This window comes from Hippocampus bargibanti, linkage group LG11 (assembly GCF_051943395.1).
Source record: "Hippocampus bargibanti isolate YZ-2025 linkage group LG11, ASM5194339v1, whole genome shotgun sequence".
Taxonomy (NCBI): domain Eukaryota; kingdom Metazoa; phylum Chordata; class Actinopteri; order Syngnathiformes; family Syngnathidae; genus Hippocampus; species Hippocampus bargibanti.
The window spans coordinates 23,504,994-23,577,082 of record NC_142744.1 but is presented as its reverse complement, the minus strand read 5'-3'; the positions used below and the strand labels follow the sequence as shown (position 1 = coordinate 23,577,082).

The following is a 72,089-nucleotide window of genomic DNA, read 5'->3' as shown; positions in this document are numbered from 1 at the left end:
TAGTTTTTCAGAACCTCCTGCAATGTAAGGTACTGCTACTCCTCTCCTTTTGGTATCTTCAGAATTTTTGGTTTTATTCCCTATTCCTTCTTTCTGACATTTGTTAAATGACCACTGAGGGTACCCACAGTTAGTGAGTGCTCTCCTGATATGTTTAGACTCCTTTTCTCTACCTTACACGCTTGTTGGTATTAGTTTAGTCCTATGCTGGAGGGTTCTGATAGTAGTTTGTGGGTAGTTTGTGTTGTAAAGGGTGGTTAGAATCGAACATAAGTATTGGTCAGTGTGCGTAGCCTTCCTAAAGACTTCTGTTTTTAGCGCTCTCTCCTCTTTGCTAATTACTTTACAATCCAAAAAGGCTAGTTGGTTCTCTTTAATGTCCTCACGAGTAAATTTAATGTTGATATCTACCGAGTTGAGGTGATCTGTGAAAGAATGAATTTATTGTTTGTTAATTATGACAAAAGTGTCGTCCACTTATCTAAACCAGTGTCTAGGTTTTGTCCCCGGGAAGGATGTGAGAGCCTGTTTCTCCATCGCTTGTACAGATTAGCCACTGTGGGTGAAACTGGTGAGCCCATAGCATAACCATGAATTTGTTTGTAAAATATCTCACTAAATTGAAAATACATAGTATTAAGGCAATTTTCAATAATTGGCAGATGTGGTCCGGTTTAAGTTTGCTTCGTTCCTGCTCGATTCTTAATGCTAAAACGGCAATTTCAGATTTTTATCATTTAACAAAAGTCCTATTTTCCTGTCAATACATTTACATTCCTATGAGATAAGTTGCAATATGATGAGATTGAAGTTGAGCAGGAACAGAAAGTCACCATTTAGCAAGTGAATTTCAAAAGTTGTCATTTTCCAATGATTTTTATTTTTAAGAGAACATAGTACTGTTGTAAAAGTAACGGTTTTTCTGGAATGGAAGGATGGATAGATTTTCTATGAGAACAAATATATGTATTTGGATATTTGTTTTAAAATCTCAGTAGAATAAAATTTCAAAGATAAGGAAAGCATACTGTCATATTAAAGTCATACTTTGAGAAAGGAAGAAGCCATATTTTCACAAGTGCATTAAAAATGTACAGTACTTCATTTTTTGCTGTCATATTTTTATTTTTTTTCCTGGAAAATATGGCCTCATTTTCTCTAAAAGGAGGAACTATGTTTCAAGATTGAAGTTGAATTTTCATTTGATTCTTGTTGAAATTAAGTTATCCTCCCAAATCCGGGCACAGTGATGGACTGTCTACAGTTAAACAGAAAATGTGTTAAATCTGAAGATTGTACAAGAACTCTTTTCTGCAATATGTATAACTTGGAGCTGCAGTTTCAACGAGAACTGTTTGGGTAATGCTCTCTGAATTCTGTTGACCAAAAAGTTTTCTCTCCACTTTTCGCCCGATTATTATTGTCAAACTGACATCTTGTTATGAGTGACACTCGTTTCGGCTTTTACTCATCCTTTGAGGAGGCCTGGAATGTTCAAAATGTGTGCACAATATAAAGAGAGTCAGAAAGTCCTGACCAATAGTTACTGGATTGTGTGAGGTGTGCCGAATGAAATGGACGGCTTTCAACATGTGCTCGGTTGTTCTTCAATCCCTGTTTGCCTTTCATCCTCTGCCAAATGTGATGAACAGTGCCTGTTTGACCAAGTGTTGTCACAGTTGCCCTGTACCACTTGTTTTGTCAAAACCTTTTCAGCCCTTTAAGTCATATGCAATGTCTCCCTGACATCTGTTTTTTTTAGGCATTTTAGCAATAGCAAATTGTTTTCCTTAATCATAAAAAATACAAGTTTAGTTATGAATAAATAAATAAACAAAGAGCTTTTGTGTTCTTTTTTCTTACTTCAAATCAAGGTAACTTGGATTAGAAAAAAAATCACCCAGGCTTGCGTGTTTGTGTCTGTGCGTGTGTGAGTGTGAATGTGTGTGTCCTTTCCACGGATCGTCACCTTGTAGTGCTGGGAAGGCTTGTGTGTTCAATGTCATCTAAACGGTGGTCATGGCAAAAGAGAGTTCTCCATCCCCGGTGTTCACCCTCAGTGGCACACCCCTCAAGGTCGTCCAGCAATTCAGCTCCCTCGGCAGCATACGAACACCCTCCTGTCAAATTGATGATGACATCCAGGCCAGGCCCCTTGATGCATTCCACATCAGGTGCCTCCAACACATCCTTGGCATCACCCGGAAGGATCGTGTCCCACACACTGACATCCTTCAACGCACTGGCTCCATCAGTATCGAGGCCGCACTAGCAAAGAGGCAACTCCGGTGGGTTAGACATGTCATCCGGATGCCTGGCTGCCATTTGCCTCGACAGGTGCTTTATGGACAACTCTTGTCAGCAAATAGGAAGCCGGGCGGTCCAAAGCTGCGATACAAAGACCAGCTGAAAGAGACTCTCAAGAGGTGCAACATCAAGCCCAGAGAGCTGGAGTCTGCGGCAGCTAATCGGCTACTCTGGCATTCCTTATGGCACGAAGGGGTGGCACACCTGGAAGTTAAACGCACCCAGTGGATGATGGTGCGGCTCCAGCAAAGACCCCTTTGTGCTGCTCAAGTACTGCCCCAGCAGCCTGGTCCGGGCGTCACATGTCCTGAATGTGGCAGGATTTGAGAATCGGGCTTCATAGTCACCTACAGTGGCATCGTCGCCAACAACTTTAACCACTGTCCAATACACGACAGGAGAAGGAAGCTATGTAATCTTCGACTCACATGGAAGGCCAAGGAAGTGTGTGTGTGCGTGTGTGTGTGCATGCTTCTGTGTGCGTGTGTGTGTGTTTGCATGTGCATGCATGCATGTTCTCGTTTGTACGCCACAGTGGGGACATCAAACTGACTGCACGCAGCCCGGTGGGGACTCGTCTACCCGTGGGGACCTAAAATGAGGTCGCCACGGGCAAATTGCTCTGAGAGACTTCAAACCAGAAGAGCGCTTGCCACGTAAGGTGCTTTATGGCCAGCTCCATCTCGGCCGTCGCCTGGCAAGAGGCCCCAAAAAAGCGCTATAAAGACCAGGTGAAGACTGCCATGAAAAAATGCGGCCTGAACCCAACCGACCCAGGTGAAGGACATTGCAGCTCAACGCTCCATCTGGTGGCAGCTCCTCTAACAAGGCATACAGAAACTTGAGGAGGAGGAGGAGCGAGGTGACCGACGGACCAGGAAACGTCAAAGGATACATCATGCCAGTGCCATAGCCACAATCCTAGTCAATGCCTTCACCTGCTCTGCCTGTGGCAAGCAGTGTGGATCACGGATTGGGCTATACAGTCACATGAAATGGTCCCACAAGAAGAAGTAGAGCTGGACTGTCATCATCGGACACGATGGACAACCTTAGGCAAGTAAGACATTGTAGCAGTAGAGGATGATCACATGTGAAAAAAAAAAAAAAAAAAAAAAAAACTGGACACTTGTAAATATGGGTTGTTGCAATATATCTAAATGCATTTCTTGATTCTGCACTATGTACAGTCTTGTTTATAGAACGGTTTTTGCACATCTACATTTGCACAGTATACAGTTGACATTTTTATTTTGTTATGCTTAGAATATCTTGTTTTCTATCCTTTCACTCCCACCCCAACCCCATCCCTCTTCAATTGCTGCTGTGGACTGCAAATTTCCCCATTGCGGGACGAATAAAGGTATTCTGATTCTGATTCTGAAGGAGCATGCCCACCACAACATATTTATATATGAAAGTACGTATAAGTAACACGAGGCCGACAATTGGTGCGGTGCATGTAGCATTCAATGTCACGGCCATATGCCAACAACGTGGCACACTAGCATCGAGAGCATTAAAATGGTTTGTATATTAGAAATATAGATTTTAGACAAATAATGTTTTTTTTATTTGCAATTTAGAAATATCATGCTCCAATGAATGTATTTTGGTTTATTCCAATCAGTTTTGTATACTTGGGCAATCTAGTTAAATCTGACCCCATCCATTTTAGACTTTGGCCACCTTTTCAGACACAACCCTTTTTTTAATTCCCCAGATGCATCCTTGCATGTGTTCAAAATATACAGATCGATTCAAACAGCCAGAGACCGGAATAAAAGTGGCAGCAATTGTAATCTCAGAATTTGAAAATGTTTCAAGGCTATTTATTGCAATTCTTGTCAGAAATAAGGACAGTGATCATTTAGTTCTTTGTGTAAACGGCCTCAGGCCGAGGGGATACCTGGGTCGGTCCAAAGGCGTCACAGGCAGGTAGCACTGTGAACGACGAGGAAAAGACGGCACGAGACAACCGTGTTAATCAGCTTCACACAGCGGCATTTATGACTCACTCATTTACTCATCAAAACATCAATTCAGCAATTTCAATATCAGAATACATTCATGTGTAGATTTATACATTCAACATCTATACATTGTATATATCCTCCACATTCGCACATGCTTATGCACGTCTGCACGCTCGTGTGTGTTGTACTGGGAACTACAATTGACATCCAAAAATCCAAATTCATCAAAGCCACAAAACATTCGTCAAAGCCACAAAACAAGATTTCATATATAGCATCGCCCAACAAGTCCCCAATTACTTTAACATCTTGAGGATGTCTAACACTTATTATTTTGAATACCTGTGAACTACGAGTAAAAGACGACACGAGACAACCGTGTTAATCAGCTTCACACAGCGGCATTGATGACTAACTCCGCGTGCGTGAGCTGAGCCTACATCCTCTTCCTCTGTTCCATTCACAGGCGCGTAGCACCCTCTCCTGACATGGTAGTCTAATCGAATAACATACAGTAACGGAGGTCGTTTCTAACCCCCTACACTCTCCCCTGCTTTAAAAGATGTCCCCCGACATCTTGACTCTACCAACAACAAGTAGTCAAGTACCAGTAGAAGCACAGTCATCTGTCTGGTCTCCGTAGGGTGGTGTCAGTCACATTCAAATGCAAGTCTGCTGTCTAATAAGTCTATACCGTCGGGGTAGGGTAGTAATAGGGTTCAGGTCGCACTAGATAATGAGTCGTGGGGTAAGGCATGCAAGTATACAAGACATTTGCCCCAGGTCTCCAGGGCTGGTATGATGGATGACCCAAGTGTTCATATGTGAATATCTCTCTGGATCTTAGAGTACGAGTAGACCTTCTTGCCAGCGATTCGATTCCACTTTGTGACTCGGTGTCCGATTCCACCAACTCCGCCGGCGCTCCTGCATCACCCTCATTATCATCCATTACAGGTTGTTCCGGGCTTCCCTCAGCAGGCAGGCTGTCAGCTGGTGTTGGTTTTGGTAATGATCCTGGTACGACCAATGGAAAAGCTTCCTCTAGCTGCTGCCCATCCTCTGGTTCCGTAGTTTGTGGCTGGGGGTGGAATTCTGATGCCACAGTTCTGAAATTGTGCGGTTCAGGTTGAGACGCCTGATGACTGACTGTCTTCCTTGTATACACAGGTAACCGTCGGAGATTGTATGAACATCCCTCCTCTTCATCTGAATATCCAGACTCCTGCCCAACTGCTTCCCTGCTATAAGCCTGTCTGTCCAGTTGTTTTTTCTGTTTATTCTTCAGCCTACGGGGCTGTTCAACTGGCAGATCATTGACAGACAGTAGGAGATTACGGTGCAACACACGGGTAGTTTTGTCTCCGTTTTCTGCCCGAACCTTGTACACTCGTCCATCTCCCACTCTTTCAGTGACCCTGTGGACTTTTTCCTCCCAGTAAGCCCGGAGCTTGCCAGGTCCACCTCTCTCAGATAGGTTATTGACAAGTACATGATCCCCTGGCTGGAGTGCAATACCTTTAACACCACGGTCATAGTATTTCTTCCTTTTTTCAGAGCTCTTTTGACTGTTCTCGGAGGCAATTCTGTAAGCATCTTGCATTCGACAGGCCCACTTATGTGCATATTCCTGTCGGCTTTTTACTTCTTCGTCAGCTGTCAGACCAAAAACTAAGTCGATGGGCACAAAGTCCTTTGTCAGTCCCCTGTACTCCCTATCGTCTCCCTCTGTAATGAGCTGAGTCGTCAGAGAACTTCTGAAGGTGGCAGGTTGGGGTGTTGTAGTTGAAGTCCGACGTGTAGAGGGTGAAGAGGAATGGAGCCAGGACTGTTCCCTGCGGCGCTCCTGTGCTGCAGAGAAGCCTGTCCGACTCACAGTTCTTTACCCTCACGTACTGTGGCCTGTTTGTGAGGTAATCTGTAATCCAATGTTAACTTAATTTGTACTGGAGGCTTGTCATTGGCATTGATCACTGGAATCCTCACTCCAGTGACCTTACCTCGTTTCCCGGTGCCTTTCTTCGCAGACAGCCCACAGCTCTATGTCCTTCATGACCACAAATGAAACAGTGAGGGCAGCTCTTAATGTTCTTTCGCACACAGGCCTGACACCTGCCCCTAGTCTCATTCGTTGGTGTCTGGGGTCGCGTCGAGGATCGAGTCAGGGACGGACATGGATCTACCTGAGGCGCCAATTCTGTAGGTTTAACAGAGTAGAAGAAGAAAAAGAGGGCAAAAAGACGGAAAGTGCCTTCGACCAATCCACGGAAAGTACATGTAACTTCACATAAAAAAAGACGTGTGACACTTTTTTCTACCCTGGACACGGATAAACCTCATGAATCAAAAAAGTTTACACCTGGCCAATTCCTCTAAGCCACAGACACAAAGACGTGTGACTTGTGCCGACTCATCTGACTCAGAACACCAGCAAACAGCTTCATCCAGTGGTTCTGATATGAAGGCCATGACTTTTAAAAGGAAAACAGATGGCGGCAGCGTCTTCAACAAATCTGCATCTTCTTCTTCTTTTCCTTTCGGCTTTTCCCTTCAAGGGGTCGCCACAGCAAATCAGTGTCCTCCATCTTGAGAGGTTTTATCCGCATGTTTGTTTTGGCCAAGCTTTTACGTCAGATGCCCTTCCTGACATAATTACACCCATTTTTTTTTCTGCAAGCTGAAGTTTTATCTGTAATTCCTCTGTTCCTCAGAAAAACCATGTGTTGACACTGATATGTCAGGCACTGATGATGAGGACGATGAAGATATGACAAAATGTACTCCTACATCAACATTATCGCCACAATCATCTGGTATGTTTATGACTTTAACATTTTTTTTAGGTCAAGATATGTTTTGTTCAATGCCTTCCCGAAAATGGAGACCATTGGTGTCATACATGTCAGTATATATTCATGTAATTGTAAATTCAGAATACTTGTGAATTTTTCCACTGTTAGTCTAATAAAGGGTAATGTAATGTAATGCGATCTAATCTAATCTTGCACAAGGAGAGTGGGAGGAGTTGCAAGCAGTCACTGATGCTGAGACAGCAACGAACCCACCCGAAATCCAGTTATGTGTTTGGTGTGGGGTATATTACAGACGGTACACATATGTTGTGTTTTATTTGTATTTACAATAATAATAATAATAACAATAATAATAATGATGATAATAATACATTACATTACATTTTAAGTGCCTTTCAAAGGTCTCAAGGACACTTTACAGTCACAGACAAGCATAGGTCCTATAATAAATAAAATACAATCACGAATAGAATGCAATAAATAAAATACATTTATAAATCGAAACAAGAGACCTGTTTTTTTGTGCAGGTAGGTCAGATGGGATGATGCTGCTCGTCAAGAAGATGCCTGTTCCACCACAGCAAACAAAAGGTAAACTGTTTTCTCTTGGTTCGTGACTGAGTTATCATCTCACAAGCAACAGTGGTATGGGTCTATATACAAATAAAATATGAGACATTATTTTTTGTTTTTGATTACCATAAAGTATTGTTATCCTACAAAAAAACGCTCTATATCTCTTCCTCCTCATAACATTCTATGGGATATTTAGTATTCAACAACTTCAAGTTAATGTCGAGGGTGTATATAAATCGGAAGGGGATCTTTAGAATCATGTTTTCTCAGTAGTAGATAGATAAGCATTTCTTCATGTAATGTGAACCCTTACAAAATAAATTGATCCCACCCCAAAAAACTGAATTGCATTCAGACCTGCACTGTGAACATAGCACTGAAGTACAGTAAAGTCTCGTTATATCGATATTCAAGGGAGTCCGAAAAAATATCGATATAACCGGGACTATTGATATATCCGACCCTGTTTGCATGTAATTTTCTCCGTGCGAGCATAGAAATAGTATCGATATAACCGGGACTATCGATATATCCGATATCGATATAACGAGACTTTACTGTACATATTCTTGATTTTGTTGAACTCAATATATTTATTCTGTGTTTACTACTAAAAGATCTCTGAAGGTAAACTGGTATCTAGTGGCTTGTGAATGTGTTATCATTTGATGTCTAAAAACTACAAAACTGTTACGAAACAGACCAATGAGGACTTTAGACAGCAATGGCCTGTGTCTTAACTTTTGGAGGAATATTAATTTACTGTCCCATTTTATATAGGGAAGGAAGAAGTAAAAATGAATCTAAAAAGTGGACAGAAGAAGAAATCCACGCAGTGGAGAAAACCTTGATGGACTCCGTCAGGTCTCTGAAGGTTCCAGGCAAAGACGAATGCATGAACTGCATTAAGGCTTCACCAGAAGAATTGAAAGGGAGAACTTGGAAGGGAGTTAAATATTTCATGAAAAACCGCATTGATAAATTAATGAGTATGTCCGCAAAACACAGGGAAGGTTAGGTTAGAAACTAAGGTTAGGTTTGGCAGCTGGAACAATGCATTGTTTTTATGTATGTTATATGTGTCGTGTGCACTTGTTTCTGGCACATTTCAATACAACACAGAGTCAATAACTTTTATTTCAACATATTGTTTTTTTTTTCTTGAATATTTGTCGACTAAACTTCTGGACACACCAATTTTGTCCAGCACTTTTATTTCAGTCTTGAACGTTTTACACACATTTGTTAATATGAAAGAAATGTGTATTTATTTTCTTACCACAATGTCTTGAATGTTTGAAATTTCAGGTTGATGTATTTCAATTATTAAAAAGATCAGAGGCTGCCATTGAAATTGGTACGTGAGCAATGTTAATTTATTTGATTCTCTTCAATCTATTTTATAACTGTCATGTTATTTGTTATTTAGTTTTTCTTTTGACTTCAAGACGGCACCGCGAGAGTGGCTGCCTTTCCAGCAGCTTCTGTATTTTGCTTTTCTACTTTCATTTCTTTCATAACTTTGCTGCTGTGAAATGTAAATTTCTGCACTGCAAAACTAATAAAGTCAAATCCAATAAATATGCAAGAAAAAGTATGTTTGTTCTAGCAACTTAGATTGAAAAGTGAGAAAATTAAAACATTGTCATTTAGGTCCGATCTGCACAGGTTGTTAGTCAATATGTAATTAAAAAACAAGAGATATTTTCCATGGATTAAACATAAAAATCTAAAAACAACACAAAGTGTTGTTTTTAGATTTTAGATCAGCACATTTATGAAACAAAAAATCGGCTGGCAGCACCAATCGGACGTAATTCACAGATAAATAATAAAAAATAGCACAAGCTTGGCCAAAACAAACATGCGGATCAAACCTCTCAAGATGGAGGACACTGATTTGCTGTGGCGACCCCTTGAAGGGAAAAGCCGAAAGGAAAAGAAGAGACATTGAAAATTCCATTACTGGATGCAGTCAAACTTTTGGTTGTGACAGAACCTGGCAGACATCTGGTGCTTGATTATTCTGTCGGATATCGTGTCAGAAAATGGGAGGGGGCTTGGACCCAAGTGTGCATGTGAACAAAATATTACACAATTTATGTGTTCAATATTTAGAATTGTCAAAAAATAGACGATCATGGCTCCTGCAAAACACAATTGCTGACCCTACAGGCTCTAAATATTGTCTCTTGAAAAAAAATTAGCGCCACCTGCTGGTAATTTTGGTTTGACATGATTCGTTAAGTCCCCACGGAGTTGCGAAAAACCTGGAAAAATTAAATCAAGAATTATGCCATTTTAAAGTGATTTCTGAGTGAGCACAGGCTAAACAAAAATTTGGGTCCTAAAATCAAATTTTTATGAGGTTCATAAATGTTTTTTTCATGTTTGAAATTGAGTTCCCACGGGTCAAAACATTTGCACACCATGTCCCCACCATGTAGCAAAACGTGTATGCGTGTGTGTGTGTGTGTGTGTGTGTGTGTGTGTGTGTGTGAGTGAAAATACCCACCCCTCCTCTTCTGCCATGGATTTTCACCAATCACGTGCAGGTATAATAATAATAATAATAATACTAGTGCAGCGTGTTCTACCGGAAACAAATTCCTTGTGTGTCCTACATACTTGGCAATAAAGATGATTCTGATTCTGATTCTGAATAATAATAATAATAATAATAATACATTAAATTTGAAAGCGCAAAATTTCATCGCAGTCAAAGACGCTTAAAATGGAAAATAATGTACGGCTGAAGACAATCAACTCAAATTAAAAGCTATATAGAAAATAATTAACTCTTTGAACAATTTCAATCTGGATTCCGCACCCAACACAGCTCTGAAACAGCCGTCCTCAAAATTACCAATGACCTCCTCCTCTCCTCTGATTTCTGACTCCTTCTGACTCCATTCTCATCATTCTCGACCTTTCGGCTGCCTTCAACACGATCAACCACTCCATTCTACTGTCTCGGTTGCAATCCCTAAACATCACCGACAATGTCCTCAACTTCGTCAGCAAACTAAAGTTTGCTGAAGAAGTTTCTTGGATAAGAAGCGAAACGTCTGACACCTTCAAAGAAGTACAGATGACGGCTGAAGAAACTTTTTCATCGATGGACCACTCCTGTACGACTGAGAGCTTACACAGACGAAAAGTTGTGCAGTTGGTTCAGAGCAGTATACTGTATGTCGAGCAAATTTATGTGCGCCATTGTACAGAAGTTCTCAGGCGCTTTCAAGTGTCTGTTGCTGTGAAATAGACAACAGTGACAATGGCTCAAGTATGTAATGTAGCTGGAGAAACAATGATTATTGCGGTAATGTTGCTTCACAGGGCTGTGCATATGGGAGATGAGGGTTCGAATCCCGCTTGGGGCAATAAAAGATGAGCACATAACATCATCCAGTGTGGGTCCCCAGTGTGGGTTCTAACAGCAGAGCAGACCCTCCAAGGCTGGAAACTAAAAGATACTGGAAAGGCATATGGGAGTAGGAGGCAAGACCCTTTACGCTAATGCCTACCTCCTACAATGATGAGAGACAATAAATCAGATGACAAGCCGGCTCAGACGTTGCCCGGCCAAACAAGGTCTGCATCAGGTACTGGGGAACAAGAGCACCCTGATGAAAATGGGCTACTGGAACAAAGCGGAGATGGACGAGATGTGAAAATATGGCTCTGTTGGAATGCTACTACTCAAGCAACCCTAGTCAGAGGGGTTACGTGCAGAGAATGGGGGCTGAATGGTTACTTTGAAACCCACAGTCACGGTTGACCACGAAACAACTAGTAGCTCAGTGTTCCAATATCCACAAACGGCAATTGCTATCACAACTTGAGATTGATGAGGTACAACACAAATTACGAGGTGAAGAGCCCCAGGCTGCAAGATCAGAGGAAGAGGTTAGACCAGAGATTGGGAGGCAAGCCCCAATGAATGATGAGATTGGGAGGCCAGCCCCAATGAATGAAATGCTGAGCGAGCAAGCAACTGACCTGAGAGATAAGATCATGGCAAGAATGAAAACTGGGCAACCAAGAAACCGATTACAACGGCTATGTGAAGTACCACCTGAAAGTCTCATGGAAACTGTGAATGCAGCACTGAGAACGATCCCGACCGGAACGATCACGGAAACCAATGAACTGATATACGGTTCAGCATCAGTGATCCTAGAGATGCTTGGCTATATGAGCAACCGTAAGAGCTACAAGATTTATTACCCACCATGGAAAAGACGGTTGGAGGCTAAGATCAAGGCGGCTCGGAAAGATGTGAGTCAATGGACGGAGACCCAGAGAGATGTAAATAAAAGGCTAATATCCAAGAGGTACGTGAAGATAACCATACCTGAAGTACTCGAAACTGCCAAACAAAGGCTCCAGGCCTTGTCCAGTCGCCTAAAGAGGTACACGAAAGAGAATGAAGCCAGAAGAATAAACAGGCTGTTGGCAACACAACCTGCAAAAGTGTACGCTCAGTGGCAGGGTTCTAACAGCAGAACAGACCCTCCAAGGCTGGAAACTAAAAGATACTGGAAAGGCATATGGGAGTAGGAGGTCGCACATAACAGCAGTGCACAATGGTTGGTGACTCTGAAAGAGCAACCTCCCTGAACAGAACCTAGTTATCATCACAGCGGCAGACATACCAGAAATCTATCCTTTCACCCCACCCCAACCCCATTCCTTTTCAATTGCTGCTGTGGACTGCAAATTTCCCCATTGTGGGACGAATAAAGGTATTCTGATTCTGATTCTTATTCTGAAGAGTCTCAGGTATGAAAAACTGGACAGCACCAGGCCCGGATATGGTCCACACCCAGGATGGCTAACTGAAGGGCGAACAATCCTGATCACGAAGGATTCCTCAAAGGGTGCAGTTCCTGCCAACTATCGACCAATAACCTGTCTCTCCACAACATGGAAACTCATGTCAGGCATCATTGCGGCTAAGATAAGTAGACATGAGGATCAGCTACTGGTTGACAAAACAGTCGCAGAAGACTGCATTTCCCGACATACCAACATGTGAACAGCCTGGATTGATTACAAGAAAGCATATGACTCGATGCCATACACATGGATCACTGAATGCTTGAAGTTGTATAAGGTTGTATAAGGACCCTGAGAGCCTTCGTTGCACTCGATGACGATGTGGAAAACCACACTTGAAGCCAATGGCAAGCCACTAACGCAATTGTCCATCAAATGTGGCATATACCAAGGTGATACACTTTCCCCACTGGAGTTCTGCATAGGACTGAACCCCCTCGACCAAATAAACCACAAGACAGGCTATGGATACCGCCTCAAAAATGGAGCTGCAATCAGTCACCTCCTCTACATGGGTGACATAAAGCTGTATGCTAAAAGCGAAAGGGTCATAGACTCCCTGATCCACACAACCAGGCTCTACAGCAGTGACATCGGGATGTCATTCGGGCTGGAGAAATGTAGTCGGATGGTGACTAAGAGGGGCAAGGTAGTCCACACTGAAGGGGTCTCACTCCGTGAAGGAACAATAGCAGACATTGAAAAGAGCTACAAGTACCTCGGTATACCACAGGCCAATGGCAACCTCGAACTAGCAACAAGGAAAGCGGCTGCGGCCAACTACCTCCAGCGGGTGAGGCAAGTCCTAAGAAGCCAGCTCAATGGCAAGAACAAGACCCGGCAATAAACAGCTATGCCCTGCCAGTGATCAGATACCCTGCAGGAATAATAAGGTGGCCAAAGGAAGAGATTCAGACCACGGATGTTAAGACCCGAAAACTCCTCACCATGCACGGAGGGTTCCATCCCAAGTCCAGCACCCTGAGACTGTACATAAGCCGTAAGAAAGGAGGCCGGGGACTAGTGAGTGTGAGATCCACTGTCCAGGATGAAACATCCAAGCTCAATGAATACATCAAAGAAAAGGCTCCAACGGATGATGTTCTCAGAGAATGTCTCAGACAATGGGGAACAGAGGATGAGGTGCTGGAAGAGGGACAATCATGGGAGGAAAAGCTCCTACACGGGATGTATCACCGAACCATACTGAAGTGGCTGTTCTCAAGAAGTCCTATCAGCTTTGTTCAGCGGAAAGGTCGGTGCATGGCTTGAGGAGCCCCCGATAAGAAGGAGCGTCAGCGCAGAGCGCTGATGCGTATGTGGAACTATCGCGGCTTGGAATTGAAGCGGATTCACATGGGACAGGAGATGTGAGACAATCTTTTCATCAATGGATGCTACAGCTGTGTGTTTGCTTTCAACATTTAGCTTGTAGTTGACGTGCACATACCACCATGATGTCCCTGATCCACTGGTGAAGAGGCACTTTGATCCTCTCCTCTTTCATCTGGAACTGCTTCGTGTTACAAAGAGGCTACAGAAAGTGCTTCAGAATGAATGACTCTCTGTGTCTTTGTGTTGTCATGTGTTTTGTTATTTTGTCTTTTTTTGTTCTTTTGACTTCAAGACGGCGCTGCGAGAGTGGCTGCCTTTTCAGCAGCTCCTGTATTTTGTTTTTCTACTTTCATTCCTTTCATTACTTTGCTGCTGTGAAATGTAAATTTCTCTACTGCGAGACAAATAAAGGCATATCCAATCCAATCCAAATCCAATCTAATCCAATCAATGGCTAGAGAGGGCTGGCCTCAAGGACAGCACAGAGGCACTCATCCTGACTGCTGAAGAGCAGGCCCTGAACACCAGGGCCATAGAGGCACGGATATACCACACCAGGCAAGATCCAAGGTGCTGTGGGACTTCCAGATACAGACTGACAAGATGGTAATGGCCAACCAACCAGATATCGTGGTCATAGATAAAGGGCAAAGGAAAGCCGTTGTCGTGGAGGTAGCGGTACAGAGTGATGGAAACATCAGAAAGAAGGAACATGAGAAACTCGAGAAATACCAAGGGCTCAGAGAGGAGCTGAGCTGGAGAGAGTCTGGAAGGTAAAGGTGACAGTCGTGCCTGTGGTGGTCGGAGCACTCGGGCAAGTGAGCCCCAAACTAGATGAGTGGTTGCAACAGATCCCAGGAACAACATCGGATATCACGGTCCAGAAAAGTGCAGTGCTGGGAACAGCACGGATGATGCCCAGAACCCTCAAGCTTCCTGGCCTCTGGTAGAGGACCCGAGTGGTCGCAACTCAAAATCCATTCACGACTTTACACGACAGGATAATATGCAATGTCAATCTGTTGTTTTTAAGCAAAGTTTTCTCTTGAACACTATTACCTAGTATACCAAAGTGTTTACAGTTCATTTATAAATGTTAACTTTTAGTGTCATTTTTATCATTTTATATTACATATTACCAACTTTTATTACTGCATAACTGTACTTGTAATGTATACAAACCGGTTTACTTTACCCATTGTTTGTAGCATTGTCAAGTTATGTTGTTTTTTTGAGCTCTCCCCCTAACTTGAAAAGGGTTTTGACTGTGTTGACCGGGATTACACTGGGACTTCACTCTTTGACTCCAATGATGAGACAGATTTCTCCTTTCTTCTTCCTCTTTTAATTTGGACTTAATCGTCTCTTTTCTCATTGAAAAGACAATTGCTGATTGTAAGGTGAAAAACCTTTGAAGAAGGTAAAAACACAAACGGCAATTAGGTTTACATTTGAAGGCAGTCTCTTAACAGACTGGTTTTGACATTAAACCACCAAATCAAATCATCAAATAAACGGTCACAATAACAGATTCTCTCACCGTCAGCCACCCTGGTCTTTACACAGTTGAACTCCGCTGCACCAGGCAAACTCCTAGAGCAGTACTTGAACCGAACCGAACGCTGAGCAGTGTAGCAACTGACTATTTTAAGGAGTGGTTTCTTCTGGTGAGAGCCTTCCTGATTACTGAATGGCTTTCAGCTGCTGACACATTTGTTTTTATTCCAGTTCTCTCCTCTGGGGGAAAAATGTTGCCAAACTCATCTTTGGACTACAGCTTTGGCCATATTTGTAGTTTGTCAAGACACTTATCTTTGGACTACAGCTTCGGCCATATTTGTAGTTTGCCAAGATAAGCATTGACTCCTCTACATACAATGTAGCCAAATATTTAAAAACTCTTAGCTCCGTTGGTTGATAACACAGAATATCACGTAGATAACACCACAGGGTTTGTTGAGAGGATCAAAGACCTCATATTGGAACCTGAGGAAACATTGGCATCTTACGATGTGACTTCTCTCTTTACATCTGTCCCAACCCCAGCAGCAGTCTCAGTGGTGAGGACGAGACTGCTGGCGGACGTTTCTCTGCATGAAAGAACCAAACATAAACCGGACCACATCTGGCAATTATTGGAAATCTGCCTTAATACTACGTATTTTTTTTCTCCAAGATGGCGCGCGTGCACACGCAGCGGCTCCTCTCTCTCGCGGCAATTTGGTGTTTTCGTGTTTATTATCTTTGTCTCACTTGTGTTCGTCTCCGTCCGCCTCGCTGCAACCGAGGCGTACATACTCGCGTGAGGTTCTGCTCGACATCGGCAGTTCATTTTTAAAACTAAAACCAGCTGAAGCAGAAGTACTACGCAAGTATGGATTGTTCAGGGAGTTGGCTCGTCCGTTGAACCCCACTCCTCCACCGACCCCCACTCCTGCACCCAACCCAGAGTGGAGGCGCCACAAGCGCTGTATGAGGAAACAGAAGAGGGGGAAGCGTGGAGGTATCCGCACTTGGCTCGCAGCTATCCCCCACCGGCCGACCATTCCTACATCACGCTGGCTAACATATGCTCGTTGGACAATAAAATGGACTACATCAGACTTCTCCGCTCAACTTCCAAGACCGTGGGTGAGTGTTGTGCTCTTGTGACAGTGCCATCCAGCTAGCCCAGCTGACTAGCTTCCGGGCAGACAGAGCGCTCGTTGAGGGGGGGAAGACTCATGGCAGGGGACTCTGAGTTTATATCAGTGATGCCTGGTGGCGCAACGCTGTGGTGGTATGCAAAAACTGCTCACCACTGATGGAGCTTATGGTCATAAAATGTCGGACATTATACCTGCCAAGGGAATTTAGTGCCATACTGATGGTAGCAGTTTACATACCCCCGAGCTCAATTAATAACAGGAGCACGGCATTAAATGAACTCTACCAGCACATCAGCGAGCAACAGACAGCCCACCCAGATGCTTTCTTTATCCTGGTTGGCGATTTCAACCATGCCAACCCGAAAAGCGTGTTTCCAAACTCCATGGACACATTAACTTTCAGAATCAGCATCAGAATCAGAATCATCTTTATTGCCAAGTATGTAGGACACACAAGGAATTTGTTTCCGGTAGAACACGCTGCACTAGTATCGTTGTCAAAAAAACTGCTAAGTGGCACTATACAGTTCCATTTTGGCTACTGTTGAAAGAGTTCAAAGAGTTAATGGCTTGGGGGAAGAAGCTGTTTAAATGTCTGCTGGATTTGGTGCGCATGGATCGGTAGCGCCTGCCTGAGGGGAGTAGCTGGAAAAGGTGGTGGGAAGGGTGCGGAGGGTCCAGTAGGATTTTCCGCGCCCTAGTTTGGATTCTTGCAGTGTGCAAGTCCTCGAGAGTGGGTAGGGCGGTGCCAATGATTTTTTCCGCCGTCCTCCTTTCCGACTAGAGGTAACAACATTCTGGACAATGTTTTCACAACACACAAAGGAGCCTACAAAGCCTACCCCCTCCTCCATCTAGTAGCTTCGGACCACTCCACTATCATGTTAATGCCCTCATACAGGCCACTTGTCAAAGTCGTCAAACCAGTCAAGAAGCAGATAAGGGTGTGGCCTGATGGGTCGTCAGAGGCACTCAAAGACTGCTTCTCCAACACTGACTGGGCTCTAACAACACTGACTGGGTTCTGACCACCTACAACAACACCACCAACCTCCAAGAGTACACAGACTCTGTTACCTCCTACATGAGGAAGTGCATGGATGATGTGACTGTCACCAGATCTGTCACCATCCGGGCCAACCAGAAGCCATGGCTAACGGGTGAAGTCCACAGGCTCCTTAGGGCTAGGAATGCTACAAAGCTGGTGATGAGCTGGGCCTGAGGACAGCCAGGGCCAACCTGTCACGTGGCATCAGGATGGCCAAGAGAGAGCACTCCAGGAGGATCGCTAACCACTTCAGAGACAGCAGAGACACCAGGAACAGGCGTGGGATACAGACCATCACAGACTACAAGCCCTATCCACAGATCTGCAAGAACTCCACCACTCTGCTGAACCAGCTGAATGACTTCTTCGCCCGCTTCGAGGCAGACAACAGCACTCCAGCACAGAAGACCCCACCACCTCCCGGCAACCAGGTGCTGACACTGTCCCAGCACAGCGTGAGGCGATCCCTCAGAGGGACCAACAAACGCAAAGCCCCAGGTCCCGACGGCATTCCTGGCCGTGTCCTGAGAGACTGCGCGGATGAGCTCACAGATGTCTTCACGGACATCTTCAACACCTCTCTGAGCCAGGCTGTTGTGCCCACGTGCCTCAAAGCTACCACCATCGTCCCGGTCCCAAAGAAGTCGTCCCCCACCTGCCACAACGACTACCGCCCAGGCGCACTCACTCCCACCCCCATAAAGTGCTTCGAGCGGCTAGTTATGAATCACATCAAGGCTACCCTGCCCCCAAGCATGACCCTTTCCAGTTTGCATATAGGCCCAACCGCTCGACCGATGATGCCATGTCCACTGTTCTCCACACAGCGCTCACCCACCTGGAGACCAGAGACTTATGTCAGAATGCTGTTCATCGACTAATCTCAGCATTCAACACCATCATCCCCCAACAGCTCACTGACAAACTGAATAAACTGGGTATCAGCACCTCCCCGTGCAACTGGCTGCTGGACTTCCTCACGGGGAGACCACAGGCAGACAGAGTTGGAAACAACACCTCCAGCACCATCACACTGAACACAGGTGCCCCCCAGGGGTGTGTGCTGCGCTCTGCTCACACATGCCTGCTCACCATCATCATCCAGCTCTCTTCATAAAGTTTGCGGATGACACAACTGTGGTGGGCCTCATCAACAACGATGAGAAGACAGCCTACCGGGACGAGGTCAGCCGCCTCGCCACGTGGTGCAAGGACAACAATCTCTGTCTGAATGTGGAGAAGACGAAGGAGATTGTTGTGGACTTCAGGAAAGTGCGCCCCCAGCATGCTCCATTAACCATTGACGGTCCTGCAGTGGAGAGAGTGAGCAGCACCAAGTTCCTGGGAGTGCACATATCTGAAGACCTGTCCTGGAGCTACAACATGTCATTACTGACCAAGAAATCCCACCAGCGTGTACTTCCTCCGCAAGATCAAAAGAGTTGGAGCCCCGACCCCCATCACGACCTCTTTCTACCGCGGTACCATCGAGAGAATCCTGACCAGCTGAATCACCGTGTGGTACGGCGCCTGCACCGTGTCCTGCCGTAAGACTCTGCAGCGCATCGTGAGGATAGCTGAGAAGATCATCTGTGTCTTTCTCCCCCCCCCCCTTCAGGACATTTACAACACGCGCCTCACCCGCAGAGCCATCAGGATCGCAGGCGATCCCACCCACCCCTACCACAGCCTCTTCAGCCTGCTGCCATCGGGTAGGAGACTGCGGAGTCTCCGAGCCAAGACTAGCAGGCTCAAGGACAGTTTCTGCCACCAGGCAGTCCGGAGACTCAACTCCCTCCCAGCCCTGCCCCTTCCCACTGCCACACTCACCGAACTCTAAGGACATGCTACACGCTGTGCTATCATCCTGAACTCTATTTTTCGTTCTTTCTCATATTTTCTGCAACACCTCACTTCAAACACTTCAACCTTTCTCGTTGTTTGTTTTTGCATTACTACATTACGTCACTTTATATACGTCACTTCCTCACTTTACATACGACACTACCTCACTTTACATTCAGAAATGACATGTATTGTCTGTTGTCAACTGTATGTCTTTTTAGCCACGTTATTAGTGCCTTGCACGCTGGGTCCGAGAGGACATTAATCATCAGGTGCTGTATCTTATGCATATTAGCATATTTGACGATAAAGCTGACTTTGACTTTCAATTTAGGGAGAAATTTTACACACAAATTCATCGTTGTGCTATGGGCTCACCAGTTTCACCCATAGTAGCTAATCTGTACATGGAAAAGATGGAGAAACAGCCCCTCACATCCTTCCGGGGACAAAACCTAGACACTGGTTTAGATATGTGGACGATACATTTGTCATAATTAAAAAACAAGAAATTCAATCTCGGGGGCAGCAGCTTCAGTAGAGAAGCCCAGACTTCCCTCTCCCCAGCCACTTCTTCGAGCTCGTCCTGGCGGATCCCGAGGCGTTCCCATGCCAGCTGGGAGACATAGTCTCTCCATCGTGTTCTGGGTCGTCCCCGGGGTCTCCTGCCAGTGGGGCATGCTCGGAACACCTCACGAGGGAGGCGTCCCGGGGGCTCCTAATCAGATGCCTGAGCCACCTCATCTGGCTCCTCTCGATGTGGAGGAGAAGCGGCTCGACTTTGAGCCCCTCTCGGATGACCGAGCTTCTCACCTTATCGCTAAGGGAGAGCCCGGACACGCGACGGAGAAAGCTCATTTCGGCCGCTTGCATCCGGGATCTCGTTCTTTCGGACACAACCCATAGCTCATGACCATAGATGAGGGTTGGGGCGACAGATCGACCGGTAGATTGAGAGCTTTGCTTTGTGGCTCAGCTCCTTCTTCACCACGACAGATCGGTACAAAGTCCGCATCACAGCAGACGCCGCACCGCTACACCGCTAAAGCCTCTGGATGTTGTGGGGCTGCCTCTGGATTGGCAGACCGGGGTGGTGGTCCCCCTTTTTGAAAAGGGGGACCGGAGGGTGTGTTCCAACTACAGAGGGATCACACTCCTCAGCCTCCCTGGAAAGGTCTATTCAGGGGTCCTAGAGGGGCGGGTCCGTCGGAAAGTCGAGCCTCAGATTGAGGAGGAACAGTGTGGTTTTCGTCCCGGCCGCGGAACAGTGGACCAGCTCTACACCCTTAGCAGGGTCGTCGAGGGTGCATGGGAATTCGCCCAACCAGTCTACATGTGCTTTGTGGATTTGGAGAAAGCGTTTGACCGTGTCCCTCGTGGAGTTCTGTGGGGGGTGCTTCGGGAATATGGGGTACAGGAGCGCCTGATACAGGCCGTTCGGTCCCTATACGACCGATGTCAGAGTTTGGTTCGCATTGCCGGCAATAAGTCGGAATCGTTTCCAGTGAGGGTTGGGCTCCGCCAAGGCTGCCCTATGTCACCGATTCTGATCATACCTTAATGGACAGGATTTCTAGGCGCAGCCGAAGCGTTGAAGGTTTCCATTTTGGTAGCCTCGGTATAGCATCTCTGCTTTTTGCAGATGATGTGGTCCTGTTGGGGCCTTCAAGTGGAGCTCTCCAACTCTCCCTCGAGTGTTTCGCAGCCGAATGAAGCGGTTGGGATGAGAATCAGCAACTCCAAATCTGAGACAATGGTTCTCAGTCGGAAAAGGGTGGAGTGCCCTCTCCGGGTAGGGGAGGAGATTTTGCCTCAAGTGGAGGAGTTTAAGTATCTGGGTGTCTTGTTCACGAATGAGGGTGTAAGGGAGTGAGAGGTCGACAGGCGGAAATTCAATCTCTATCATTTCAATCTCTACTCTACAAAAAGCTAAACATATTACTATTTTGCCAGCAGACAAGGGTAGGTGTACAGTGTTTCTCAACACATCGGATTATGAAGACAAAATAAATAGGCTAATCAGTGATTCTTCCACTTATGAACAAATAAAAAGGGACCCTTCCAATAGCTACAAGATAGAAATGATAGACTGTCTCCAAAAGTTAGAGAAAGGAAAGCATATAGACAAACATGTATTTTAGATTATATCCATGCCATGCATAGATGGCCTGCCAAAAATACATAAAGAAGGGTTCCCCCTCACACCCATTGTTTGTAGCATTGACTCCTCTACATACAATGTAGCCAAATATTTAAAAACTATCAGAATATCACGTAGAGAACACCACAGGGTTTGTAGAGAGGATCAAAGACCTCATATTGGAACCTGAGGAAACATTGGCATCTTACGATGTGACTTCTCTCTTTACATCTGTCCCAACCCCAGCAGCAGTCTCTGTGGTTAGGATGAGGCTGCTGACGGACGTTTCTCTGAATGAAAGAACCAAACTTAAACCGGACCACATCTGCCAATTATTGGAAATCTGCCTTAATACTACGTATTTTCAATTTAGGGAGAAATTTTACAAATAAATTCATGGTTGTGCTATGGGCTCACCAGTTTCACCCATAGTGGCTAATCTGTACATGGAAGAGATGTAGAAACAGGCCTTCAAATCCTTCCTGGGGACAAAACCTAGACACTGGTTTAGATATGTGGATGATACTTTTGTCATAATTAAAAAGCAAGAAATTCAATCCTTCACAGATCACCTCAACTCGGTAGACATCAACATTAAATTTACTCATGAGGACATTATAGAGAACCAACTAGCCTTTTTGGATTGTAAAGTAATTATAAAAGAGGACAGAGCGCTAAAAACAGAAGTCTTTAGGAAGGCTATGCACACTGACCAATACTTACTTTTCGATTCGAACCACCCTTTACAGCACAAACTAGGAGTTATCAGAACCCTTCGGCATAGGGCTAAACTAATACCAACAAGCGTTGAAGGTAGAGAAAAGGAGTCAAAACATATCAGGAGAGCACTTACAAATTACATTCCTTTCATCACTTTGCTGCTGTGAAATGTAAATTTCTCCACTGTGAGACAAATAAAGGCATATCCAATCCAATCCAATCCAAACTGTCGGTACCCTCAGTGGTCATTTAACAAATGTCAGAAAGAAAGAATAGGGAATGAAACCAAAAATTCTGAAGATACAAAAAGGAAAGGAGTAGCAGTACCTTACATTGCAGGAGTTTCTGAAAAATAACAGAGTCCTTTGGCAACACAAAATTCCTACTTATTTCGAACCGATAAACAGTTTAAGGCAAAAATTAATGCATCCAAATGATAGGCTCCCAAATGAAAAACAAAGTAATGTAGTTTATTCTATACATTGTAAGAATGAAAATTGTAAAGAGCAGTACATTGGGGAGACTCAACAAATTCTCAAAAAAAAAAAAGACTTTATCAACATCGCAGGGATAATACAAGTGGGCCTCAATCAGCAGTACATTTGCACCTAAAAGCTAGTAAACACTCATTTGACGACAATGAGGTTAAAATCTTAGCGAAAGAACATAGATGGTTTGAAATTGGGGTAAAAGAAGCGATTCTTATAAAACAACAAAATCCTTCACTACACCGGTCTGGTGGGGTGAGGTTCAATTTGGATCGTTCATACAATAGCCTGCTTAGGCAAAACGGGTTAGGCAACATTCGTAATGCTGATGAGGTGATACCGGTGGGAGTGGGGCAAATAGGCCAGTCGTTAGTCAGGAATGTAGCAATCAGTGGGGCCACAGGGATTGGGCCTCTGCTCCCCCCAACCTGAGAGTAGGGACCGATCATAGCTGTGTCCGGCGCCGCCATGCCTGGACATTAGAGATATATAAATAGGGCCGATACGACCAGTCAGACTTTAGTTCGCTGACGAAGCCTCTTGGATAGGAGGCGAAACGTCCGAAACCTTCAAATTTGTACGGATGACGGCTGAAGAAACCTTCTCATCGATGGACCACTCCTGTACGACTGAGAGCTTACACAGACTTATCCAAAACAGTGATACCTTGGCTTACAAACTTAATTGGTTCCCAGACAGTATAAGGTGAAAAGTGCGTATCCCAAAAATGTATTTCCCATGGGAAACCATTAAAATGAGCATAATCTGTTCCCAGGTCCCCATAAAACGTAATTTTCTACTTTCTAATTTTCTAAGCCTTTAAACTACACAAAAATATACCTTATTTCGTGTATAGTAAATGTACTATATTATTATAATTAACTAAATAAACTGTACTATATAATAAAGTCGTTTTATTTACATTTGTGATGGTCGTTGATGGCTTGATGTAATGAAGTGGCCGCTTTCATCAGCATTAAACACTTGATGATTTCATCGCAAAACTTCGTTGAACACCGAACCAGATGAGAAACACAAATTAGAGCGCAACATAAATTGGTGCCGATAAACCCGTGCCAAACAGTCGATCCGGAGAGGGGGGGTTCCCGGCTGGTGGCTGGTTACGGGAGACGAAGAGTCTTTATCTTCGGCGGAGCCTGTCCGTGTGTTCTCACGGGAGACAAGAAGATACTCATCTTCCTGGTGGCACCTGCTCGTACCGGTGCGGTGGAGCTCCCTGTCAGACTGACTGACTACATGGCTGTGTTCGACGGAGTTTACTAGGTGAGTGACACGCTAGCAAGAAGCCATTGCTTGAATGTATTGGGGGATCCTTTTATGGCCAGAGGGTATCCTATTCATGTTAATCCACATATCTGGGGGTTTGTAACACGACTTTATTGGATGTTATCATCTGTTTCTGTCCCAGTTCTGGTTCTGGGTCTGTTTCTGGTGATTCTGACCACGGTGGGTCTCCATAAAGCCGAACCCAAATGTGCATTGACTGAATAATGCACGCGACTGATCGATGCTAATATATGGATCGAGATATGTCCGGTTAATCCGCACGCCGACTTAGATTCGGGGTTTCCCATTGAAAAATTCTTCACAAGGTGGTGATTTCCTGGAATTCAGTTCGGTGCGAGGGCTGGTGGTAAAATTGGAAAATTGAAAGATTTTTTAATTTTGATTCAGATGTTAAGTGTTATTTTCAAAAGCAGCTGCAATTGATCGTGGATTTTCTGTGAAATTAATACATTCAATTTGGTTGATCTGTGCTAACATGGTGAACTATAAAAGTTTCTTTGTCTCACAAATATCTTGAACAGAGAAAAGTGGGGGCGAGGGAGTCATTTGAGCCGTTAGTGAGTGTGTGTGCGTGTGAGTGCGTGTGTGCGTAAGTGCATTCATTGTGTGCATATGTGCATTGATTGTGTATGTGAGCACGTCTCGTGGCTGGAGACTTGACACAGCGGGTGTCTTCTTTGTGTTTGAGTTGAAACTGTGTGCCTTACTGGAAAATAGTTAACAGGAGCATATTGTTGGTGAATTGCGGGATTTGAGAAAATGGGTGCAATTTTTTCAAAGAAAGCTCCAATTCTCCGGGATATTGAATTCATGACTAAAAAGTTCTCAGGATGTGAACTTTACTGTAAGAAGTGGATGCAGCGGGGTGAAATTTCTGGCGCTTTGCAAGTTCAGCCATTGAAAGAGATTGTTTCGTTTGAAGCTCCAGGAGGCATCTGCGGTTGGCAGACCTCTCCAAATGATCCGTGATGAGATTTTGGCTTGTGATAAATGGATTGCACAAGCACGGATTAGAGAGCATGAGCTAGAGGTAAAACGGATTAAAAAAGAGGAGAAAACCATGGTCGCGATGACTTCCAAAGTGAGCTCTGACAATGAAACTATTGCTTTATCTGTTGCACGTCCCAATGAAAAGATGCCGTTCGTGGCAGATAGAAAGCAGCCATTGTTTCAAACTGCAGAGCACCCCATGGTAAGCCTGGGAGAGGGGCTGTGGGCTACCCTGAGGGAACGCCTCATCCCCCCCTCCTCCTTTTACCCCTCCTTCGATTCTGTGAAGAGAGAGGAAGTCAGCCCCCCCCCCCCCCCGGTGGTGACTCCAACTATTACTTGGGCCAGCAGCATGGAGCGCTCATGACCCCCTCTGGTGGGTTATGGCCATTACGACCTGACTTTGCAGATCAGATTACTGGTGATCGTGATTGTGTTTCTTTGTGTACAAGGAGCAAAGCAAATTGTTCTGAACAATTGTATCCTCTTGAAGAATTGCATAAAATTAAAATGAATGATGAAAGCGATTGTGAAGCTTTTCCGCTTGTCCAAATTGCTAACCCTAATGCTTCAGGCTTGCAAGACCGAACTATTCTGGTTTATCGGCCTTGGTGTGACAGTGATGTAGCTGAAGCGTGCAAAGGATTAGGTGATTTTGTTGAGAATGCGGAATGTTGGACTGAGAATTTTGAGGACTTGTGTGCTGCTTATCAGCTGAATGGGCAAGAAACACTGAAGGTTCTCAGGAGATGTCTGGGGCATCATTGGAATCGGGTGAAAGGGTGCTATACTGGTAAGACTCCAACGGGATCAAACATGACGTATGAGGAGGTGACAGCCCAACGGAAATTGATGTGTTAGAACATCCGGACATTATGGAAAAAATCACCAAACTTTGGCATGATTCAACATTGTAGACAGTTGCGTGGAGAAGATGTTAATACCTTCAGGGGACACCTTGAAAGTGTTTTTCAGACCCACTGCTGTATTCCTGAATCTGCTGATGAGGATTCCGTATATGTCAACCAATTTAAGCAAACATTTCTCCAGAATTTGATGCCGGAAATTGGGGATTTCATTCGCAAACATTATGTCCAACACTGGAAGGTTGGTTGATCTCATGAAGTGGGCTATACATGCTCAAGAAGTGGTGAGAAAAAAGTGGGGAAATGGTCTAGGGTCGCCGATGGAACAAGTAATGGCATCTGCCATGGGTGACATAATGGAGAACGTGTTGTACCAAGACCGGGTGAAGAGACGGTTGCCGCCCAGCGAATGATGCTACAATTGTGGCAGTGTAGGGCATATTGCTCGTCACTGCAAAAGGAAACGTACACCGCAAAGGAAACATGGGAAACCTTACAGACCTCCACCATATAATACACGATATGGTGAAGGACAAAAAAAAAACGTCCTGATTGACGCGCGGAACTCCATTTCGACACTAATGACAACACTCACAACAGTGGGAAATTGGGATCAATGAAACCAGTTGAAATCTCGGATTTGACAAATGTATTTGCCTTGACTTTGCCAGAAAACGAAAACCCTTATTATTGGCTACAAATTGGGAAAAAGGATGTCGAATTTCTTTGCGATAGTGGTGCATGCAGATCAGTGTTAAGAGACACCATTCCAGGTGTCACTCCGAGTCGACAACAAATTTCTGTGGTATCAGCAGATGGGAAAGTGACATTGTTACCTATTTCTAAGCCAATAAAAATTTTAGATGAGGGACTAACTTCATACAAGGTCACTATGGTCTTGAGTGGAGATTGTCCTATAAATTTGTTGGGGAGAGACCTGTTACAACAACTACAAATAGCTTTAATACCAACAGAAGAAGGGTACAAACCCAGAAAAGTTAACCTTCTGGAGTCCTTCGTAGTTGACGCTATGCGGGACCCAGTAAAGGTTGTTTCATTAGAATCATGACTAATGGCCACTCTAGTGGCTGAGGACTTTCCAGACGTCCCGGCCACCCTTTGGTCATTGGGAAAAACAGATGTGGGCTTACTTAAAGCAACAAAACCAGTTGAAGTACTGCCTAAAATGACTTATTGACCCAGACTTAAACAATATCCATTAAAACAGGATGCTATCATTGGCATCACTCCTGTAATACGGGATATGGTGAAGGCTGGTATTTTGATTGAAGACTCAACTTGTGAATGTAATACACCAATATTTCCTGTTAAAAAAGTTGAATCTGGGGTTTGGAGAATGGTGCATGATTTGCGACAGATAAATAAATCCATACAATCGCATGCTCCGTGTGTCCCAGACCCACACACATTATTGAACAGTTTAAAACCTGACAAAAAATGGTTTACAGTAATTGATTTGAGCAATGCTTTTTTCTCAATTCCGTTGCACAAAAACAGGAGGGATGGTGTTTATAGCAGGAAAGGTATTCCATTTAAGCAGAGGTTTCAACTCATATGCAAAAAAACTTTTGTCGTAGTTGTTTGATATGCTGTAAACATAATCCACAGGGTAATATACGACCAAAAAGAGGAAAATTCCCACAGGGCTCACACCCCTTTGAAGTGGTCCACATGGATTTCATTGAACTAAGCACAAGTAGTTCTTATAAATACTGTTTGGTGCTAATTGATTCATATCAACATATTATTCCAGAACATGGCATACCAAGAATAATTTGGAGTGATAATGGGCCACATTTTGTTAATGACGTAATAACCAAAATTTCCGAACATTTAGTATTACATTAATGAACCAATGTGCATATCATCCACAGAGTGCAGGATTAGTTGAAAGAAGGAATGGTACAATAAAAAATCGACTCGGAAAAACGATGGAGACAACAGGCAAACCATGGCCTGAATGTCTGTTTTTGGTTAAATTATATATGAGAATAATGCCCACTAATAACGGTTTAACGCCTTTTGAGATCTTGCATGGCAGACCTTTCATCCTCCCATTATGGGAAGGTGTGCCCTGGCAAGAGAATGAATCAGATCCAGGCGTTTTGTTGGCAAAATGGATGTGTGAAATGTTTACAACAAGAGAAGTCCAGTCAGCATGTGTACTGCCGCAGTCCTCTTTGTTCCCTCCACAGGAACCGAGGCTGCTGCGCCCCGGAGACGAGGTGCTGATCAAGGCAATCAAAAGGAAGACCTGGTCTGCACCAAAGTGGGAGGGGCCATTCACCGTGCTGATCACAACGCCAACTGCCATCAAGATCACCAAAAGAGCCACCTGGGTGCATCAAAGCCATTGCAAGATCGTTCACCAACCAGATCCTGAGCAGGTGGAAGAGAGACGGAGCCAAACTACTCAATAGCTATGGGTTTGGTCCACATCATCTTGCTGTACGGATTCGTGAGGGCAATCCAGATGACACACGTAGAGCCCCCCATTCCATCAGCCTGTGAAATTCCACTATTACATCCAACGACGGCAGAAAAGTGTCCAAACATGGCACATCCTGTAGTCTGCTTTCCACTAGAGGCTGCAGGAATAGTGTCATTTACCCTTGGCATCCTCGTGAACGAAGCACAAGATGGAAGCAATTATCCTCATGAGTCTTGGTACGCTCGTATCAAGTTAGGGGAGGCTTGGACCACTAGTTGGGATTCCGTTATGGTCCATTCCAAGCCCAACACAGAATGGGTTCAAAATAGCTGTGCCCAAGAAGCAAAACGAATTGTCGTCAACATAGCTCGAGGGAACTGGTTAGGAACTGGAACTGGAACTGGCACAATGACAGATATTCAACTTCCCATCATAACTCATGATGTTGCAGGATGTATGGACTTGAGACGCTGTCCTGATTTTCGTGAACATCACACTGGTTTTCCCGTAACTATATGCATAATGTAATCTGTGACATCACCAGTTGCGACATCGCCTTTCCAGCATAAACCACATATCAAACTGACAGCCTGGATGGAAATACCTGACAAAAATGCCCACAATTCAGGTGTCATGGACGCATTATATCAACCATTTGCAGGAGAAAAACATGACTGTAATCCGTTGTTATCAAACACGTGGTATCGTTATGCTACACTAATTGCTAAACAAAATAGGAAAAGTAATTGTTTTGTATGCTCTTATATGCCTCATTCTGTGACACAACAATGCGTGCATTCAAAGGTATTTGGAGATAACATGGCTCAAGCTGCATATATGTTAATGTCTTTGCAGAAACCTGATCAACATTTTCCGGTTATTCGCAATGCTTCGAGAGGAGAGATTGTTCCAAGTTTAGATACCATTTTGGAAACTGAAAATCAGGTTATGACCGAGAGCGGGTTGCGATTACCAGTATTGCAATGTACGGTACGGGTCAAAACTTAGGTTTTATAGATGAGGATAGATGTTTATATGTGCTACCGTTAAACACTAATGTCACCGTTTTACCCGTATCTTCACATCTTTGGTGGTTATGCGGTTGGAAAGTATATTCTTTTATTCCTCCGCGAGCCTACGGTTTGTGCGCACCTGTTACAGTAACTGACAATACTTTCATCGTTACCATCGTCCAGTGCACCATCATGTGAAAAGAAGAGCATCGTTTAAGCCCCATGATTCGATCTGGGGTTACTGATGTTCCAGAACAATTAAAACACCATAGCACGGGTAGTAAGGTAATGTTAGCTCTTTTTCCACAAATTGGAGTGGCTAAAAACATGCTACAAATTGAAACAATTGATTACAGATTTCAAGTGTTTGTAAATGCCAGCTTGAAAGTGGATGAAATGCAAAACACCGAAATTGCAGCAATTAGACAAATGGTGCTGCAAAATAGAATGGTTTTGGACCTTTTGACAGCCCCACAAGGGGGCGTCTGTGCTATGGTGGGTGACACTTGTTGTACATACATACCCGAAAAAGCGAATTCCATAAATATGACTAATGCTTTGTCTGTTATCAGGGATCTCAGAGATGCTATGGCCAAAGATCGACGGCTTGATCACCCGTGGACCTTTGCCATGCTCTTCGGAGGCCCGTGGTATACGACTTTGCTTAGACTGCTTATGCCTATCGCGATCGTGATTGTACTCATTTTCTTAGTCATTGGTTGTATTATTCCATGCTTAAGAGCAAGGCTAATGAATATGATAACTAATTCTCAGGTGAACTACGCAAAGGTTTAGTATCAACAAATGCGTGAAGGGGACCCTGGGTTGTAGCTTGGAATTGCACACCATGGCCAAAGTGTGGTTGCTCCAACCAAAAAAGAAACGGAGAGACCAGAAGGAATTTTCCTCGTCAATATTTTTGATTGAATTGAATTTACCTTCAAGACTCTCGCAAATGGAGATGTTGCACATCACAGCAGTAAAGTTATGACAGAGGTTTTTTGCCTTCTCCATGGTAAAGTAAAATTTAAAAAATGGTTCCCTGTGCAGTTAGTATAACGTGCATGCATGAAAACCGTTTTGTATGTAATGTATGTACCGATGTTTAAATGTGTCACAGGAGGGAGTGATAGAGTGCTTATGCACATTAGTAAACATATTGTGTTATTTCATGCTTAGATTAGTAAACATATTATCTTATTCCATGTTTAGCTTAGTACATATTATGTTATTGCATGTTTAGTTTAGTCTACATGGATTTATGAACCTTCTTAGTTGAATAGTTGTGAAAGCAGAATGTAACAATATTAACTTTCAGTCTGATGTTCTCCCAACATACTTGTCCGTAGCTGATTGGACAACAGATCGCTGCTGTGTGACTTCCAATACTTGTCCATAGCTGATTGGATGACAGATCGCTGCTGTGTACTTTTAAAAACTAGTTGAGCGGGCGGGCTTTGTGCTTTTGTTCTTTTTGTTCTTGTTGTGTTCGTGTGCTTTTGGCTCCCCGCTCTGACGAGAGATGCGCTCTTTTTGTTTCACGAGAATAAAGTAGTTTTTTTCTGTTCACCATCTATCGTCCCCGCTGGTATTTCATCACAAAACTTCGTTGAACACCGAACCAGATGAGAAACAAGAATTAGAACGCAACAGGTTCTCTTTAATGTCCTCACGAGTAAATTTAATGTTGATGTCTACCGAGTTGAGGTGATCTGTGAAGGATTGAATTTCTTGTTTTTTAATTATGACAAAAGTATCGTCCACATATCTAAACCAGTGTCTAGGTTTTGTCCCCGGGAAGGATGTGAGGGCCTGTTTCTCCATCTCTTCCATGTACAGATTAGCCACTATGGGTGAAACTTGTGAGCCCATAGCACAACTATGAATTTGTTTGTAAAATTTCTCCCTAAATTCAAAATAAATAATATTAAGGCAGGTTTCCAATAATTGGCAGATGTGGTCCGGTTTAAGTTTGGTTCTTTCATGCAGAGAAACATCCGCCAGCAGCCTCGTCCTCACCACTGAGACTGCTGCTGGGGTTGGGACAGATGTAAAGAGAGAAGTCACATCGTAAGATGCCAATGTTTCCTCACGTTCCAATATGAGGTCTTTGATCCTCTCTACAAACCCTGTGGTGTTCTCTACGTGATATTCTGTGTTACCAACCAACGGAGCTAAGATAGTTTTTAAATATTTGCCTCCATTATATGTAGAGGAGTCAATGCTACAAACAATGGGTCTGAGGAGGAACCCTTCTTTATGTATTTTTGGCAGGCCATTGATGCATGGCGTGGCCTCCCCAGGGTATAATCTAAAATAAATCTGTCTATATGTTTTCTTTTCTCTACCTTTTGGAGACAGTCTATCATTTCTTTCTTGTATGTATTAGAAGGGTCCCTTTTTTTACCGGTCGAAGTGGGGCAATCAGGCTAGTGGTTAGTCAGAATGACAGGAACTATCAGTGGAGCACCTGCAGGGAGTAGTCCTCTGCTCCCCCCATCCTGACAGCAGGGACCTATCAAGGCACATGAGAAAATGGATACCAAGGGCTCAGAGATACCAAGGGCTCAGAGAGGAGCTGGAGCGAGCCAGGAAGGTAAAGGTGACAGTCGTACCTGTGGTGGTCGGAGCACTCGGGGCAGTGACCCCCAAACTCGACGAGTGGTTGCAACAGATCCCGGGAACAACATCGGATATCTCGGTCCAGAAAAGCGCAGTGCTGGGAACAGCACGGATACTACGCAGAACCCTCAAGCTTCCTGGCCTCTGGTAGTGGACCCGAGCTAAAATGGGGGACAGACACCACCCAGGGGGGGTGAGACGAGGATTTTTTTTTAATTTATATATATATATATATATATATATATATATATATATACAGTGAGACCTCAACTTACGAACGCCTTATAATACGAACTTTTCATCATACGAACGTCAAATGTATGAAAATTAAGCCTTATAATAAGCACTATTTTCCAGTGACGTGCGGTGAGGTTCATGGCTGGTGAGGCACTGACGTCATCATAGTCAGATTTACAAACATATGAACTCTACAGAGTAGCTTATTCACCATTTCATTGGCAACAGTTAACGTGTTTTGTTTAAAATGTCATGTCAGCATTCTTTATATATAGAAACTGTTGCATCGAAAAAAATAATTTAAAAAAACGTTATTATCGTGTTACCTTGACTTGTCAATGAAGTCCAGGTGCCGCTCCTTCTGAAGAAAGGAATCGATAACATCTTTGTAGAAGCCTTCCTTATCTTTCTTCAGTTTTAAAAGTCTCTCTGTCTCAATGGAGATCACTGCCAGTGAAGAAAGTCGTCCTTGACCAGTCCTGTTGCGACTATGTTTCAGTCTTTTCAGTGCTGAGAATGACAAACTCATCTACTTCTACAGCAACAAATGGGGCTGCACCGATCTCCTTTTTAATGTCAATTCTAATGACATCACCAACTGCTTCAATTAAGTCAAAGTCAAAGTCAGCTTTATTGTCAAATATGCTAATATGCATGACATACAGCACAGATGAAAATACTGTCCTCTCGGACCCAGCATGCAAGGCACTTATAATTACTGTAACAAACATAATAAACATGAAAACACCAATTTGCCGGGAGAGGGGAGCCGCTGCGTGTTCACGCGCCGCCATCTTGGGAAAAAAAATGTGAAAAAATAACAAATATGACAACACAAAGACACAGAGTCATTCATTCTTCAGGACTTGATGTACCCTCTTTGTGATGACATGAAGCAGTTCTAGTTGAAAGAGGAGAGGATCAAAGCATCCATGTCAGCAGTGGATCAGGGACGTCATGGTGGAATTTGTACGTCTACTACAAGCTAAATGTTGAAAGGAAAATCGTTAAATCGGTCTGTATTCTGTTTGACAGGCCAGAAAATACAGTGGATATCTCCAAATGTCTCGGTAGCCTGTCATCTTTCTCAGCGAAAGCATGTAATAATTCAACATAGTTGCCACGATTAGCAGAGCCCTTACTTTCATCATTTCCACGAAATGCCAGCTGTTGTTTGACAAGGAAGCAGGTGGCATTGATGAGATTTTTTAAAATCTCCCAGTTCTCCTTTACCTTAGCATTGTGGATGCTGATGTTGAGTCTTCGCTGTTCATCCAAAGACAACCTGGACATCCCGAATGTTTTTAGCGCGATTTGACTTTGAATGTGCGCGGTCGACCGCTCATGTTTAATGAGGCTCCGTTGTAAATTTTTTAGGTCGCAATATCCCATTTAAGTCCAGACATTGTCATAAGTTGAGAACAGAAGGCAGGAGAAGCAGAAAAGGCGGTTTCTTGCTGGACATCCACACAGCCAACCTTTTCGTGTGTACCAGTCCGTCTGAAAAGAGCGAGTATTCTGTCCCGTTGTCTGAAGCAAACCTTTTAGCTCCGGTGTTGGTCTTCCTTTAATTATTATCTCCTGCTTTGATTGAAAGTCCAGTTTAGAAAATTCTTTCAATTTAGATATGTAATCCTCCATTCTGAAAATGAGGCCAAGCAACACGAAAAAATGACTGGAGGGTTGCACTTTACTTGCTAACTGTTTACTGTAGCTTTCTGTCTCTAATTTTATTATTCTGCAGCCGTGGAGTCGCACGTATCTCTGGAATCACAAGCGCCCCCTGTCATGAGGCGGGAGAACTGTGTGCCTCACCTACGAACAGTTTTAACAAAAATAAAATAAAATAAACACTGTAGTACAGTGTTTATAATGTACAGTGACTGTACATTATATACACCAGCTAAACTGTAGAAATTTAGTTCATATACTAAACGTGTTTGAACGCTTTAATAGTGATATGCAGAGGGACAGCCGCAATGTGGTGTCACTGCAGAGCAAGCCAGCAGTTAGCATAGTCATTGCGCAATCCATGGTGAGGCTCAGCCGGCTGCTGCCTCACCGCTCGTCTCTACTTAGTATTTGAACGGTAAATGTGAAAATTCAGCGATTTTGAAAGAAATCCAAAAACGGTGAAGTTAAATGGACAACAACTTTAAATTACAAATCACTAAATACATATAACAGTTTAATTTATTTTTTCATTTGATATTTCAATGCCAGGTTTCCATGATAACAGGTGAGGCGCCTCCCCTGACTGCACGTCACTGCTATTTTCATAATACACACCCACCACGGCCGGTCCATCAAGAACATGACCTTCGGATCTGGCGAAAGTGATCTTCGGCTGTAGCACATGACCGAACAGCGCTCCAGCCGGCGCTACTTTCCACACACCTTCTCATTGAATGCACACGTCGATCGCCTACTTGGAGCTTTTTGCTGATAACTTTACTATTATGGGACCGGAAAATAAACACCACAGGCTCGTGTTCAGCCTCAGTTCAAATGTGGTGCGTTACGATTAATAAATTGAAGAAACTACCAGCCGTACACGTTTACTCTGCTCTGTTTGTTTGTCATCCAAGACTTGGGGTGCGTTCAGGTTCAAGAATAGCGCACGACTTCTTATGACTCTAGGCTGTTTGGAAAGCATTGTCTAACACGGCTAACTGAATGAGCGGTGACAAACACTTGCCAACGTTTTTGTGTTGCTACACTTGAACGCACCCCCCTGTCAAGATGCGATAGAAGTGATTGTGATTGGCTAAAGGGTAGAGTCGTGTGTCATGGTAAGCCAATCAGAGCTAGTGTTTTCACACACACCAGAACAGCGTGTCAATAGTCACGCTAAATTGTCACGTGCGAGTTGACAGCTCGGGCGTGGCTGCCGCTCGCGACACTTCAATTTCATTTCATTTCAACGAGTCACTGTCACCTCACCAGTGACATGATTACGACCAAAGTGCATCGCAATGTCCTGTGCTCCAAAAGTTTGCTTGTGCTCCAAAAGTTTGCTTTGCGCGAGGTGATTGTTAGACGCGAATGTGACATTTTATTCGCCCCGCCTGCCTTCTTTTGCGTTTTATTCCGCGTCCGTGGAATCATCGGACTCGCGCCTTTTGTTGTAATAAAATCTCTGCCAGCACCTACGGGACTCGAAGTGAATGCAGATGACATCGAGGAGCTTGTTGCTGACCATAATGAGGTCATCTACACAGAGAATTTGATTTGCCTTCAAGAGGACAAGCCGAAGCAGGCCATTCAGGAGTTGATGTGCAGGCTTTTATTGAACAGTTCCATTCAGAAAAGGCTATAAGAATCATCAACATGATGAATGATAATGTGATGCCTCAGTTTTGTAAGACCTTACAAGTCAGAAAGCAACAGGTGTCAATTAAGAGACATCAATGACCATCACAAATGTAAATAAAGTGACTTTATTATACAGTGCAGTGTATTTCTTTCATTACAATACAATAGCACATTTATTATGCACAGGATAAGGTAGGTTGTGTGTAGTTTTAAGGCTTATTTAGTTGAAAAGTATATTTTATGGAAACCTGGGAACGGATTATTCCCATTTTAATGGTTTCCTATGGGAATGTTTTTAGAGATACACACTTTTCGCCTTAGACACTCTGTCTGGGAACCAATTAAGTTCGTAAATTGAGGTCTCACTATGTATATATATATATATATATATATATATATATATATATACAGTAAAGTCTCGTTATATCGATATCGGATATATCGATAGTCCCGGTTATATCGATACTATTTCTATGCACGCACTGAGAAAATTACATGCAAACAGGGTCGGATATAGCGATAGTCCCGGTTATATCGATATTTTTTGGACTCCCTTGAATATCGATATAACGAGACTTTACTGTATATATATATATATATATATATATATATATATATATAGATAGAGAGAGAGAGAGAGAGAGAGAGAGAGAGAGAGAGAGAGAGAGAGAGAGAGAGAGAGAGAGAGAGAGAGAGAGAGAGAGATATGACGGCTGAAGAAACCTTTTCATCCATCTTTTGCAGTCTACATATGGACAATATAGAGCAGGCATGTCCAGCGGTGGTAATGTAGAGCCGCTGTCCTGTACAGTACTGTACAGTATTAACGTTTCACCAATCACGAACCACAAGTGCTGTAAATTGAAACTCAAAGAGGATGTTGAACGCTTGAAAGTTCCACCGTAATTGAATCAATATAGCTGTGTGATACTTTCAAATTGGTACTCCGCTTTCCTTGTCAAAACGTTAATATGCGACACACTTAAAATTAAGACATGACGTACTCGCGAGATGCTGCAATTCGTGTTGCTTGCAGCAGGTGGCATTCTCTTGATGATGCAGACTGAAAAGTACAGGGAGCAGGAAAGTCGGATAGATCACGCAACAACAAGGCACCTCAAGGACTGTGGACAGAATAGAAAGAGACGAGGAAGCTTCCGGGATTTGACACTTTCCAGGTGTTATAGTGCGGTGCTGCAGCAGCAACCTCTCCAATTCTGCTGGAAGAAAGGCAGGAAGAAAACATCTTGACTCTTGGATGGAAAGTGGAGATTGAAAGACACGCTCGTCGGTTACTATAACGACATGGGGTGAGTTTTAGCATTATTTCTTTTATATAAAAACTAAGAAAACACAATTTATTTTACTGCCTAATCTCACTCTAGAAAAGATGCGTCAAACAGTTTTTAGGATGTTTCCTCATCACAGAGAAAGGTAAGGTCATTCCCCTCGGTATCCGGAATGTATTATATAATGTCCATATTAAAATTGATAGACAGTACTTGTTTGATTTAACGTGAAAATCCGGATGCGTGGATTAGTACAGGGGTGGCCAACCAGTTTCCATTTTACTGTTAGTGAAAAGAGCGTCAGACGCACAAACTCGTGCACGTACACACGCACGCGCGCACACACAGAGACTTAATTCGTGGACGCACACTCATACGCGTGCAAGCGCACTCGCATACACGCACGCACTAATAAAAATGCGTGAAAAAATTGTACACACCCCTTTTAAATGCCAGATTTTTCTTATATGGGGGGAGTTGAAAATATTTAATTGGAAGTCAAAGTCAAAAAAGTCAGACAACTTTATTGTCAAATATGCTAATATGCATGACATACAGCACAGATGAAATACAGCACAGATGAAATTACTGTCCTCTCGGACCCAGCATGCAAGGCACTTAAAATGACTTTAACAAACATAATAAACATAATAAACATGAAAACGCTAATTTGCCAGGAGAGGGGAGCCGCTGCGTGTAAACACGCCGCCATCTTGGGAAAAAACAAAAACAACATAAGATGACAACACAAAGACACAGAGAGTCAGTCATTCATTCTTCAGGACTTGCTGTACCCTCTTAGTGATATGAAGCAGTTCTAGATGAAAGAGGAGAAAGAATCAATTTCAGCAGTGGATCAGGGACGTCAGGGTGGAATTTGCACGTCTAGTACAAGCTAAATGTTGAAAGCTGTAGCATCCATTGACGAAAAGACATTGACACATCAACATACGTGACAGTTCAACATACGCATGGGCGCTCTGCGCTGACGCTCCTTTCTTCTTATCGCGGGCTCCTCAAGCCATGCATCCATCCAACGCAGACTGTCCAACAACACCGACCTTTCCGCTGAACAAAGCGGGGCTGTGAAGATGCTGCCCATTACAGGCGCAAAAAAGCACAATGGCCCCAAAGCTGTCCAGCGATGACAGTCGAATGGCATCAACATTCCTCCCATTCAAAAACAGTACTGGCATATTCATGCTGCCGAAAAGGCGCAACCGCTCAGCACAGTCTCCTCCTTGATGATTGTCGGGGCCAAAATTGCTGAAAACAATCCGTATCCGTTCCACATGACGCACAACAACACAATGTGACAAAAGAAAACACAATAACAAGACAAAAACAACAAAAAAAGCAAGGCTCATGAGAGCACTTGCTGACGGCTGCCTCCTCAGGCGCCATCTTGGGGGAAAAAAACCAAACCCTGTAAGGTGTAACTTTGCCATGTGTCTTTCTAGGTGTCATCTTCACCACAAAAACAGGTCAATCTCGCTGTCAAAAACAACCATTATCATTCTTGTTCTTTTCCCCCAGAGAGCAGCCAATCTTCAGCACGCGGGCTCATGTCTTCCAGATCGACACAGCCACAAAGCGGAACTGGATCCCTGCAAGCAAGCATGCGGTCAGCGTGTCTCTCTTCTTCGACTCCAATCGCAACGTCTATCGCATTATCAGTGTGGGCGGCACCAAGGTGAGGACTATCATAATAATAACAACAATAATAATAATAATAATAATAATAATAATAATAATAATAATAATAATAATAATAATAATAATAATAATAATAATAATAATAATAATAGGGGCGGCCCGGTAGTCGAGTGGTTAGCACACCGACTTCACAGTGCAGAGGTCGCCGGTTCGCGTCCCGGTCCGGCCTCCCTGTGTGGAGTCTGCAAGTTCTCCCCGGACCCGCGTGGGTTTTCTCCGGGCCTCTACTTTCCTCCCATACTCCAAAAACATGCATGGCAGGCAGATTGACCACACCAAATTGTCCCTAGAGAGTGACTGTTGTATGTCTTTGTGTGCCCTGCGATTGGCTGGCAACCAATTCAGGGTGTCCCCCGCCTCGTGCCCGAAGACAGCTGAGATAGGCTCCAGCAACCCCCGCGACCCTAATGAGGAATAAGCGGTACGGAAAATGAGATGAGATAATAATAATAATAATAATAATAATAATAAATTTGATTTCCAAGCGTCTTTCAGGACACTTTACAATAAAAAAAAAACAATACACAAAACAATAGAACCATAAATAAAATGATAAATAATAAAATAGCTGATTTAACTAGACCATGAATGCTATTTTAAACAGATGAGTTTTGAGGTGGGATTTGAAAGTAGGGAGGGAGTCAATATTACGGATGTTGGGTGGAATTGAATTCCAGAGTTTTGGATCAGAGCAGCTGAAAGCTCTGCACCCCATCATGGTGAGACGTGCAGAAGGCACATAGAGGTGAAGGGAGGATGAGGATCGGAGGGACCGAGAGGGATCGGAGATTTGAAGCAGGTCAGACAGATAGGGAGGGGCAAGGTTATGGATGGCTTTGAATGTAAACAGAAGTATTTTGAATTCAATACAAAGTTTGACAGGGAGCCAGTGGAGCGGCTGGAAGACGGGTGATGTGGTGAAAGAAGGAGGTTTTAGTGATGATCCGGGCTGAAGAATTTTGGACGAGTTGGAGTTTATGGAGAAATTTCTGATCGACACCGAAGAGAAGTGAGTTACAATAATCGATACGGGAAGTGACGAGACTGTGGATAAGGATAGCAGTGGAGTGAGGGGTGAAAGAGGGACAGCAACGATTGATATTACGGAGGTGGAAATATGCAGACCGAGTTATGTTATTTATATGGGAGTGGAAAGATAGTGAGCGATGGAGGATGACACACAGGCTCTTGACCTGAAGGGAGGGGGACACGGTTGGACTGTCAATGTTGAGAGAGAAAATGTTTGCTTGTTGTGTAGGCTGGATTTGGTACCGACAAGGAGAAGTTCCGTATTTTTCACTGTTAAGCTTGAGAAGGTTATGGGAAAGCCAGGATAAAATTTCTGAGAGGCAAAGTGAAAGGGATGAAGGTGGAAGAGAGGCATCGGGTTTGCTGGAGAGGTAGAGTTGGGTGTCATCCGCAAAGCAGTGAAAGTGAGTGACTACATACTGTATGTGTATAATTTAGAATTGCTTCAATTATTGCATAAATCTAAACCTGTGACTGAACACACAATGCTGCGTTCAGTGAAATAACCCCCCACAAAGCCTCATCACCAAAACTGTAATCCAATTGGAAAATTGTGTGGTGTAGGATAGATTTTCTGACTTGGGTCAACCATTGACAGAAAAATGAATTCCCAATTTGATGAAAATATTTTGCAAAAACATCTATCTTCTAGTCAACAGAAAATAATTTATCTCTGTACTGGCCAAACCAGTGATGGGTGCCACTGATGCGCCGACACACGCGCCGAAGTGCTTACTGCTTCAAGACAGTCATGTCACCGATGTATGAACTGCGGAGATTTGGCAAATGCATTCATCAGGAAATGTGTCTGGTAACTCGATTTACCCGCTGAAACGATCTAAAACTCACGATTCTTCATGGACGTCTTTGTGGATTATGGAGCAGATCCAGGGTCAATGAAAGTTCTCTGCCCTGTGGGAACATTGTGACCCGCTTTCAGAGCACAAGGTATTTATTTCATTCACCTTCTTCTATTTAGTTCCTCTCAATTTTGTTACTTGTCTTGTTCCATTCTAATTGAAATTGATTTCAAGGTAACTTTTTAGTTTTTCATTCACTTTTTGCCCCCTCCAGGTGAAATGTCAGATTTTCTTTCTCGGCACAAATTCTTCTACTCAATGCTGAAGCATTATCAGGTCCAAAATGAGACTGAAGTTTCCAAAAGACTCAAGATAAGGTGAGGTAAACAGCCATCCACTTACTCACTGAAATGTCTCCAATGTGGGATGATTAAAAGCTTTCTGGTTCTGATTCTAATGGTTGCATTGTTGATGATAAAACTGAAATTCTCCTCGTTGGTACCAAATCCACCTTGAGCAAAGCTAACAGTTTCTCTCTCAATATTGACAATTCGACCGTTTCTCCCTCCCATGAGTTGAAAAGCCTAGGTGTCATTGTTGACAGCACACTATCTTTCCACTCCCATATCAATAACTTAACCCTGGTCTGCGTACTTCCACCTACGCACTATCAATCGTCTTTGCCCGTCTCTCACTCCTCACACCACTGCTATCCTCGTTCATAGTCTTGTCACCTCCCGGATTGACTATTGCAATTCACTTCTCTTTGGTGTACCTCAGAAACTTCTCCACAAACATCAACTCGTCCAGAATTCTTCAACTCGGATCATCACCAGAACCTCATCCTTTCACCACATCGCCCCGTCCTCCAAGAGCTCCACTGGCTCCCGGTCAAATATAGAATCAACCATATCTTTCTGACCTTCTTCAAATTTCTATTCCCTCTCGTTCCCTTGATCCTCTTCCTCCCTCCGCCTCTGTGTGGCCCTCCCTAGCTCAATGGGTGACAGTGCCTTCAGCTGCTCTGCCCCAAACTCTGGACTTCATTCCTCCCAACACATTCGTAACATCGAACCTCTTCCCACCTTCAATTCCCATCTCAAAAGCCACCTATTTAAAATTGCATTTTCTGTGTGGCTCTCTCTCGTGTTTCTATTTATCATTGTATTTTATTTATTGCATTGTATTTGTGATTCTATTCTATTTATTATAGTTCCTATGCTTATCTGTGACTGTAAAGTGTCCTTGAGAGCTGTGAAAGGCGCTTAAAATGTAACGTATTATTATTATTAATTATTATTATTATTATTATTATTATTCTTTTCCTTTTGGCTTTTCCCTACAAGGAGTCGCCACAGCAAATCAGTGCATAATTAATTGGCAATCAGTATGCGTGATTCATGCATTCTTTACATCACATTTAACAATCAAGTTTCCAGGAACGAGTGGCTTAATCCGGCACCACGAAACTTCATTTTCAAGGACTGCCAACCCATCAATATTGAAGGTTTCAATCGTGAAGGTTTCAAGGAACACTCGTTTTTTTGCCCAAAAGAAGGTTTGAGTGGAAATTACAGAAACTGGCAGTTGATTCGCATCCCGCTCCGGCCTCCCTGTGTGGAGTTTGCATGTTCTTCCCGGGCCCGCGTCGGTTTTCTCTGGGTTCTCCGGTTTCTTCCCACACTCCAAAAAGATTGAACACTCCAAATTATCACTAGGTGTAAATGCAGATGATTTGTCTCTGCGTGTCTCTGCGTGCCCTGCGATTCTCTGGTCACCAATTCAGGGTGTCCCATGCCTTGTGCCCGAAGACAGCTGGGATAGGCTCCAGCACCCCCCACGACCCTAATGAGGAATAAGCGGTACGGAAAATGGATGGATGGATAATAATAATCTTCTTTTCCTTTCGGCTTTTCCCTTCAGGGGTCGCCACAGGGAATCAATATCCTCCATCGATCCCGGTTTTGTGCATCCTCTTCTCTCACACCAGCTACCGTCATGTCCTCTTTGACCACATCCATAAACCTCCTCTTCGGTCTTCCTCTCGGTCTCCTGCCTGGCAGTTCAAGGCTCAGCATCCTTCTGCCGATATAGTCACTCTCTCTCCTCTGTACATGTCCAAATTATCTCAGTCTGGCCTCTCTGACTTTCTCTCCAAAGCCTCTAATATGAGTTGTCCCTCTAATGTACTCATTCCTGATCCTATCCAACCTGGTCACTCCCAAAGAAAACCTCAACATCTTCAGCTCTGCTACCTCTAGCTCTGCTTCCTGTCTTTTCTTCAGTGACACTGTCTCCAGTCCAAACATCATGGCAGGTCTCACCACTGTATACACTTTTCCTTTCATCCTAGCTGAAACCCTTCTATCACACATCACACCTGATATTTTTCTCGAGCCGCTCCAGCCTGCCTGGACACGCTTTTCCACCAATTTTCCACACTCTCCATTGCTCTGGACAGTTGACCCCAAGTACTTAAAATCCTCCACCTTCTTTATCTTTTCTCCCTGTAGCATCACTCTTGCACTTGGATTCACACACATGTATTCCGCCTTGCTGCGACTGATCTTCATTCCTCTCCTTTCCAGGGCATATCTCCACATCTCTAGTTTCTCCGCGACCTGTTCCCCGTTTTTGCTACAGATCACAATGTCATCTGCAAACAATATGGTCCAAGGAGATTCTTGTCTAACATCGTCTGTCAGCCTGTCAATCACCATAGCAAATAAGAAGGGGCTTAGAGCTGACCCCTGGTGGCGTCCCACCTCCACCTTGAATTGCTCCGTCACACCGACGCACACTTCACAACTGTCTTACAGTCACGATACATGTCTTGCGCCGCTCTAACATACTTTTCCGTCACTCCAGACTTCCTCATGCAATGCCACAGCTCTTCTCTGGGCACCCTGTCGTATGCTTTCTCCAGATCTACAAAGACAAGATGCGATTCCTTCTGACCTTCTCTGTACTTCTCTATCAGCATTCTTAAAGCAAACACTGCATCTGCCGTACAAGGACAACAAGGACACTTTTAAATGCATTTATTTACTTTTGGTAAAACATTTTCTTGCATGGTGTAACCTCACATCATGATAAGTCGTCCACTGTAGTAACCTCTGTACTTCAAGGAGTTAATACAATTGTATTGAATTGTATTTTCTTTTTTTAGATGACCCATGGCAGCATTTGGATGACATTGTGTGGAGACTTGGGAGAATTGCGACTGCAGATTTGATGGCTAAAGTCCAGCGATATTTAGCAGAGAGAAACAATGTATCCCAACCTATCGCCATTTATAGAGTTCTTGTGTACACGGCATCATCAGTGCTATGTGAGCATGGGTTCTACACAGCAGAACAAATCAGTTTCAAGAAATGCAACAGAATTCATTTCAAAACATTGGAAAAATGTTTTTTTTAATAAAACAATTTTTTACCTCCAAAACGTTCACAAGCATCTTCATTTTCAGCCCCTCCCACCCTCTCTCGGAGGGGGTTGCGGGGGTTGCTGGAGCCTATCTATCTCAGCTGTCTTCGGGCATGAGGCGGGGGACACCCTGAATTGGTTGCCAGCCAATTGCAGGGCACACAAAGACATACAACAGTCACTCTCACACTCACACCTTGGGACAATTTGGAGTGGTCAATCTGCCTGCCATGCATGTTTTTGGAGTGTGGGATGAAACCGGAGGACCCGGAGAAAACTCTGGGTCCTCCGGTTTATATATATATATATATATATATATATATATATACACACACACACACACACACACACACACACACACACACACACACACACACACACACACACACTGAGGCTGCTTCCGGGATTTTGATTACAAGCAACAGTACTTCACTGAGGAGGGGGGTGGGGGTGGGGGGGCTTCAGCTGATCTCAGAGCACCTGGAGTCTGACCCACATTCCCGCTTCCCAGAAAGCTGCCCAGTCTTGCCTCCAAGTGTATAATCTTCATCGTTGCCTACATCCAGCTTGTGATGTTAACCTTGTCACCACAGCCAACATGTTATGTCAGCCATGGCAAGGCAGAAGAGAGATGACACAGTCAGTCAGTTTGTCGGAAGGGACATGAGGACACAAAGGCGAACGGCTTCTTCTTGGCTGCGATTCCAAGATTTGAAGTCCGTGCCACGCTGAGTTGATGTCGCAAGCTTTTTACATAGGTTTGAGCTCATGTCTTTTTCTTTTTATCATGTAGTCAGAGGGAGGACACATTTACTGGTGAATCTGCTGGATGTGATGCAAAGGTCTCTGGAATTGTGGATTTACAGTGAAACCAACATCCTCTTGTGGAAAACCTTAAAAACAAGTTCGAGACTATGCCATCACAGAGAACTGGCTACAACCTTAATTTGTCATCAGCATATCACGACAAAAAACACTTTGTCATAAAGAATTCTCAACTCACTTGAACAAAGGTCCATGGTGCTAATATCCCACAATTGTTTAGGTACATAACAGAAGAGTTTTCCAATCTCAAAAATCTGCTAAACTGTTATTTTACTGAAATCTGAGAGTTCTTCATTGCATGCAAAAAAAAAAAAACTTTTCAATGGCCTTTCAGTTCACTTAAATGGGGAACATTGAGTTGTTAATCGGGCGACGCGGTGGTCGAGTAGTTCGCAGTCGCAGAGGTTGTTTGTTCAATCCCAGCTGTGGCCTTCTCAGGTTTTGTTTACATGTTATCACTGTGCTTGTGTGGCTTTTTGTCCGAAAATTCCAGTTTCCTCCAACATTACTCCCAAACCTTTTTTGGAGGCTGATTAGCCACTTTCAATTGATCTCAGGTGTGTGAGCGCAAATGGTTGTTGGTCACCGTGCCCTGTGATTGACTCTAACAATTTCAGGGTGTCCACCGCCACTGCCAAAAGACAACTAACTGGGATAGGCTACAACGACCCCCTTGACCCTTGTGGGGAGAAAACTGTTCAGAAAATGAATGGATGGATGAGGAGTTCTATGAGTAAACTGAGTTCTTAACATGCCAATGAAACAAATGAAATTCTCAAGCACTGCATACTGTAAATCACAATTTGTCAAATCAAAAGTAAAATTTGAAGTTGATGGAAAACTAATGAGAATTGGATAATCGGTTTTTCTTTCAAAGATATGAGTGCATCAAATTGTACTAAGGTCTGTGTAAGATCTCAGTCATACAGAAGTGGTCCATCAATGAAAAGGTTTCTTCAGCCGTCATCTGTACTTCTTTGGAGGTGTCGGACGTTTCACTTCTTATCCAAGATGCTTCTTCAGCGAACTAAAGTATTGCTGGTAGTTTCAGCCCGATATATATATATATATATATATATATATATATATATATATATATATATATATATATATATATATATATATATATATATATATATATATATATATATATATATATATATCCCTACTGTCCAGACATGGCGGTATCGGACTCTGCCATGATAGGTCCCTGCTCTCATGTAGGGGGGAGCAGAGTACTACTCCCTGAGGCTCCACTGATTACTTCAATTGTCCTGCCTGAGTATGAGGTCAACGACTGACCTGATTGCCCCGTTTGCCCTGGTATCATCAGTCTGTTGTATGAACGATCCAAATTGAACCTCACCCCACCATATCGGTTTAGTGAAGGATTTAGCTGTTTTATGAAAATAGATTATTTTACTCCCCCTAAGATTTTAACCTCATTGTGGTCAAATGAGTGGTTGATAGCTTTTAGGTGCATATGTACTGCCGATTGAGGCCCACTAGTATTATCCCTGCCATGTTGATAAAGTCTTTTTTGAGAATTTGTTTCGTCTCCCCAATGTATTGCTCTTTACAATTTTCATCCTTACAATCTATTGATGCACTAATTTTTGCCTTAAAGTGTTTATCGGTTTGAGATAAGTAGGAATTTTGTGTTGCCAAAGGACTCTGTAGTTTTTCAGAAACTCCTGCAATGTAAGGTACTGCTACTCTTCTCCTTTTTGTATCTTCAGAATTTTTGGTTTCATTCCCTATTCTTTCAAAAAAAGTAGTGCATCCAAAAGATAGGCTGCCAAATGAAAAACAAAGTAATGCAGTTTATTCAATACATTGTAAGAATGAAAATTGTAAAGAGCAATACATTGGGGAGACTAAACAAATTCTCACAAAAAGACTTGATCAACATGGCAGGGACAATACTAGTGGGCCTCAATCGGCAGTACATATGCACCTAAAAACTATCAACCACTCATTTGACGACAATGAGGTTAAAATCTTAGCGAGAGAAAATAGATGCTTTGAAAGGGGAGTAAAAGAAGCTATTTACATAAAACAGGAAAATACTTCACTAAACCGCCATGGTAGGGTGAGGTTCAAGTTGGATTGTTCGTACAATAGAGTGCTTAGGCAAAATAGGCTTAGTTATGCCGATGAGGTGATACCAGGGCAAATTGGGCAATCAGGCTAGTCGTCAGTCAGGACAATAGAAGCAATCAGTGCAGCTGCAGGGATTAGTCCTCTGCTCCCCCCAACCTGAGAGCAGGGGCCAATCATAGCAGAGTACGGCACTGCCACGTCTGGACAGTAGGTCCGAAAAAATATATATAACCGGGACTATCGATATATATATATATATATATATATATATCGATATATATATATATATATATATATATATATATATATATATATATATATATAATAATCCTCGTCTCACCCACCATGGGTGGTGTCTGTCCCCATTTCAGCTCGGGTCCTCTACCAGAGGCCAGGAAGCTTGAGGGTTCTGCGCAGTATCCGTGCTGTTCCCAGCACTGCGCTTTTCTGGACCGAGATATCCGATGTTGTTCCCGGGATCTGTTGCAACCACTCGTCGAGTTTGGGGGTCACTGCCCCGAGTGCTCCAACCACCACAGGCACGACTGTCACCTTTACCTTCCAGGCTCTCTCCAGCTCCTCTCTGAGCCCTTGGTATTTCTCGATTTTCTCATGTTCCTTCTTTCTGATGTTCCCATCACTCGGGACCGCTACATCCACGACAACGGCTTTCCTTTCCCCTTTATCTATGACCACGATATCTGGTTGGTTGGCCATTACCATCTTGTCAGTCTGTATCTGGAAGTCCCACAGGATTTTTGCTCGGTCATTCTCATATATATATATATATATATATATATATATATATATATATATATATATATATATATATATATATATATATATATATATATATATATATATATATATATATATCGGGCTAGTATATCGGGTAAACTCCCAGCAAGACTTTAGTTTTCTGACTAAACCTCTTGGATAAGAAGCCAAACGTTCGACACCTTTAAAGAAGTCCAGATGACGGCTGAAGAAACCTTTTTATCGACAAATTATACTAAATGAATCGACTTCGAAATGTACCAGTCAATTGTTTTTTCTTGCTAGGCCATTATTAACTGCATTGTTACACCAAGCATGACATTTACGAAGACATCGCAGAAGTTTGGTCAGTGGGCTGACAGCAGAGTCAACACCGTCTACGGTTTGGGCTTTGCTACAGAGCAACAACTGCATCAGGTAATGGCTTTTCAGCAGAGACCCGAGTCCTGTGCACATTTTTTCGCAGCGATTTCCCTGTGTAATTAACATATTCACGGATCGTTGGGTTTTGACAAGTTCTCAGAGAACTTCAAAGACGTAAAAGAGGCAGCTCGTCTTGCACGGGAAAAGTCCCAAGATAAAGAACTGGCCAACACAGTTCTCAGCATCTCTGCACCACAGGTGAGCACAGCGAGAACGCAAACGCATCAAAGTGCGACACATTCAACATTGAATATTTTGTGCTTGCTGTACATGATGTCAGCAAAGTGCCATTGCAAAGGTCAATATTTTGACTGTAAAATAATTTGTTTGGTTGTTGTGATTGTATTCTTGCTATTATTTCGTGTTTCTGTACAGCTGTGGCTGTTGTGAACACACAATAAAAGCATCTTTATTGGACAAGTATGTAGAACACACAAGGAATCTGTCTCCAGTAAAACGCGCTGCACTAGTATTGATGGCTTGAAATACAGTAAAGTCTCGTTATATCGATATCGGTTATATCGATAGTACCGCTTATTACGATACTATTTTCATTTCCCTTGCACATTTCTAGTCTTTTTATGTATAATTAGTACCGTTTAGTACGATACCCGGTCATTACGATAATCCGGTTATTACGGTGCTCCTTTTCATCCCCCGCCGGCCATTTTTGTTGTTTATATCAATATATCCGTCGCGCCATTGGTCAACTTGGTCACGTGTCTTGTTACGTGAACCGCCATCGGTCGCGCCATTGGTCGACTTGGTCACATGAGCCGCCATCGGTCGCGCTATTGGTGGACTTGGCCGTGTGACTTTGTCATGTGACACGCCATCGGTCGCGCCATTGGTCAACTTGGTCACGTGTCTTGGTTACGTGTCACGCCATCAGTCGCGCCATTGGTCGACTTGGTCAGGTGACTTGGTTACGTGCCCAGCACCCGTGTAGCAGAGCCATTTTCATTTTCAGACGCTAGCTCGTGTGTAGCAGAAGAGATTGAAGTGTTTGTGTTAAAAGGCAAAAATGGGAAGCAGAAGAAGATTGATGACTTTTTTAAATTGTATACATAATACAGTAAGATGTAAGCGTTGCAGTTTCCCTGTTGTGTTATGTACATGCCCACTGTACTGTATATGAATGCAATCGTTTTTTGCAACAACGTTTCTTGTTTTGTCTGCTGAAGCGCGATGATTTTGAAAATTATTAACATTCCATACTGTGTATTAAAGGACAGCCGATGTCACTTTTTACTTAAATGCAAATAAAAATCACTTCACGCCAAGGCGTCTTGCATTGCTTGTGAATCCAAACAATGGCTTCAGATTCGGATAATATGCTTTGTTGTTACACATCCAGTTATGAATATGTTTCAAATACACTGTAGTTCTGAAGATTAAAGCATACATGTTTACAATCATTAAAGAATTATATGTGCCATTTTGAGGCAACATTGGGGGAACATCTCCCCCCAAAAAAAAGGGAGCTAATGGCCAGCTCCGTTTCTTATATGGCGCTTGGCTGCCCTCTTTTGGCGGCTTTTGTTTAATGCAGTTCGGCGCAGGATCGGATATATCGATAGTCCCGGTTATATCGATATTTTTTCGACTCCCTTGAATATCGATATAACGAGACTTTACTGTAATTAATCTCTCTGGTTCGGGTTCTTCATGGTGTTAGAAGATGGTAGTAAAAATCGTTCGATCAAGTATCATCATAAACAAGGACATGACAAAAAAGTATGGAAGGACATTCCGTAATATAACGTCTGTGTAAGCTCTCAGTCAAACAGGAGTGGTCCATCGATGAAAAGGTTTCTTCAGCCGTCATCTGTAGTTCTTTGAAGGTGTTGGATGTTTCGCTTTTTATCCAAGATGCTTCTTCAGCGAACTAAAGTCTTATTGGTAGTTTCGGCCCTATATATGTCCCTTCTGTCCAGACGTGGCGGTGCCGGACTCTGCTATGATTGGTCCCTTTGTCAACATCGCAGGGATAATGGTCGTGGGCCTCAATCGGCAGTACATATGCACCTAAAAGCTAGCAACCACTCATTTGACGACAATGAGGTTAAAATCTTCACGAAAGAAAATAGATGGTTTGAAAGGGGAGTAAAAGAAGCTATTTTCATAAAACAGCAAAATCCTTCACTAAACCGCCATGGTGGTGTGGGGTTCAATTTGGATCCGGATGTCCGTACAACAGACTGCTTAGGCAACATAGGTTTAGTTATGCTGATGAGGTGATACCAGGGCAAATGGGGGAATCAGGCCAGTCGTCAGTCAGAACAATAGAAGTAATCAGTGGAGCCGCAGGGAGTAGTCCCCTGCTCCCCCAACCTGAGAGCAGGGACATATAGGGATATATATAGGGCCGAAACTACGAGTAAGACTTTAGTTCGCTGAAGAAGCATCTTGGATAAGAAGCAAAACGTCCGACACATTCAAAGAAGGACAGATGATGGCTGAAGAAACCTTTTTATCGATTCCGTAATCTAAGTTGAGTTTGTAAGACTTATTACAAAAAAAGTTAGTGGCCTTTTGTCCGGTTATTAGACGGGACTTCTTCAACAGAGTGGAAAGAGGAAAAAGTGAAGAGGAAGAAAAGGCAAAAGATGAAAGATGAAGTGGGTGAAGTATCTCAGAGGGGAGCGACAGTGAGGAATGTAGGGCGATGCTAAAATGATCCTCGTCAGCCCTCAAGGCATCACCTTAGACCAGGCGTCGGGAACCTTTTTGACTAAGAGAGCCAAACAAGCGAAATATTTCAGAATGTTTTTCAGTGAAAACCACACACACACGCACACGCGCAAAACGGAAAACCATTCATATCAATGGTGAGTATTATCATATCAAGTTATTTTCAATCATAAATTCTGACATTTTATTGAAATCATAATACTCATCATTAATATGAATGGTTTTCCGTTCCTCATGATTGGTAAAAAAATCCAGCCAAACAATCAGAATGAAAGTCAACTTGCCGGGTCCATACGTGAAATTTCTGCTCACTAGCCTGCACAATGCTCATTAGCTTGCACGTTTACTTTCTGCTGTCTCTCACAGAAGTACTACGTATATTTATGCTAACGTTAGCATGAGGCTTGGCATAGTGCCACTGATATTCAACTGTTTCATCAATGGTATTGTTTCATTGCAAATTAGAACCACGGCAGAACCTGTTCTCTCGACAAAGGCGAATCCTTCGGCAAAATCTGAAGTGTAGGACACTCGTTTTCTTTTTTTACTCGTCCGCTTAGTCAAAAGGGGACGTTTACCTGTTTCGACATCAACGGCACCTAAATCAGTATCATCCAATCAAATTGCGCTTTCAGCCAACTGCAGCCTAATGGGAAATGAACAGCGAAAAGGTGAGAATATGTACTGTATTTAGTTTTATCTGCGAGCCAGGTGCAATCATCAAAAGAACCAGGTATGGCTCCGAGCCATAGGTTCCCGATCCCTGCCTTAGACCTACTCGAGCACAGGTGTCAAACTGCTGCCCCCTGGGGACGTTCCTCTGCATGTCAACATCACGCCATGCTGGAACACCCCTGATTCAAAATCCTGACGATCCTGCAGAGTATGCTGATGAGTTGATCATTTGAATCCGCTGTGTTATAGTTTGGGCTCTTCTGCATCGCAGTTGGACACCTTTGAATCAAACCAAGTAGGGATACCAAACAAATGCGTTTTAATGTGACCAACATTTAAAAAAAAATCATGTCTGTCCATTGAAAGCCTGCAAATTAAATTAGTTCTATCCCATTGCTTTAAAGTGTCCTTGAGATTTTTGAAAGGCGCTTACAAATAAAATATATTATTATTATTACTCCGTTCCACCTGCCCCAAATTCATAAGAAAATAGAACTCAAAACCAATTCCAAATAAGTTGGGACATTATGTTCTATATGTTCAATATCATGTTCAACCTGTATTACATTGGATACACTACAGAGGCAATATATTTAGTGTTCATACTAGTAAATGTGATTGTTTTTAGTAAATCATCATTAACACGTTCCAAAACAGCTGGGACGATGGTCACGTGTATGACTGTATTTTGACAGCACGTTTTCTTTCAACAACATTCAGTAAACGGTTGGACACTGAGAATACTAATTGTTCAAGTTGACACAAATTCCCAGCAGACAAAATAGCCCATTTCCAACAGAGCTTGGGCGCCGTCTTGTGCATTTTCTGGGCACTACATTGGAGTTCAGACGGCTCGAATTAATACGGAAGGACTTCTTTAATCGATTGCAAACATTTATGCTTTCCTCTTCATAACTGTTTGACAAGGATATCCTCATCCTTGTCAAGCGAACAGCCATCAAGACTGTCCTCCACACACGGTCTTACCACAGTGCAGACTGCGACACAGATCACTCCCTGGTGTGCTGCAAGATCAGGCTGACACCAAAGAGATTCCACCACTCAAAAAAGCAGGGGAATCCTCGCATCGATGTCAGTACGATGTCCCAGCCAGATCTTGTCCAGCAATTCTCAGAGGCCTTCAAAAACGAGTATGACGCCCATCTCCAGAACAAAGCTATATCTATGTTTGCCACAGACAAGTGGGAAATCCTGCGAGATACCATCCACAAAACTGCACTGGCTACCTTTGGGAAGACAACAAAGTCACCTGACTGGTTTGAAGCCAAGTCAGCTGAGATGACCCCCGTAATTGAAGCCAAGCGGGCCGCATTAGCAGAATACAAACGGATGCCCAATGAAAGGAACCTGCAGATCCTTAGATCAGCTAGAAGCAAGGTTCAACGCACTGTCAGACTCTGTGCCAATGACTACTGGACAGAGCTCAGCCAAAACATCCAGACAGCAGCTACAAGTGGCAACATCAGAGGGATGTATGATGGCATAAAGACGGCAATGGGACCAACACAAAGCAGAACCGCCCCTCTGAAATCTTCGACAGGGGAAGTGATCACAGATCAGGCACAGCAGGTGCACCGCTGGGTGGAACACTACTCAGAACTCTACTCCAGAGAAAACGTGGTAACACCCTTAGCCCTGGAGTGTCTGCCCGTCATGGAGGAACTGGATGCAACACCAACAGAAGATGAGCTCAGTAAGGCCATAGATAGTCTGGCCTCCAGAAAAGCCCCTGGCAATGACAGCGTCCCTCCTGACCTCCTCAAGAGCTGCAAGTCAAACCTACTCCACCCCCTGCATGAACTCCTATGCCAGTGCTGGGAAGAAGGTGCCGTACCACAAGACATGCAAGATGCCAAAATTGTCAGCCTATACAAAAAAAAAGGGGATCTCCTAACTCAGCGTCATGGGCAAGGTACGCTCGGGTCCTCTTAGCTTGCCTTCAAAAGCTGGCAGAACGTGTCTACTCAGAATCACAGTGTGGCTTCCGAGCTGGTAGATCCACAATGGACATGGTCTTCTCACTCCGACAATTGCAAGAGAGGTGCAGAGAACAAAACCAGCCACTGTACATTGCGTTCATCGACCTCACCAAAGCCTTCGACCTCGTTAGCAGAGATGGACTCTTCAAGGCCCTCGCAAAGATTGGCTGTCCCCCCAACCTGCACAGCTTGATTGAATCATTCCATACTGACATGAAAGGGACTGTACAGTTCAATGGAAATCTCTTTGAGCCTTTTGACATCCACAGCGGCGTCAAGCAAGTCTGTGTGCTCGCTCCAACACTCTTCGGGATCTTCTTTGCTCTTGTTCTAAGGCATGCCTTTGGAACATCCCATGAGGGAATCTACCTCCGCACAAGATCAGATGACAAACCTTTCAATCTAGTTCGCCTGAAAGCCAAGTCGAAAGTTCGCGAGACCATCATCAGAGACATGCTGTTTGCTGATGACGCTGCAGTGGCAACCCACCAGCAGTCGGAGCTGCAATCATTGATGGACTGCTTTTCTCGAGCTTGCAAAGACTTTGGACTGACCATCAGCTTGGAAAAGACCAATGTGCTTGGGCAAGATACCCCATCAACACCAGTCATCAACATCGATGACTACGAACTTGAAGTCGTCCAACACTTCACCTACCTTGGGTCCACCATCACTGATAACCTCTCGCTTGACACAGAATTGGACAAGAGAATTGGAAAGGCTTCTACAACACCCGACTTACAAAACGAGTGTGGACAAATCATTATCTAACCATGAAGACCAAGATGGCCGTGTACAATGCCTACGTCCTCAGCACCCTGCTCTACGGCAGTGAAAAAGGCAGTGGAGAAACGTGCACGCAGAAAGAATTCCGCAGCCAACAAACCGGGGCCATCACCAGCAAACAGACCAACAGCATTACACATATGTGACCCCTGCGGCAGGAACTGCCACTCTCGCATTGGGCTTTTCAGCCTAGGGAGGCACTGTACAAGCAAAACAACATAGTACAGTCATCCATGGTCAGCCATGACCGATGGAGGCCGATGACGACGACTATTTGAATCATATTCATAACTGGATGAGTAGCAAGAAAGCATCTCCTTCGAATCTGTACTCTCTGAAGCCATTGTTTTGGTTCTGGAGCAAGGCAAGACGTCCTGGCGTGACGTCACGAACTAGGGCGGGACTTTCTGAAAATCGCCAATTTGCAGCTCATTTTGTTGCAGTTTTAGCACACATTAAGTCATTTTTATTGGTGTTTTGCATTTGACTAAAAATATCAGCCTGTGTGTTTTGGGTATTTTAGATGCTCTAAAACGTTTTTCTGATGTAAACGGTGTCAGTTGTCCTTTAAGGATTATTTTATAACAGCATCCAAAGCTATATGTCCACGCTTGCATGAATGCTACCTTCATACATATGTTGGTTAGCCATGTCAAGCTAGCTTCTGTGCTAACATACAGGTAGGGTGAGCTTTGTTTGGTTTTGAGATGCTGAATGACAGGTTTTGTGATGACATTTTACATTGTGTTTTATGTTCTTTTTTAAACTTCATGATGGATTTCACCTGCAGTTCTCACAGGTGAGTGGTTTGATTTTATTTTCAATCGACCAATTTACCGTCTGTCATTTAAAACAAACAAGAAATCAAATGTATGCACATGCACTCATTCGGCCAAATTATTGGGACACGGGGCCACGGAGTAAATGTCAGTTCTCGTACATGCCAGGAGAAGCTCGTTCCTGTGTTTTACATCAAGTCCCGTCATACAATTATTTGGAATTAAGATTAAAAGTTAACTGAAACGTAATGGCTTGAAACTTGATTGTGAATATATATATATATCCTATATATATATATATACCCAATTGGCTCTTGTCCTGGCCGGCATCGGTGGACACTCCCCCCTTCTGTGCCACTACGATATATATATATATATATATATATATATATATATATATATATATATATATATATATATATATATATATATATATATATATATATATAGTATGCGGCATACGGTGCGGCCAGGACAAGAGCCAAATGGGTGGGGTTCGGCGTTTGGGCGCCGAAACGACGCGACGAGGCGGGTCGGCCGTTGGCGCTCAGGATTGCCGCGACGAGAACGCTGCGTTAGGCCCACGGCCGGCGCCGCCTCTTTGCGACAGTGCATTCTGCTTCCGGGCAAGGTGGCGGGTCGGGGCCGCAGATGGCTGTGGGGTCGGGCCGCGCGTCGGATCGGGCTAAGGCCGGTGAGAGGGGAACTGGTAGAACAGCGGCGACCAAGACCCACGCCCGCCCCCGTTGCGTCCGAGTCAGACCGTTTGCAAGTCATTTCGCACCGAGTCTCTATTCAACATTTCAAATGGATTTTGACTTACGACCGTTTGGTCGGAACGGAACCCAGTCGTAAGTCGGATGTTACCTGTATTCAAAACATCGCATCAAAACACTAGTGTCTTTGGCCTTTTTTGCTCCGTTCTACAGCATATGTTCTAGATCAGTGTTTTTCAACCTTTTTTGAATCAGGGCACATTTTTTTTACATTGGAATTTTATTGCGGCACACCACGAACCATCTCGCAGGAAAGAGGCAATCAGTGACGTGTTGCCACACGGACGAATATTATATTACCCTCCCGGTCTTTTCAGCACGGACACAGGACAATGACATAATATTGGCAGATAATAATTAATGAATGTTTGTAAAATGTTAAATTTTAAAAAGGGGCATTGGATAGTTTCTCACGGCACACCTGGTGATCTCTCACGGCACACTAGTGTGCCGCGGCATAGTGGTTGATAATCACTCTTCTAGATGACCACCATTTAGCTCAGTGCATTTCTTGAGGCGCAGCACGAAGTTGTCCATGATGTTCTTACCGACTGAATTGGTAACGGCTCTCAACTCCTCCCTGTTGGCTTTCTTGAGTTCCGTGATGGTTCTGAGTTTCTATGCGTAGACTTAAGATAGCCCCAAAGAAAAGAATATGCGGGGCTTAGGGCCAGGCTATGGGGTGCTCAAAATCCGTCTTGAGACTGACCACTCGGCCTCCGAAGTTCTCTTTCAGCCAATCTTGGGACAGGCTTCAGGTGTGAGAACTCGCTCCATCTTGCTGCAACCAGAACTTTCTCATGAGCGATGGATAGATGGTCTGGAACTCATTCTTGAAGGTTTTGAGGAACTCCACATAGCGCTCCTTGGTGACTGTCACTGTTGCGCCAGATTCTTTGATGAAGATTGGTCCAATGATGCCTCTGGCCGAGATTGCAGCCCACACCGTGCACTCTCCTAAGTGCAGGGGCTTGGAGGCTACTTCATTGGGTCTGGAGGACCCCCCAGAAGACACCACCAGCACTCTCCTGCAATCTCACGGGACATACCGAGCGAATGACTTTGTTTACCACAGTGTTTCGAACTCTGCTGGAGAGACTCTCACACTCTTTCAATCAGCTCGGATGTTCACTTCTTGGGACGTCCCGAGTTGCTTGATGGTTCTCACTGGCAGTATTGAGCTTCTCCACAGTCCCATACTTTTCGAAGTGGTCCACCCAGTTCTGAATTCTGCTTTTGGATGAAGCCTTTACACACTCGAACTGACGCCTGAAACTGTTCTGGGTTTTCTTAAATGAGCCTGTCTTGTAATAAAATTTAACACAATGTATTCTTTGTCCCAGCTCCCACTGGGGTCTTGGTGTCCTCACGGTCGTTGATTCTGCCATGTCCTGTAAAATAAGGGCAATCGGTGAATAAATATAGGAGATATCACATAAAGTGTGCGGGGCCCCTATGTTTTGGGTCACCCTTGTATGCTGCGATGGTGAATGGTAATTTTCATGCACTTTGTATTTGCGTACGTCTGTGTAAGCTCTCAGTCGTACAGGAGTGGTCCATCGATGAAAAGGTTTCTTCACCCGTCATCTGTACTTCTTTGAAGGTGTCGGACGTTTCGCTTCTTATCCAAGAAATTTCGTCAACAAACTAAAGTCTTACTGGTAGTTTAGGCCCTATATATATATATATATATATATATATATATATATATATATATATATATATATATATATATATATATATATATATATATATATATATATATATATATATATATCCCTACTGTACCGACATGGCGGTGCCGGACTCGGCTATGATAGGTCCCTGCTCTCAGGTTGGGGGAGCAGAGGACTACTACCTGCAGGTGCTCCACTGATAGCCTGATTCCCCCACTTCGACCGATATCACCTCATCAGTATTACTAATCCTCAATTGCCTAAGCAGGCTATTGTATGAACAATCCAAATTGAACATCACCCCACCAAACCGGTTTAATGAAGGATTTAGTTCAAACCATCTATGTTCTTTTGCTAAGATGTTAACCTCATTGTCGTCAAATGAGTGGTTGCTAGCTTTTAGGTGCCAGTGACGTGCGGTGAGGTTCATGGCTGGTGAGGCACTGACGTCATCGATGACGTCACCGCTCGTCTCTACTTGAACGATAAATGTGAAAATTCAGCGATTTTGAAAAAAAATCCTAAAACGGTGAAGTTAAATGGACAAGAATTTTAAAGTATAAATCACTAAATACATCTAACTGTTTAATTAATTATTTCGTTTGATATTTCCATGACAGCTTTCCATGATGACAGGTGAGGCACTGCCTCACTTGCCTCCACTGACTGCACGTCACTGTTAGGTGCATATGTACTGCCGATTGAGGCCCACTAGTATTATCCCTGTGATGTTGATAAAGTCTTTTTTTGAGAATTTGTTTAGTCTCCCCAATGTACTGCTCTTTACAATTTTCATTCTTACAATGTATAGAATAAACTACATTACTGTGTCTTTCATTTGGCAGCCTATCTGTTGGATTTACTAATTTTTGTGTTTGTGTAAAAAGTGTTTATCGGTTTCAAATAAGTAGGAATTTTGTGTTGCCAAAGGACTCTGTAGTTTTTCAGAAACTCCTGCAATGTAAGGTACTGCTACTCCTCTCCTTTTTGTATCTTCAGAATTTTTGGTTTCATTCCCTATTCTTTCTTTCTGACATTTGTTAAATGACCACTGAGGGTACCCATAGTTTGTGAGTGCTCTCCTGATATGTTTTGACTCCTTTTCTCTACCTTCAACGCATGTTGGTACGAGTTTAGCCCTATGCTGGAGGGTTCTGATAACTCCTAGTTTGTGTTGTAAAGGGTGGTTAGAATCGAAAAGTAAGTATTGGTCAGTGTGCGTAGCCTTCCTAAAGACTTCTGTTTTTTGCGCTCTGTCCTCTTTTATAATTACTTTACAATCCAAAAAGGCTAGTTGGTTCTCTTGAATGTCCTCACGAGTAAATTTAATGTTGATGTCTACCGAGTTGAGGTGATCTGTGAAGGATTGAATTTCTTGTTTTTTAATTATGACAAAAGTACCGTCCACATATCTAAACCCGTGTCTGGGTTTTGTCCCCGGGAAAGATGTGAGGGTCTGTTTCTTCATCTCTTCCATGTACAGATTAGCTACTAGGGTGTAACTGGTGAGCCCATAGCACAACCAAGAATTTGTTTGTAAAATGTCTCCCTAAATTGAAAATACGTAGTATTAAGGCAGATTTCAAATGATTGGCAGATGTGGTCCGGTTTAAGTTTGGTTCTTTCATGCAGAGAAACGTCCACCAGCAGTCTCGTCCTCACCACTGAGACTGCTGCTGGGGTTGGGACAGATGTCAAGAGAGAAGTCACATCGTAAGATGTCAATGTTTCCTCACGTTCCAATATGAGGTCTTTGATCCTCTCTAGACTGTATTTGTAGTGTTTCTTTTTTTGGAAATCATGTTTAAACTTTACCACAGAGAGTGTTGCGGCCAGATACGATGTTCCTCATGTCATGGTTCGTGTTTGTTATTGATCTGCAAAAACTGGTATTAAAGGCAAAAAACGTTATAGTTCGTCAAAAAACAAACAAACAATAATTCAGGGTCAAGAAGCATGTGTGCAGAGTGTATTTACTGATTTCTTCCTCAGGACCTCTCCGATGAACTCCAGTGCCCCCCAGTCATGCGTATGAACGGGCCAGTGGACAAGTTTTTTCGCAGTCAAAGTGCAGACATCACGCTGTCCTCTGAGAAGGAGCGTATCAAGAAGATACTCTCGGATGGGTAACTGAAGTACTCAATGCTGCTGGAACGTCTGTATCAAAGGAAGAGAAGATTATTCTGTTTCTGAGCAGTTCATAAACTAATACCATTCATTAGCAATTAAAAATTATGAAAAGCATCTTATACAATTCAGGTGCAATTAAATATTATGAAAAGCACTCCCATCCCATCAATTGAAGCAGCCGACATGGAAGTTGGGTTTAAAGTAATATCAGATGATGTTTACTGTTCATAAATTTGTTTATGGTTATCCTGCTTGTTCTCTAGTACATTAACGAGACGTTTAATACTGTTTTACCATATTCCATTCAGTGAAGAAATGGAATGTCACTAAAAAAAACAATTACATTTGCATAAAAAAGGATTTAAAAAATAAATCAAATTCCCCCACTGCTGTACTGCATAACCAAGTTAATATCAGCTGTTATTTGAGCGGGTAGCTTGTAAGCCATGAGTGATTATTTTGCTTGTATGAGAAGGATTTCCTCAAGTCTCACAGTTCTCATGTCACATTTGAATTAGCTTGGAGTCGTGAGGTGCTTGCCCCGAAATATCGACATCAATCAATAAGCATCCTACTATATACAGTATATACAACCATTACAACCACTCACAATGCATACTTTTCTCTTAATAACATGGATGAAAAGGTTTTTTCAGCCGTCTTCTGTACTTCTTAGTAGGTGTCGGACGTTTCGCTTCTTATCCAAGATGCTTCTTCAGCGAACTAAAGTCTTACTGGTAGTATCGGCACTATATATATATATATATATATATATATATATATATATATATATATATATATATATATATATATATATATATATATATATATATATCGCATCTCGATACGATATAGGAACATGAGAAAATCGAGAAATACCAAGGGCTCAGAGAGGAGCTGAAGAGAGCCTGGAAGGTAAAAGTGACAGTCATGCCTGTGTGGTGGTCGGAGCACTCGGGGCAGTGACCCCCAAACTAGACGAGTGGTTTCAACAGATCCCGGGAACAACATCAGATATCTCGGTCCAGAAAAGTGCACTGCCAGGAACAGCACGGATACTGCGCAGAACCCTCAAGCTTCCTGGCCTCCGGTAGAGGACCCGAGCTAAAAAATGGGGGAAGACACCACCCATATATATATATATATATATATATATATATATATATATATATATATATATATATATATATATATATATATATATATATATATATATATATATTATAACATTCATTCATTCATCAATCTGTCTGTGTATATATATATACATATATATATATATATATATATATATATATATATATATATATATATATATATATATTATAACATTCATTCATTCATCAATCTGTCTGTGTATATATATATATATATATATATATATATATATATATATATATATATATATATATATATATATATGGCCAATACTACCAGTAAGACTTTAGTTTGCTGAAGAAGCATCTTCAGAAACGTCCGCCACCTTCTAAGAAGAACAGATGACGGCTGAAGAAACCTTTTCATCGATGGACCACTCCTGTACGACTGAGAGCTTACATAGACGTCCTAATAACATGGTTACCATCTCAGGGTGGCAAATCACACTCTGCCTCATAAGAAATGCATGTTTTCATAACAGGTCTATCTGCGAGCTGAACCTGGAAGCGGAGCTCTTCACGCTGCAAGAAAGCAACACTAAATTAGTGGCAGCGTTGCATGAGGCTAACGCAAACGTGGAGCAGTGGAGGAAACAGCTGGTTGCCTATCAAGAGGAAACAGAAAGGCTTAGAGAACAGGTGAGCAGAGCAGCAAATTCAGATCTTAAGGCACTTCTTACTGTACATGGTCCTGGTGAAAGACCACAGCATCTGGTCTTGTAATGCCAACCAATCCTGTTTCCTTGTAGGTAATCTTTCATCTCATGATATTGATTTTGTTTCTTGAGTTACAACAATACATTATGCACAAGCAAGGATATTTGTGGTTTTTGTGTCAAGATAAATCGGTGATTGTGAAAATTTCGAGACACTAGGCCACATATACATGCACACTTGAAGTGTTTTACGTGGTTATGTTTTTCTTTATTTTAATCAAATTATTTGAAGACCTATTCAAGATAAATTTGAAATTACAATGTAATCATAGTTTGTGCTTTACAATGTAGACTACAATATACAATCAAATACATGTTTATTTACCTCTTTCACAACCGCTGCAGGTTTAACAAAGCGCTTCACAGAACATTCATTCATTCATCAATCTGTCTGTGTAAGCTCTCAGTCATACAGGAGTGGTCCATCGATGAGAAGGTTTCTTCAGCCGTCATCTGTACAAAAGTGAAGGTTTCGGACGTTTCGCAGACTTTAGTTCGCTGACGAAGCCTCTTGGATAGGAGGCGAAACGTCCGAAACCTTCACTTTTGTACAGATGACGGCTGAAGAAACCTTCTCATCGATTCATCAATCTGCTTAATCCTCACATAAAACAACCACAATAAGATAGGTGGCGAGTATACTGCCTTTTTTGTTCACAATGAAAAATACAAATGTGATCCCTACAGTCTGTTGCTTTAAACTCTGCTTTGCGACATAACATTTTAACACATGGTTTAGTGTATTCACAGTGCTTGCAAGACCTTTAACATTCAATCACATTTTATGTTCCATCCCAATGAGTTCTCCCAGCATGTTCCACTCCACTCATCGATAACAGCTCCACTTTATCGATCGCGTAGTTTTTCATTTTCAGCACATGTTCTTCATTTGAGCCTACATTCCCATTTCAGTCAAGGGAGCCGCCACGATTTTCAGCTCATTTTGTTCCAATTCCTTTGGTGGCCGGCAGTGAAATGGCTCACGTCTCAATGGTGGCATGGGAAGAAGAGTTTGTAGGACAGTGATATGCTAATTTTGTTGGCCTACTTTGGACAAAAAAAGAGCTAGCTCGAGGGACTTGGCAGTAGCTCATTTCCTCTTATTTCCTCCTGCAATTTTTCGCAAGCACACTTGACTTTTAAACCAATAAAAGCAGAGGCAGGTTTGTTTTATCAACCTGTTCGCTGATATTCTCAGTAGACTCCTGTAAAACGATACAATTTATTTGTTCAGATTGAGTGTGTGCGCGTGCGTGCAGGTTGTTGACCTGGAGGCCCACAGTGGTCACGGCCCCAGTGACCTCCTGAAGGACGAGCTGACTCAGTCTTTGGAGGAGCTGGAGGCCCTGTTGAAGGCCAAAGATGAGGTCTGCATACTCTCACCTACATTTAAAAAATAAAAATAAAGAAATTGAATTGTTTTGTTCAATGAAAATGATAATCAAAAAAATAATAAAAACTATATTTCCTGTTGTTTCTTGGCAGGAAATTCACAATTTGCAGAGTAAGAAGTCAGACTATCATGAGGTGGAGCGTGACAGAGATCAGGCAATACACCGATTACGGGTAAAATTCTCTAATCCCCTATTATTTCGCAGTGGATAGGAAATAAACAAAGTTCCAAGTATGGTATTCTCCAAACTATAAAGTGCCCCAGATTATAAGGCACACCTTCAATGAATGCCATATTTTAAAACTTTTTTTCCATAAAACGCACTGGTTCATAAAGTGCATTGGTGAGCTTTTGAAAAAAAATGAAGCATTTTAGGTGCACATTATAGTGCGGAAAATACGGTAATGGAAAACCCCTCAAATATAGTTGGTGCTATTTTTAGTTTAACTTTTCAAGCACAAAATGGAGATCTCCACAATTGTTCCATCGGTGATATGCCCGGCATGTTTTCGCTATCTCCCTGCTTAAGCGCACCCGATTTAAATAATCTGCTCATCAGCAAGCTTTGAAGAAGCAAGATAACGACCCTGATCATGAATCAGGTGTGTGATAGCAGGAAGAAATGGAAGACAGGCAGGACATTGGCCCTTGAGGTCTGAGTTTGGACCTCCCAAAAACTATGAACCCAAAACACGCTGTCATTCTAAACTCCTCTCACGTGACGCAATATACTGTACAGTTAGATGAAAAGGTTTCTTCAGCTGTCATCTGTACTTCTTTGAAGGTGTCGGACGTTTCGCTGAAGAAGCATCTTGGATAAGAAGCGAAACGTCCGACACCTTCAAAGAAGTACAGATGATGGCTGAAGAAACCTTTTCATCGATGGACCACTCCTGTACGACTGAGAACTTACACAGATGTACAGTTAGAGTAATGGTCCCCTAACTATAGCCCTCCAAATTCTGAACCAACTTAACTTAAAACAGATTCTTTTCTTACAGTGTATTTTAGGTGTTCAATTACCGGACATGTTTCGCCGTGTACTTCCGCGTATACCTCCGCCTTCGAAAATAATATGTTTGAAGTTAGATATCAAGTAGTAGTAGACAGGATTAACTTAATACAACTATTACTCTGAACCGACCTTTTTGACCAATTGGAGAGAGTACTGTATTTTCCTTTATTTTTCATCTATGTGTACTGTACAGTGATACCTCAGTTTACGAACTTAATTGGTTCCCAGAAAGTGTGTGTCAGGTGAAAAGTCCGTCTGCCAAACATTTATTTCCCATAAGAAACCATTAAAATGAGAATAATCAGTTCCTAGGTCCCATAAAACAAAATTTTCTACTAAATAAGCCTTACAACTACACAAAAATACCTTATTTTATGTATCATAAATGTGCTATTGTAATTAAATAAATAAACTATACTATATAATAATGTAGTTTCATTTACCTTTGTGATGGTCGTGGATGTAGTTGCCTCTTGATGATATCTGAGTAAAGTTGCCGTGCTTTCTCGGCGATAATACCCTCACTCACACTGTCCCCTGCTAGCTTCTTTTCATGAATCAAAAATCAACAGATGTTTTTCAACCTCTTCTCTTGCCTGAGACTGTTGCTTAGACAACACAGAAACACCCTTAGCCACACATAGCAATTGTCAACTTAACATACTGGTACTGGGATGCTAAGTCGCAGAAACCCACACCTCGTTCGTGTTTTTTGATGATCTCCTTCTTCTGCTCGGCCGTAATTTTGTTGTGTCCTCTTCGGCTTAACACTTGCCTGTGGTGGGGTCTTTTTCTGTCCCATAATAGCAAAAGTACTCCATTCGATAACAAAGCACCTTTGCACTCAAAGAAAGGTGGTGATGAAAACTAGTCAGCCACCGTGGCGCGGTTCGGCCGTGTGGTTTGGTGTTCATCCGCCGAAAAGTAGTCCGCCAGCCACCGTGGCGCTGTGTGGTTTGGTTCGTCCGTCGAAAACTAGTCCGTATGCCAAGGTTATATTCTCGCGAATGTAATGTTTGCAAGGCGAAAAGTTGGTGACCTAAAGCGTTTGTAAGCTGAGCTATCACTTCTATTTGACCATAAAGTTTGGCTTTTGCAATAAAGTTTTCCTTAGTTCTGAACTATTTCCATGATTAACTATTAGCTAGGAAGTATTTGATAAACACATAATGTGACATTTGTTCCATCCTTCTGTGGTCTATGCCATTATCTGTAAACCCCAGAAAAAAATCCTGAATCCACACCTCTCAAAGGTAACGTCATGGCAAAAAGGTTTGGTCAGAGAAAAGATTATTCAGAATGCAGGGTACCTAAACCATCATAGAGAAACAATTATTATGTTTTTCTTTTTTAGTAAAATGAAAGGAAAGGCTGTCTGTCTAATCTGAGGTGGTGATAATCAAACAATACAATCTGTGGCAACACTGAATCTTCTCACATGATGGCCAAAAGCGAGCAGACAAACTGTCAATTTGAAAAAAAAAGAACATTAGCTCCACAAAATACATTTGTACATCAACCTTAGCTGAACCAGCCATCTGTTTGGGCTAGCTTCTGTGTTGGTCAGCTGAGAGCATGCAACAGTAAAGTTTTTGCTCATGGAAAGTATATCAAGAAATGCATGAATGCTGTTGCACAGGAAATGTGTCCCGAGAAGAAAGATATCTTTAATACTGCGAGTCTATTAGCACGTGCAATCACCATCAGAAGACGAAAGAATGTGAATTATTTTCATTATCACTGGATAAAATCACAGACGTGGAGAACACTGCACAACTTTTTACTTAGTGTTAGCACAAACTTGTGTGAAGTCTCAAAGGTACAACGATGCAGGAGGATATTTTTGGCAAAGTGCAGCAAACTATTGAAGAGTTCAACGTGGACTGGTCAAAGCTGATCAGCAACACAACAGAAGGTGGTCCGCTTATGGCGGGCACCTGTCAGGGGTCTAATAGGACACATGAACTGGGAGATGGCAGAACAAGGGTTTCAAATTTCCCAGCAAGCACTATGCTTCAAAGTATGGGATTCTGTCATGAAGGCCATGTCATGTATAAACTTCATCAGAGTTAACAATTATTTACATCATAAAGGGTGTCATTTAATTCCTGGCTTTCTCTATCGAGAGGGTTATTTAATAATTATTTGTTTCATTAAGAGTGGTATTATTTATTCACTTTTGTTCTGTGAAAAATGCAGAGGTTTATGATTTTGTGTGTGTCACAATTTGCAAGGTGGTGGTGGACCCAAAAAAAGCAGGCAGGGGGAGTAGCATGGTATACGTATATGCCAAATTGTATGAAATAAAGTCAGCAGGAAAAATATCTCAAACAACAAAGTCATCAGAATGGAAAGGTCCAAAGTTGTAAAACAAAACCATGAGGAAAACATGACAAGGTGAAACAAACCTGACAGGGTGAAACAAGCAATGACCCGACACTGAATGGTCGTGCAGGCGGTCCTTTTAACTGCCACTGATTAAAACGACCATTACATGTGCAGCTGCAGGCGGGGCCCGACAGTGCCACCCGTTGGTCGCAAAGCGTAACGTGACAGTGTGGGTTTCTGGAAAACAATATATTTTCATGTTTCGTACTTTTTCAGTCTCACATTGTCTGTTACAAACTGACCCTACAGAGTTTTGTGGCCACCACAGCAAAGTGTTGGGTACTACTGATTTAGAGGATTTGATTTAAAAAACAAACAAGCAAACGACAAACACTAAGTTATCATGTGCATGTGGCAAAGTCTCCCCTAACTTCCACTCACAAACCAGGATACATTTAGCTCCTCCCCAACATACAAAGTGGTTTTTTTTTCGGGTGAGATATGTGACTCCAACCATATTTCTTTGACAACTATTCCTATTCATAATTTATTTCACTTCCTCTGGATTAAAATAAATAGCTAAATACAAACACGAATAATTCAATTGCATCCAACAGCGCTTGGCAGTAATGTAAACGTGTTGGCGTTTTTCCTCCGCCACGTTCACCTTCATTCACCCTAAATGACGACAAGCACCGTAAAAGACTGTGGACTTTATACAACTTGTGCATTGGTTTCATTAGGTGGGAGTACAGGTTGACCTCATGTAGTGGTCTGTGAGTTTATGTATTCTGCGTTGCAACAACAAATCCTTGTAACATGATTATTTCTCTTCAATAGGAAGTGGAAATGCGCAATTCCGAGCTGGAACGTCAGATCCAGAACACGGAACAGAACTTAAGCCACTCTCTGGAGGATCGAGATCGCATGGACACTGAGCTCCAGAGGGCCATCGAAACTCTCGACATCAAGATCTTTGATCTCAATGACCTCCGACAAAGCTTAGTTAAACTTGTGGACAAGTAAAAAAAAATGCAGACATTCTAAATATTTTTTTTAATTCCAAGATTGAGCACAGTTGTGTCTCAAGTGCAAGAACCATCTTGTCTGCAGCGGTCCCTGTTCACATGTCAGCCTAAACTGTATTTATTACTCGTCAGATAATGTCACAAAAAATGTTGCTTACCAGGGAAACAATGCAATAATCTCAACATAACTGTTTATGAGTGCAGAGTGCAAGATGTTCTAGTGCTTATTGTTTTTCATTTAAGATGAATTGGATAATATATTGCATATTGTGACTAATACAAGGCCTAATCAGCAACCCTGTATACAAAACAAGCACACATTCATACTGCATTAACAGCAATTATACAGGTTATACATATAAAACAAATTTTAACAAGTGTATGTAGCTGTCCATATATTAAGTAGCAGCAGTAGGACAATAGTTGGAGATCATTCTGATTTTAAGGAGCTTGGTCATCTGCACTATTTCTCTCATTTGGATTAATTCAGTACATATTAAAAGACGGTATTCAATATAGGGGGAATATATGGTATCTGTCATACTGTAGTGCAGCCATCATTTACCGACTGGACTATATATATGCAAATAATAATAAACTTACAATACTTCTGACACTGCAACATCATGGACTTTTTCTGTGATGCATTTAAGGACATTCAGGACACTACAAGTCTTTCTTTTTGTAACCTTCATCTGTGGACAAAGTGATATAACCCTGATCAACAGTGACTAATGATTTGTTCACAAACCACATGGACCACATATTTCATTGTTTTGAATTCATCCATCCATCCATCCATCCATCCATCCATCCATTTTCAATTTCTCACCTGGCGTCATTTTGCAGGGGCAGCAGTTTTAGCAGGGAAACTCAGTCTTCCCTCTCCAGTTACCTCCTCCAACTGCTGTTGGAATTCTGAGGCATTCCCAGGCCAGCTGGGTGATAGTCTTCTTAGTCAAATGAAACTTAAATAACGAAGCGTGGAAAGTAAAACCTGTAACGGAAGTGACAACAAACCAATGTAATGAATGTCAAGAAAATAAAGCACAGCCATCTGCTGGTCAACTATGGGATAGCAGTCATAAACAAATCTATCAGTTGCATTCTAGCCACATAACATACGTTGCCAAAGGGGGAAAGGGTGTCGGCCGTAGATGTGCTCCACCAAGCACAGGGTGGAAGAGGGACACGTCCTTTGGGCTATATATTTTTTTAAATCACCTCTGCGTAAGTATTCAGAACCTTTGCCATGAATCTCAAAAATGTGCTCTGGTTCATCCTGTTTCCATTGATCCACATCAAGTTGATTCTTCATCTTAATGGGAGTCCACCTGTGGTAAATTCCGTTGATTGGACTTGATTCAGAAAGACACAGATAAGCTCCCACGGTCAACATTGCATGTAGGAACACAAGCCAAGCATGTAATCAAAAGAATTATCTGTCGACCTCAGAAACACGATTGTTTCAATGCACGAATCTGGCAAGGGGTACTGATTTTTTTCTGCTACTTGGAAGGTCCCAGTGAGCACTGTGGCCTGCATAATCGTGAAAATGGAAAAAAAGTTTTGTACTACCAGGATTCTCCCAAAAGATGGCCGCCCGCATAAACTGAGCAATCAGGGCAGAAGTGCCAGAGTCAGAGAGGTGCCCAAGAACCTGATGGTCACTCTGTCAGAGCTCCAGTGTTCCTCTATGGAGAGAGGAGAAACTTCCAAAAGGACAATCATCTGTGCAGCAATCCACCAATTAGGCCTGTATGGAAGAATGGCCAGGCGGAAGCCACTTCTTACCTGAAGGACTCTCAGACGATGGGAAACAAAATTCTCGGGTCTGATGAGACAATGATTGGACTTTTTGGCAAAAATGCCAGGTGTTGTGTTTGGAGGAGAACCGGCATTGTCCCTACAGTGAAGCATGGTGTTGGCCGCATCATCCTGTAGGGGTTTTCAGCAGCAGGAACTGGGAGACGAGTCAGGTTTGAGGGAAAGGTGAATGCAGCAATGTACAGAGACACCTGTTCCAGAACGCTTTTGACCTCAGACTAGGATGGCGTTTTATTTTTCAACTGGACAACTATCCAAAACACACAGGCAAGATATCAAAGGAGTGGCTTCAGAACAACCATGTCAATGTTCTTGAGTGGTCCAGCCAGAGCCCAGACGTTAATACCATTGAACATCTCTGGAGATATCTGAAAATGGCTGTGTACAAACGCTCACCATCCAACCCGATGGGGCTTGAGGGATGCTGTAAAGAGGAATGGGGGAAAACTGCCCAAAAAAATGGGTTTGCCGAGGAGATAGACAGTGAAACTGGATTTTTTAATGATTCTTACAAAATGCTGTTTTCAGGTTTTAAGTTTGTGGAGTGCCTGGGTGTACCAGGGAGCTGAGCGAGTGAAGGAGACAGATTTGGTTTTGATAGGGGTGAGTTGATTGAGACAGATGGAGTGATGTTGCAGTAGTTAGTGAAAACACTGGGGTTATGGGACAGTAGATTGGGGAATATGGACATGTGGATGAGGATGGAGGTAGAAAAGTCAGTTCGCGAGACGGATTTGAGGTTTCTGAATGATATGCTGCACTTATTCTTGGAAAAGCGGTTCTGGAGCTGCAGCTCCAGAGTGATAGCCAGGAGGTGGCAGCTGTTAAGATAACATAACATAAAATATTTATTGGACTCACAATGGAGAAATTGACAATTCACAGCAGCAAAGTTATGAAAGGAAGAGGAAAAGAAAAAGAAGTACAAGAACAAAATATAGGAGCTGCTGTAAAGGCTCTCGCGATGCCATCTTGCAGTCAAAATAATATGACATTACACAAAGACACAGACAGTCATTCAATTTTAAACACTTTTCTGCACCCTTGTTGTATGAAGCAGTTATAAATGAAAGCGGAGAGGATCAAAGTCTCCTTTTCACCAGTGGATCAGGGACATCATACTGAAAATGTGCACATGTCTGCTTTTAAAAGCAAACACGAAGTTAAAGCATCCATTGACGGAAAGAAATTATCTCACATCACCTGCCCCACGTAATCTGCTTCAATTCCAATCTGTGACTCCAAATTCCATTTATGCATCGGTGCCCTTCCTGATGCACCTTACTTCTTATCGTCAGCTCCTCAAGCCATGTATCCATCCAGCCGCAGGGCGTCCAACACCACCGATCTCTCTGCTGAACAAAGCGGGGCTGTGTAAAATGCTTCCCATTAAGGTTGGTGCGAGAGTTGTTCTATGGTGAGACTAAGTCCAGAGTGTGGCCATGAGTGTGGGTGGGGAAGTTAACATATTAAGTGAAGTTAAGGCAGTCCAAAAGGTCAAGAAATTCTAAGGCATGTTTGTAGTAGAATTTCTTGACCTTTTGGACTGCCTTACCTGACAATTTTCTCCAGCCGCTCCAGCCTGCCTGGACACGCTTCTTCTTCACCTCTTTTCCACACTCTCCATTGCTCTGGACAGTTGACCCCAAGTACTTAAAATCCTCCACCTTCTTTATCTCTTCTCCCTGTAGCATCACTCTTGCACTTGGATCCCTCTCATTCACACACATATATTCCGTCTTGCTGCGACTGATCTTCATTCCTCTCCTTTCCAGGGCATATCTCCACATCTCTAGTTTCTCCGCCACCTGTTCCCTGTTCTCGCTACAGATCACAATGTCATCTGCAAACATCATGGTCCAAGGAGATTCTTGTCTAACATCGTCTGGTCAACTTGCACAAATTACGTTATTAATATGCTTATTTCTTGTTGAACAGATTGTAGTAATGTCAATTGTTGTTTTTGGATTGGATTTGCCTTTATTAGTCTCGCAGTGGAGAAATTTACATTTCACAGCAGCAAAGTTATGAAAGGAATGAAAGTCGAAAAACAAAATACATGAGCTGCTGGAAAGGCAGCCACTCTTGCGGCACTGTCTTGAAGTCAAAAGAACAAAAACAAAAACTAAATAACAAATAACATGGCAACACAAAAACACAGAGAGTCATTCATTCTAAAGCACTTTCTGTACCCTCTTTGTTACACAAAGCAGTTCCACATGAAAGAGGAGAGGATCAAAGCGTCTCTTCACCAGTGGATCAGGGACATCATGGTTGAATGTGCATGTCGATTACAAACTAAATGTTGAAAGCAAACACGCAGCTGTAGCATCCATTGTCTCACATCTCCTGTCCCACATAAATCCACTTTAATTCCAAGCCGCGACAGTTCCACATATGCATCGGCGCTCCTTCTTATCGCAGGCTCCTCAAGCCATGTATCCATCCAGCTGCAGATTGTCCAACAGAACCGACCTTCCGCTGAACAAAGCGGGGCTGTCTGTTTTAAATGTCTTTTAGTTTTTACGGTTTTCCACAATAAACATTTTGGACAGCAGTACGATGCGTCATCCTTGACTGGGGTCGATACATTGTGGGTCCTGCAGGCAATTTGGAGCCAGGTGTGGAGACTCAGAATGTGGCTGAAAATACCCATGCCACGGTGCGGATAGAGTGGGACATTCACGAAAATTGATTTCCCAGTTGAATTGAGGAACTGAAGAAGTTTGTTTCCATGACTTTTGGTCATTTCTGACTGCCAGTGAAGTGCTTCGACACAAGCAACATGTACATAATTCTATGTACAGATGGTTGGAGTGGATAAAGCAGGCTGGGGGGGTTCGCGAGGATGATGGGGACAGTGGCTCCAGGGAAACAGTGTGTTGTTGCATCGAAGAACCGCCGGGTTTAGGAAGAAAAAAAAGGGGGGGGAAAGTGAGCAGGCAAGGGTGTGTGAAGGTAGAGTGGATCTTGGAGTAGGTTTAGTGAGTAGTGGTTGTCGTGTTCAGATTCATCAGCAGGTGGCGGGTTGTGCTTTCCAGCTCGTGACACACCTGCTGCCAATCTCCCCATTATTCACCGGGGTATTTAAGGTGTGTCATTCTGTCATTTGTTTGCCGGTGAATTAGTCGACTTGCAACTGCTCGTGCCCCAGGTTTGGTATTTCACATTGTTGTCCTT

At 43.0% G+C, this 72,089-nt stretch overlaps 3 protein-coding genes across 5 annotated transcripts in view; all 3 read left to right on the top strand.

Annotated features, from left to right (window-relative positions):
* Positions 1 to 1,814, top strand: part of LOC148891972 (cortexin-1-like) — a 12,679-nt gene extending 10,865 nt beyond the window's left edge. For all 3 annotated transcript variants that reach the window (XM_089007912.1, XM_089007911.1, XM_089007913.1), the window contains one exon: positions 1 to 1,814. This exon is cut by the window's left edge and continues 1,089 nt beyond it. The gene's annotated coding sequence lies outside the window, so the exon portion shown is untranslated.
* A 34,815-nt stretch (positions 1,815 to 36,629) lies between these two features.
* On the top strand, positions 36,630 to 48,157 carry LOC148891971 (homer protein homolog 3-like). The gene is made up of 3 exons (XM_089007909.1): positions 36,630 to 36,851; positions 38,367 to 38,523; positions 47,792 to 48,157. Exons 1-3 carry the CDS (start codon positions 36,847 to 36,849, stop codon positions 47,990 to 47,992), a joined length of 363 nt encoding a protein of 120 aa, XP_088864035.1. The 5' UTR covers positions 36,630 to 36,846; the 3' UTR covers positions 47,993 to 48,157.
* An 11,140-nt stretch (positions 48,158 to 59,297) lies between these two features.
* On the top strand, positions 59,298 to 67,886 carry LOC148891970 (homer protein homolog 3-like). Its single transcript, XM_089007908.1, has 5 exons — positions 59,298 to 59,441; positions 61,085 to 61,241; positions 62,578 to 62,685; positions 62,804 to 62,884; positions 66,895 to 67,886. The coding sequence occupies exons 1-5, from the start codon at positions 59,341 to 59,343 to the stop codon at positions 67,078 to 67,080; spliced, it is 633 nt and encodes a 210-aa protein (XP_088864034.1). The 5' UTR covers positions 59,298 to 59,340; the 3' UTR covers positions 67,081 to 67,886.
* The last annotated feature ends 4,203 nt before the right edge of the window (positions 67,887 to 72,089 follow it).

What these genes read in the sequence shown, in the direction of transcription:
- LOC148891971 (XM_089007909.1), top strand. An exon ending in TCAGTGTGGGCGGCACCAAG is followed by an intron (nt 38,524 to 47,791) that starts GTGAGGACTATC and finishes TTTTCTTGCTAG; the next exon opens with GCCATTATTAACTGCATTGT.
- LOC148891970 (XM_089007908.1), top strand. Translation starts at nt 59,341, where the DNA reads ATGCGTATGAACGGGCCAGTGGACAAGTTTTTTCGCAGTCAAAGTGCA. An exon ending in TGTTGAAGGCCAAAGATGAG is followed by an intron (nt 62,686 to 62,803) that starts GTCTGCATACTC and finishes GTTTCTTGGCAG; the next exon opens with GAAATTCACAATTTGCAGAG. An exon ending in AGGCAATACACCGATTACGG is followed by an intron (nt 62,885 to 66,894) that starts GTAAAATTCTCT and finishes TCTCTTCAATAG; the next exon opens with GAAGTGGAAATGCGCAATTC.